Source organism: Alosa pseudoharengus, unplaced genomic scaffold (assembly GCF_046254945.1).
Source record: "Alosa pseudoharengus isolate Yale_2024_CS ecotype anadromous, Long Island Sound unplaced genomic scaffold, YU_APseudo_1.1 YU_APseudo_1.1_scf_21, whole genome shotgun sequence".
Taxonomy (NCBI): domain Eukaryota; kingdom Metazoa; phylum Chordata; class Actinopteri; order Clupeiformes; family Clupeidae; genus Alosa; species Alosa pseudoharengus.
Window position 1 is genome coordinate 21,435,591 of NW_027468674.1, and position 70,447 is coordinate 21,506,037.

The following is a 70,447-nucleotide window of genomic DNA, read 5'->3' on the forward strand; positions in this document are numbered from 1 at the left end:
CTGTTTTCCTGAAATCAGTTCTGTGAGTGACAACAGCGCCATCGCACCCGCGGTGAAACAGAGAATTACAGTGAATCAGACTGCTTCACCAACTTTTCGTTTTGCTTCACTACCATAGATATCTTTCCCCATTGACTTCAATGTAAATCGAGTGAAACCCCAGGCGGCTCGTGGATTTTTTCAGTTTCAATTGATCCTTATGGCAGATAAGTCCCACCCGTGAAGCAGTGACCGATTGGGCAGAATTTCACACTTCCTGCCGTTGAATATGATTGACGCAACACTCTGGCCAATCACTGTCTCCATTAGCTTGCCATCACTTTTCAGTTGCCTTCAGTGACCTTACTAGAGTTTCATTATGAATTGTGTAATTCATTCGCATAGTTTGTTTTACATTAATTTTGTAAGGTACATCGGATTTTTTTCTGTGTAGGAGAGAACGTTTTATTTAGGATTATTGTGTGTAGCTCTGTGTTTTCTAACATCAGCTAGGGGTCTCCCCCACCAGTCAGCTAACGTTAGTGACTCGCTAGAAGCTAGAAGCTAGCAGCTAAGTCCTAGCAAGATGGTTTCGACGGAAGTTTCAGACGATGAACATCGTTGACCTGCAACGTATAGGATTCTTTACAGTTTTTTGAAATGAGGACCTATGAGTGAATGCAGAGGGGAGACCAAGAGACTTCCTGTGAAATTAACACAGTTCGTGGGTGCTACTTTGGCTACGGTAAGGATAAACTTGATAAACTGTAGGCTACAGTAGGCTATGCATTAGAAAGTGCAGCTTCTCAACGTAGCCATCCTGTAAGTCCATTGATGTGTTATGATAACATTAGCCTATGTTATGGATGTGTTATAGGCCTAACGTCTTGGCTTCCCATTTTAAAACCTCAACTTTGTCAAAGACAATTCAGAACAATCTGCTTGAAGCTAAATTTCAACTACCATTTAAAAACGAAATAGACACTGATTTGATTTAGAAAAAAATCTAGGATTCTTCAATGTATCAGAGGCAAATGCCAAGTGGATCTTTACTTTTGTAGAGAAGGAAGGCAGTGACAGAAACAAACTGGTTGGTCAAACATATGCCAGAGCAACAGTCATGGTATAATTTCTTAATATATCCCAGAGGCAAGAATGTGTCTCTTAATAGGCTACTGAATTTGACATTGCTTATGGGGCATAATTAGTAGCTTAGAATATTGGAAGGTTGTTGTTTCAAGATGTTGTGGACATCAACAACTTGGCATTAATACACTGCAAAAACGTACCTAGTCACTAATAAGTGCTAAAGTGGAGATGCTCTTTTTTGGGGGCATGACCATAGATAGCCTAGTCTCTGCAAGCAATATGTCTAACAAAAATATGCAAACTTATAATAATAATACATAAACCTTGTTTACTGTCTTGTCCAGTCTTAGGCCCACTACACCCCATTTGTGGCCTGTACTTCGAGATGGTGGTAAACAGGTCTTGATTTCTCAACAAATAACTCTGAGCTCTCTGACTGATCAAACATAGCTTTTGTTTATGCCATTGCAGACAGTTCAATGTCATCATGTGTCTCATACATTCAACCTCACCAACTTTGCCAGGTGTGTTAGGCACAATGTTCGTTTCCTTGAGGGGGGGGGGGGGTCATAATTTCATAACTGCTTCACTAGAAAAAAATACCACCAGCCGCCACTGATAACCACATACCAAATCTGCAAAGCCTAATTCTCAGCCTTCAATTTTAAAAAACTTTAGCAAAGGTGTCTCTTTCTCTTCTTTGTCTCTGTCTTTGCCTTCCATTTCTGTTGCTTAGTGTTTAGGACTGATTGTTGAGTTTACATCAAAGCACCTTAGTGTCTTCACACTCAATAGTTGTGTTTAAACAATTGGTTCATGGGTGTGTATTTTGGAAGGTAGTGCTTTGAGAGAAAATACGAGACATTATCTGAGTTTTCTGTTTCTAAAGAGAAACGTGTTTAGAGTTTTGTAAATCAATGTGTGTAATATGCTAATGTGTTTGGCAATGTTAAATTAGACCAATTGGTTGCATCTAACCAGCTGAAAAATGTGTAATAGGCTAATGTGTTTGGCAAAAAGTGTGATGATGATAATGTACGTATAGTTGTACAAATCTGTGCTGATGTTTTGCTCCTTGAGTGTAAGATTTCACTAACTGTGGGATACTTTTTATCTTAGTCAAGTCAAGTCAAGTCATTTTTATTTATATAGCGCTTTTATATGTACAGAGTGCAACCCAAAGCGCTCATAAAACACACATGACATCAATGATAACAATATTGAACAATATGATGGTGACGTTATGAAACATAGACACATAATAAACATATTGTAAGACCTGAGACTGTGCAGGCTGCACATTCTGAACAGACACGCCCACTTCAGCCCTGCACAGCTTCCCCGGAGTTTTAGCTACACCTGGGACTAATCACCAATTAACCTCACCCTTTATATTCACTTGAAGCACCTCACACCAACGTGAGGTATTGTTGTTTGTGACTCTACTAAGCCTGTATAGCCTAAGATTTGATTCTGAACTCTCGTTTTTTGACCTGTTTGCCTGAACTTGGATTACTCTTTCGATTCTCCCTTGGATTGTTTATTGGATTTGTGACCAGCTACGTGAACTTTATTAAATTAATTTGCTTGCTGTATTTGAGTCTGAGGTTCATTCGTTACACATATAAACAATTAAATTAAAACAAATAAAAACAACATACTGGGACAAAGAGTGCACCAAAAGCACTCCCCTAGCCTACTCAATCCAGACTCCAGACAGTATATATTAAATCAACTGACCATATATTAATGGCATATTCATTACCTATTCTGATGAAAGATCGTACATTTTTGTAGTAGTCTACGTGCATGATCTACATAGACATTAATATGGATATGAATATAAATAGGCTTTATTCTGCACATTTACAGCCATGTTTTTTGTTTTCGTTTTAAGTGTAGGTTTCCTGGTCAAGGTCATAATGTATTCAGAGACCTTATTGTAGTTGGGAAAAATGTATTGGAAGCCGGATATTTTACACGGCAAGGACCAGTAGTGCCCCCTGGAGGGCATGAGCTGGAAGAGACAGTGATTATGGCACACGGAACCAGAGATGAATCTTGAATAATTTATTGACTATGCAGCCAGTTTTCTCTGTGTTTGACAGTCTGCACTGGAGAGAAGCCAGTGCTTTCAATGATGGCTGAGAAAGAGGCTTTGTTTGAATTTTTAATTTGTATAAGCTGTCTTTGGTAATACATTGGAGGTTGATTTTTTAATAATGTGATCCATGTTGATCAATTTAAGTATGTTACTGATAGGATATTAATAAATATGAAACAGTTAGTAAGTTGTTGTATTAGCAAAATTGTATTTACTTCAGGATACATTTTACAGGAGAATGATATTTAGTAATAAACATATCATAAATCATTACTACATGCATCATAGAAATCAAAGAAATAAACAAATGCCATATTTACCCAATACATTACTTATTAAGAATGTTAAAGTCCTGTGTTTCTGTGATAAACAAGGATTTCCAATCAGTGGAGAGGGAGGAGTAGAAAAGACAGAAGGATGTAGAGGCAGAATGAGCATGTGACTTTGGTCCCACTGGAGGGAACAGGAAGCAGTGGGGTAGGGGTGATGACTTGCACGAAGCCTGGTGGGTCACTGCTGATGTGGGATTTGATCCAGTCCTCATAACGGGAGACCCTGGCGTAGACCCCAGGTAGGTCAGGTCGAGCACAGCCTATCCCAAAGCTAACCACCCCAGACTGGACCCACACAGAGTCGTCGTTCATCACCATTGGACCACCTGAGTCACCCTGTTGAAAAAACAAAAGTATAAGTGGTGTGAAGTTTAATATCTTTAAACAGATTTATAATCTTGAAAGAAATCCAATTACCTGACAGGAGTCTTTTCCTCCTTCATGAAGGCCAGCGCATATCATGTTTTCTGTGATTTTTGTAAATGTCAAAAGCTCATCACACACTTTGTTGTCAACTACAGGAACTTCCACTTCCTGAAGAACACCTGGGTTTGGAAGAGGCTCTGAAAGAGCAGGGAGTGGAGGAGGGAGGAGGACATTAGTCAAAGGGTTAATATTAAGGGGCAAGTTTAAATAATTAACCTATAATACTGATGATGTTAGAGAGTGCTAAGCTTATAACGATTGGAAAATAGTGCTCAGTTTTGTGAGACCGATAATAGCAAATGTATTGTTCCCTTATTATAAAAGTGTGAAGTGTAAATAATTGCTGATACTGATGGTAGACTTGTCCAATCATGGTTAGAAAACGAGGCATGTTATTATTCAGTCTGGGACCAATTTCCATTGTAACATTTTGTCTAAGAGAACTTATTACTATTCAGAGTTCTATTAACGTAATCGTTTTTTTAAAAATGTACAAACCCATAGTTGGCTATTACAGATGTTGTTAGTTAGCAGAAAGGATAACCAACAGTATACTGATTTCAAGTACTTGATCAAGAACTGTCACCTCCTTCTTTGATGTTTCCCCAGCCAGTGACCCAGCTGTCTGTTCCCTGGTGGAAAATGCTGCCGCTGGCCGCCAGACAAATAGGTCTGATGTAGCCGCTGAAGGAGACAGCACTGCTCAACCGGAGCAGAGCCATGTCATTCTCATTTGTGGAGGCATCATAATTAGGATGTAGAATGATCTCAGCCACGGTTCTAGACACTTCATTTGGGTTAGAATTAAACAAAGACTGTCGACCCAGACTGATAATCCACCCACTTGTGCTGTTACTGAAGGGGGAATAGATGAACAGGGAGAACCATTAACTAGATGACAGCAGAAGAACAAAAAAGTGCAAATCATATTGGAAACTCTTCTCGGTAACCAAATGCATACTAAGCCTATATGTTTGTTACCAGAAATGATAAGCTGGACAAGTTAATGGACCAGTGTCCAGAAACAGTGGCAGAGATAACTATCTGTTGGTGAATGAACACGATCACTATAGACATCAGCAAAGGTCAACTAGAAGAAAGATGCTGTGGCCCCTCACCTGCTGAAGCAGTGTGCAGCAGACAGCACCCACTCCTTGTTGATGAGGGAGCCTCCACACACGTGACCGTAGGGTCTCTGAAGGCTGACCTGCCAGGGCCAGCTCCCCACAGAGGCATCCTGTCCTCCAACTATCCTGTTACTGATAGGAGCTGTGCCACAAACTACACAGGAGAGGAGAAACTTAACTTTAATGAAGACTAAAGACTTCTGTGATTCACCTCACTCCCACTCCTCTAGACTTGGATTTGTCTGCCTACCGCACCATCTTCCCCCAGATGCTGGTCAACAAACTGTCATGACTTGTCAAACTGTCAAGAGCCTCTAACACCAGTTAATCTTCTTGATGTTATCATTGTGATTTATGTGTGGACATTGTCATTCATATGAGCTAGTGTACAGAGGTCGTAATTCGTCTGCCACTCACGGCCCTCGAACCTGCCACCTTGACACCCACCAACATGGGAGTCGAACGGCATGGGAGTCTAACCACTGAGCTAAAAGCCCAGGCTTCCAACTCAGTGGTTAGAACGGGCAACTAGCATGCTAGCTCAGTTCGCCTCCGTTACACTAGAGTAATACTTTTTTGCAATTATCGTTATAGTTATCGTTGGTGTGAATGGCCCTGTAAACGGACTGTGACTCTGCAACTGGATTATGGACAAGAACAGGCCCATTCTGTCAGAATCCACAGCATCACCTCCTCCACCATCATTCCCCCAGGGATGCGTCCTCGGTCCCCTACTGTGTACTTTGCTGACAGATGACTGCACATCTTACTATCCAAACAACGTAACAGAATTGGCAGACGACATGGTAATGGTAGGACTTATTACTCATAATGATGAGTTAGTATACAGGGTAGAAGTAGCTGTTTAATCGCTGGGACCAGAGTACTGAATTTCACTCCTGCATATGAATGACAATAAAAAACATCCTTAAAAATTATGAATTATGAAGATCTTTTCATCATGTTTCTTCTCATCATTATCCAACTCCTGATCCATCTGGCATGATCTGTTATAATTTAAGACACAAAGTGATAGTTTCTTGATTTAAAAAAATTATCTTATAGTGGGTTTAGGTTCCAGGTTGAATAACTGTAGTGAGGAAAAGTATTTTTGGCAGTTAAAAGTGTAACTGAGATGAATTGTGATAGTCAAGCAATCCTGGAGAGGTTGTGGCACAGAAGTTGTTTGGCACAAGTAGATGAAACGTCTATTTGAACATTTCCACTTACTGTCTTTACTCTGCTGCGTGCAATTGAAATCATTGTCTGAGTCTGTGCCATTGGAGGTGAATTTCACAAAGCCAAGACCTGGTCCATCTTCCACATTCTCCATGATCCAAGATTGGTACGCAGACACACGGGCAAACACATCTGGGGCTCTACCAGTACCACACGGGACTACAAAGTTCGTAATTCCAGCTTGCACCCACACAGAGCCTTGTTTGCACACTAGAGGGCCTCCTGAGTCTCCCTAGTGGTGTCAAGGGGTCAGAGGAAAGATGTTCAGATGTCTGTTCGACAAACTGGTTAAGTTCCCTGGTCAGAGGCTTTAATTCCCACAGACTCGCAACGACGGATTCAGGAATTGAACACAGCCCGGTTGATTGTCAGACATTACTTTTGCTTTACCAAACCCAGCCAAACACACTGATATGCCTCTTTTTACATACAACAATTGCCTCACCTGGCAGACAGCTTTGCCTTCCTTCCCTCCAGCACAGAGCATAGTGGGCCGAATGAGGTAACCCAGAATTGGGTTGCAGGCACACTCTCTGTTGCCCACCACCTGCAACTTTACTTCCTGCAGTGTCTGAGGAGATGGAAGCTCCTCTGGCAGAGCACAACATGCAGTAGATCATGTTAAATTAGGCAACTATTACATTTATCTTATTCTTCTCTAATAACTATATACAGTGTACATTCATTTAATACAACAAATGTACAGTCATTTCTTTTGCATAATATTGTTAGCTATTTCTTTTTATAAACCAAGTAGGAGTTGCATATGTATTGGAGATGGGGCAGTGGGAGTAGAGAATAGATCAGACAGTAAAAGCTTATTCAAGGCCATGCACAACATATAATATACCTCCAGGTCCCACATTGCCCCAACCAGTAGCCCAGCAGGTGGTGGCATTGTGGAAAGAGCTTGTGCTAGACGACAGGCAGATGGGCCTGATGTACTCGGTAAAGCTGACCGGCTTAGTCAGCTTCATCAGAGCAATGTCATAATTAAATGTCTTCTCGTTGTAGTTAGGATGAGTGATGATTAATTTGACAGAACTGATGTCTTCATTGGGGTTGTCGAAAATATTTTGTGTCTGTCTGCCCAGGTAAACAGTCCACATAGAGGCAATCGGACTGAAACATGGAAAGGCATGCATGGGCTGAGTACATCTCATCCTTAACGCATATGAACGGCAGTGTGTGTAAATCAGGTTAAAAATGCCATGCTATAGTCATTAATTGGAGTTTTTTTGCTTACGTTACAATGCAGTGGGCTGCAGTTAGAACCCATTGGTTGTTGATGAGAGTTCCGCCACAGATGTGTTCTCCTACAAGTTTATAATGGAGGCTAACCTGCCAAGGCCAGTGGCCAGGAGGGGCGGCCTCTCCACCCACAATCCGGCTGTTTATGGGGGCTTGCCCACAGTCTGATGGAGAAGAGGAATGTGTTAATGTTCGACTGCAAAATAAAAGTCATGAAGGTCCTTCTCACTATACTTACTGTACTCACTGTACTTACCTCCTATGAAAATTGTAATGTGTCAGAAATCATTTCATAGAGCAACATGACGATCGGTTACAGTTATAGGTTACAGATAGTTATAACATAATTAAGTTAATTAGTTCTGCATTCTTCATTTGTTTTGAGCTTTAAGAATTATAACAAGTACATTGCTGTAAAAGCTGCTGCTCTGAATGATCAGGGGAAACTTACTGTCTGCAGTAGTTATTGTTCCTGTCGTGCCAGAGGTGGTGGCTGTTGTCGTGGATTTCACCTCAGGAACGGTACTTCTTTTCCCAGGACTCGTGGTTTCTGGTGTGATATCTGAAGAAGTGTAGACTGTAGAGTGACATATAAAGCATGAGTAAATAAGATGGACAAAAATAATACAATTGTGCTCAAACAGTGTAACAGTCCTGGCTGAATCATAGCCATGAGGATATCATTTAACAACCACACTCTCTGTGTCTTTTCATTCATTTCAACATGTTTTCAAAAGATGTTCAAAAGTAGAACAAAAGATGTCACTCGTCTACAGTATAGTACTACATACATTTACACAATATACTGTATTTACATACATACACACAAACACACACACATATACTTTACCTACCAGGAAAAGGAGTAGTGATGTTTTCATGTGGAGCAATGGTGACATTTTCAGTGCAAGAAAAGCCTATAGATAAAATGCAATAATGACATATCTGTGTTGTGTGTAGACATGTGTATTTAACATATAATAAATACAGCACTTAATGACTTTGCAAACTTGCTTTCAGAATCCTAACAGGCTGGGACCAGATGTGTAGATCACTATTGGTGGATTTACTATTTACCCATATTTACCTAGCCATATAATATACTTTGATCCAATATTCAATAATGGTCAACAATGTTCAAAATGCCCCCCCCCCAATAGTTTTTTTTTTATGATGAAATGGCAAAAAATTCTACTTCCAAGAGAAATATAAGGATTTTCATAGCAATCATTTACTGAGCAAGTGAAGGTTCTGTCCAATGTCCAATGTGTTTCTGAAATTTCTTTAGAAATCTGAAATACTAGGCCTACTGTAATTTCCTCTAAATTAACTTCTGATTATTTACATTGAATTAACATCTTCATCTATCTCCATACAGATTTTTGCCTGATTGTATCACGATTCTATTGTATAAACATACAAGTACAATGTGGTGCATCACAAACATTAGAATGTCACATAAAGATTATTTTCCCCTGTAATTTATTTCACATAATCTAGATTCATTACACCAAAAGTGACATTTTTAAAGCCTTTTTTTGTTTTAATCTGAATTATTATGATCTTGATGATTACAGTTTACAGCTCATGGATCTAGTATATCAAAATATTAGAATGAAGACCTACAGAAATATTGACTTGAGAAGAGCTCTAATCAGCTGATTATGTCAAAATATCAATAGTTTCCTGAGCCTTTAATCTCTCAGTCTGGGCAGGGCAATGGACTTTTTCACGATATAAAATATTTTTTAGATGCACCTGTATTGTCATTGTCTTTGCTAGAGTGACACCAAGAGCTAGAACCAAATTCCTTAAATGTGCACAAACTCTGCCATTAATATGACATTAACAGATTCTGATACTAGTGTGACATCTGACAGATGACATATTACCTGCAAGGTATCACAGAGAGTTGTAAAAACCTGCCAGATGTGATACAAACTACTACAAGTCAACCCCAAAGTGTAGTTTTCATGTTTTTTTATGCATTTTTTCAGTAAGTATAGTGAGGCTATTCGTATGACATTTTCATCAGACATTAGTATTAACTTAGGTAATCCAACATATTAAAAAATCAAAACATTAATGTCCATAACTCGAGTTATGAGTAAAAAAGTGGAATGGCACAGGAAAAAAGTATTGAACACGCTAAGAAAAAGCAGTACACAAAGGCAAGGAATGGCAAGGAACAAACTGGAATCTATATTGTTAGAGTAATAATCCCTCCTATCTGTGTAAATTAATATAAGCTGGGTTAGTACTGATGGTTATAAAAAGGTTTTTCGTTACCAAGGTGTCACACAAGAAACATTTCATGATGGGTTAAAGCAAAGAGCTCTCCCAAGACCTTTGCAGCCTTATTTTTGAATTGTTGTTGATCAATGGAACTGGTGACATGCATTTCAAAACTTCAGAATTATCCAGGAGCCATTATCTTGAAAGTGATAGGAACATCACTGCATCATCAACCGGCCATGCACAGGATCTCCTAGCAAGATTTCTAACCAGGAAGTCAGAAGGATAGTCAGAACGAGTAGCCCAAGAGCTAAGGACCACTTTGAGAAAACTCCAGAAAGACTTGGATGCAGCAGGTACAATTATTACAGAGAAAATCATAGGAAATGCACTCCACCGCCATGGCCTCTATGCACGCTCACCCTGCATGACTCTATTACTGAAAAAAAACATGCAGAAAGTTTGCTAAACAACATTTGGACAAGCCTATGAAATACTGAGAAAATGTATTCTGGTCAGGCGAGAGCAAAATTGAACTTTTTGGATGTCATACTACACACCATTGGAGGAGAAATGGCACTGTTACCATACCAACAGTGAGGTTTGGAGGTGGTGGCATCATGGTGTGGGGCCGTTTTTCATCTAATGGTACTGGCAGACTTCATACAGTTGAAGGAATGACAAAGTAATTTTGTTTTGGGAGAATCTTGCCATCCATGATGAGGATGAGACATGGTTAGACCTTCCAGCAAGACAGTGATCCAAAGCATTCAGCAAAGGAAACTCTCAATTGGTTTCAGAGAAAGGAAATCAAGGCTCTGACTTCAATCCAATTGAACAGTTTTGGAAGTGAACTGAAGATCAGGATTCACAAGAGGGACCCCTGGAATCTTCAATATTAAAAGACTATCTGTTTCCAAACAAATTGGGCCAAAATCATACTGGAATACTGCAACTGATTAGTTTTGTCATACAGGAAATGCTTTGAAGCTGTCATTACGAATAAAGGCTTTTCCCCAAAGTATTTAACAAATTTCAGCAGGCGTGTTCAATACTTTTTTCCTGTGCCATTCCACTTTATTACACACAACTCTACTTATGGACTTTAATGTTTGGATTTTTTAAATGGGTGAATTTCATTCACACTCATTAGAACTATACTTACTGAAAAAATTGTTGACGTGTTCAATACTTATTTTCCCCGCTGTATTCCCAAAATCAAAAGTTTAAGACATGAAAATGAGATATGAGGCAACTCACAGTTGAAATTCACAGTAACAAACACAGCAAGGATCCATGTTCTTGATGCTTCCATGGCAGACCAATGAGAGAGTTGAAGTAATCTGCTCTCATTTTGAATCTATATAGCTCCTGGCACTCCTTTCAGCCCACACCTTTTCTTGTCAACATGATTGTGGTCTCACCTTAGGCCTCTTTTTCAATGTGACTGGTAGTTTTTTAAGTAATCATCAATCCCTTAATGCAGCCTTTGAACACAGTGTACACATGTATTAATAACCTGGGAAAGATTAACCAAGGCTGTTTTCTATCTTTATTTGTTTTGGTGTGGAATCATTTTTTAGCAGTAGTAATTTCCAATGGCAGTGATATTACAGGCTAATAAAATATGGCATCTTGAGAAATATTACCATATTTCCAAATCCACACCCACACAAACAGGATGTTAATGTTGTTGAACTTTTTCCACATTATCAAATTGCTTTCCTTGAAGAGAAGCAAATTTATTTTGAGAAAAAGGAAAATCTCATAAAGAAATAAATATTTTTTAACACAAATATGTTGGCCACAATTATTCTTTAAGTTAATCAGAGTGTCTGTGAACTTTTAGAAGTTGTTCATGACTTTCTTTTTCACTAAGGTATGAAAATAAAGTGACACAGAGGCTAAATCCCGAATAATTTTTCGACATCCGAAAGACGAGAATACACTACATTTAAATAAAAAGAAAGTGTTGACATTTGTAAGTCAGAAACTGGTTATTTGTTGAAAATGCCTATACAGTTACAACAATAATTAAAAGGTTCTAATCAATTGGAAATGCGACAAACATGCTTGGACAAAGATCCTGGGTTATCTTGCCCCCACGCACAGTATGGAGGATGGTAAGATAGTTAAAAAATTCCATAAGAGCCACTGTTGGACGGTTACAGAAAAAGGTATCATCTTGTCACCAAGTCCCCCCAAAAATCTTCAAAAGTGACCTCACTGCTAATAGATAATTTAGAGGGCATGCCTTTCCAGTCATTTAATTACAAATGTAAACAGCAGGAATTACTGAATGGTACAGTGACTTTTCTGGAAGTGTGGACTATTGTCAGATTTAATGAAAATTGCTCTCTTTGGCAAGAAACACTTTTGGTGGGTTTTGCATACATAGAAAAAATGACTACTGAAAAGAATCCCATGCCTAATGAGAATTATGGTGGAGGGCCTGTAATATTGTGGGGCTGTTTTTATTCCCAAAGGCCTTGGGATCAAAACAAAAATGGTTTATATATATATAGTATATATACTCTTTTGATCCCATGAGGGAAATTTGGCCTCTGCATTTATCCCAATCCGTGAATTAGTGAAACACAAACAGCACACAGTGTACAGACAGTGAGGTGAAGCACATACTAATCCCGGCGCAGTGAGCTGCCTTGACATCAACAGCGGCGCTCGGGGAGCAGTGAGGGGTTAGGTGCCTTGCTCAAGGGCACTTCAGCCCTGCCTACTGGTCGGGGTTCGAACCGGCAACCCTCCGGCAGGTCCGAAGTGCTAACCAGTAGGCCACGGCTGCCCACACTTTACTGAACACAAAATCAAGCTTTGACCATTACCATCTCAGTCCACTGATCTAAACTCCACAGAAAAACATGTGGGGTGAGTCAAAGAGGAGAATGCACAAATGTGGACCTGGAATCTGGACGATCTGGAGAGATTTTGTAACGAATGGTCTTAAATCCCTTGCTTTGTATTCTCCAACTTTATGGGGTGTCATAGGAGAATATTACAAGCTGTTTTATTGGCAAAGGGCGGCTTAAGAAGGTTTTACAAGCAGGGGTGCCAATAATTATGTGCGACGTGTTTTTGCTACAAATATTTATTTATTTATGAGATTTTCCTTTTTCCATCAAGATTGGATTTTTTCCTCATTGTTTTCATTGTAAGATTACAATAAATTAGCAACAGATTATTGTTTATACCTGTTCTTAGTCAACTTTAGCAGACATTGTTTGATCCGTAAATAGAGTAGGCCTACACAGTATTTGTACAACATTTGATTTGTAAAACATTTTGTTTCAAATGTGTAACTAACTTTAGGAGGTAAATATAACTAATTGTTGATGGGAACGTAGTGGAACATCCCTTCCCAGAATCTCCATTAATCAAGTACACAGAAACAGAAAAATAAGGGAAACTAAGAACCATTTTGTTCTTTGCTGTCGTTTTAAGTGCAGATTCCCTTGTCAAGGTCGGAGTGTGTTCAGAGACCTTATTGTAGTTAGGAAAAAATGTATCGGAAACCAGATATTTTACACGGGAAGAACCAGTAGTGCCCCCTGGGGGGCATCAGCTGGAAGTGATTAGGGTGCAAGGAACCAGAGATGAATTTCTATCCTGTGATAAAGTATTTCAACTTGTGCAAAGACAGTCAAAACTGTTATGGATGAGCTGAGAAGCCAGTGCTTTCAATGATGGCTGAGAAAGAGGCTTTGTTTTTAATTTGTAAGCTATCTTTGGGAAAACATTGGTGGTCTTTGCTGTGTTTTTTTAATAATGTGATCCATGTTGATGTTCAATTTAAGTATGTTGCTGACAGGATAATAACAAATACGAATCCGTCAGTAAGTTGTTGTATTACCAAATTGTATTTACTTCAGGAGAAATTTTACAGGAGAATGAGTCTATTGCAGTGTAGTTACTGTGTCGTATGTTTTGTAATAAACATAATGGTAACACTTTATAACTACACAATTAAGCATGCTGGCATTTGTAAACTATTACTAAATGCTTTGTTCCTCATTTGTGAAGCATTGTTCTTACATCAACTTTCATCAGTAAAGCATTTGTAAACACAGTTCTAAATGGTTTGTTCATATATATCTAAAATATGTTTATAGATTATTTTTAATATAATAAATGATGCAATAATAATATCTTGTCGATGAAGTATATTACCATTATATAACAGTTGTTACATAGGTGAATTCGGGTAATCTGGGACATTGGGTTTAATTCCTGTTCTAACAAAATAGTCATCAAGACTTTCTATAAGTTGACCATATATGTCACGTGACTGAAATTGCATGACTTCATGGTGGTGAGGTCACAGAAACGTGCAGGGCAAATGTCTTTCAGGGGCCCCCCCCCCCCCCCCCGGAATGGTATGACAAGGTCAGTGATTTATGATTTTGACTAGATTAATTAAGTGTTATTAATGTAAATTTGTCAGAAATAAAAGAAGGTTCCTTATTGTTATTGATATATGTTAGTGATATGTTCAAGAGACAATATATGCACCAATGTGTTAAAAATCAGTTTTAATTTATTTTTTAATAAAAAAATTTCGTCTGTCCCACTAAATCAAATGTGTTTGATAATGTGGCCATGTTTTGGGTAATCTGGGACAGTCATTTAAAGTGTTTAAACTAGGGAAATATGCATTAAGGACTTCATGAAATTGTAGTAGTATAAACTAAAACATGTAATTCATTTTCTTTTATTTACAGCCTGTTACTGTCTGTTTACGCTAAAAGTCTGGTTAGTGTTAGCTAGGTATAGCTTTTCCCATTAACATCAAAATTTAGCATCATGAAGTAAATATATTCCATTCGATTTGAATGTCTCTGAATGTCCCAGATTAGCAAGCGACCTGTCCCAAATTATCAAATTCTTGCCATTTTTGTTTTTTGGTGCAAGGAACAGTAAAAGGTGTGTAATGTCTCCTCTGGGTATGATATCTATTTTATTTAATCTTATTTGTGTAGAAAACATATTGGGGATTACAGAAAGGTATAGGATGTTGATCTCTTTCTTTATATATCGTAGGCGCAGAAGTCTAAATTGCAAAAATTGTCCCAGATTACCCGAATTCACCCACATGTAATGATTAGTTAGGGTGTGGATAAATGTTTTCTAAACACTTCTAATACTATAATTCATGATTAACTCAGGAGTTGCAAGTGGTTAGTTTAGGATATTTTGTGGGCTCATCCAAAGAGAAGACTTTCTATGCCTTTCAACACATTTACAAATGATTTGTAAAGGTTACATTTTCATTCATTCATTCATTCATTCATTTAGCAGACAATTTTATCCGGGACTTACACATCAATTCAATGGCACAACAACCCACAACTTTTCAGGCTGCTGCATACTAGCCCAGCTCCTTATCCACTTTACAATTAATTATAGTATAATTATATATTATTACTATGAATTATAGTATTAGTGGTTTATAAAACATGTATAAACACCCTAACTAATAATTAGTGCATGTGTTTAATCATTATTTTTATAAAGGCATGGTACCTGTAAATAGTTTTTTTTTTTTTTTTTAAATATGAACACCCATTCATTCTTATAAACCATAGACAATTCCTTAACAACTGTTAAATAATGGAAATATTACTTCATTAACACATTATTATTGCATCATTTATTATGTAGTAAAACATTTTAACTGCTGTACTGTGTGTACAAATGCTTTACTGATGATAATTAATGTAGGAACAGTAGTTTTACAAATGAGGAACAAAGCATTCAGTAATAGTTTACAAATGCTTAAGAAATGCTTAATAGTTATTCTAAACATAATAATCTAGATAGATGGATAATAAATGCATCATAGAAATGAAAGAATTATACAAATGCAACATTTAGCCAATACATTACTCATAATTCAGAATGTTAAAGTCCTGTGTTCCTGTGATAAACAAGGATTTCCAATCAGTGGAGAGGGAGGAGGAGAAAAGACAGAAGGATGTAGAGGCAGAATGAGCATGTGACTTTGATCCCACTGGATGTGGTGGAAACAGGAAGCAGTGGGGTAGGGGTGATGACCTGCACGAAGCCTGGTGGGTCACTGCTGATGTGGGATTTGATCCAGTCCTCATAACGGGAGACCCTGGCGTAGACTCCAGGTAGGTCAGGTCGAGCACAACCTCTCCCAAAGCTAATCACCCCAGACTGTACCCACACAGAGTGGTGTGAAGTTCAATATCTTTAAACAGATGTATAATCTCGAAAGAAATCCAAATACCTGACAGGAGTCTTTCCCTCCTTCACGAAGGCCAGCACATATCATGTTTTCTGTGATTTTTGTAAATGTCAAAAGCTCATCACACACTTTGTTGTCAACTACAGGAACTTCCACTTCCTGAAGAACCCCTGGGTTTGGAAGAGCCTCTGAAAGAGCAGGGAGAGCAGGGAGGAGGACATCAGTCAAAGGGTTAATATTAAGGGGCAAGTTTAAATAATTAACCTATAATGATGTTAGACAGTGCTTAACTTATAACGATTGGAAAATATAGTGCTCAGTTTTGTGAGACCGATAATAGCAAATGCATTGTTCCCCTATTATAAAAGTGCAAAGTGTAAATAATTGCTGATGATACTGATGGTAGACTTGTCCAATCATGGTAAGAAAACTAGATGTGTTATTCTTCAGTCTGTTTGACCAATATATTTCCATTGTAACATTTTATCTAACAACATTTATTTCTATTCAGAGTTATTTTAACTTAATTTACAAACCCATTACTTGGCTATTACAGTTGTTAGTTAGCAGAAAGGATAACAGTATACTGATTTCAAGTACTTGATCAAGAACTGTCACCTCCTTCTTCGATAGCTCCCCAGCCAGTGACCCAGCTGTCTGTTCCCTGGTGGAAAATGCTGCCGCTGGCCGCCAGACAAACAGGTCTGATGTAGCCGCTGAAGGAGACAGTACTGCTCAACCGGAGCAGAGCCATGTCATTCTCATATGTGGAGGCATCATAATTAGGATGTAGAATGATCTCAGCCACGGTTCTAGACACTTCTTTTGGGTTAGAACCGTACAAAGACTCTCGACCCAGACCCAGATAGTCCACCCACTTGTACTGGCACTGAAGGGGGAATAGATGAACAGGGAGAACCATTAACTGCATGTAAGTGTCATCGTGTCATGTGGTCCAGGTACAGTCATCACGAGCCTTGCCCTCCTTTCACAAAGTCATGAAAACATTGACTGTCTGTTGGTGAATATGATCAATAAGGAGCAACAAATGTGTACTACTGTAGAAGAAAGATGCTGTGGCCCCTCACCTGCTGAAGCAGTGTGCAGCAGACAGCACCCACTCCTTGTTGATGAGGGAGCCTCCACACACGTGACCGTAGGGTCTCTCAAGGCTGACCTGCCAGGGCCAGCTCCCCACGGAGGCATTTTGTCCTCCAACTATCCTGCTGCTGAGAGGAGCTGTGCCACAAACTACACAGGAGAGGAGAATGTTGATTGTTGACAGCTCAAAGATCTGTTCATCATCCTCATATCTTCATGTCATTGATGAAACATGATTCAAAATGTACTGAATGCTGACACCTAATATATGTTTAAAACTTTTTTTTTTTCAAATGTTTATCATTTATGCTTTAATGATCATTTATGCTGGTCTCTCTCGCTGGTTTCACTGCAAACTGCGCGCAGCCAATGAGCGTATGAAACGTCATCACGTAGCATTACGCCACAGTGGTCATGGGAAATGTAGGAAGTACTGCCAGGGGGATATATGACCGAGACCAGAGCCTCATGTATCATGCATCACCGGCCAAACTGGCTTGTAAGTTTTTATTAACACCCGCCAAAATGAATTTTTACCCGCATTTGGCGGGTTGGCGGGTGTTAATTTAGAACCCTGGAGATGACACCTTTGTCAAATGGGTGTGTTTCAAAGTATTGTGTTTTTTGGGGAATTTGTCTGGGTTCCAGTGGGTTCCACTCAACTATATACAACAATTGATGTTTGAACAGTAAAAGTGTGGATTCATAAATGAATATGGAACATGGGTGATTTGTGATCAACACTATACGGATAATGAAAATATTTTGTTTTCAATTTTGTTACAAGGCCCTCTACATTTATGCACACTAAAGATAAGTAAAAAGAGTCAAGGAGACAACTTGCAAAATCAGGCTGGACCCCTTAAAAAAATAAGCTATTGAGGTTTTTACATTTTTGACATCCTTAGGACATCTAGTCAACATTTCTGGATGATAACATTACATTTAGGCATTTTTTTATTGGCATATTTCTGAAAAATAGCATATCTCAGGACCTAATGGGTCCATTAAGATTGGATTTCTCCCTGTTCAGATCAGGAACCTGAGATAACCGAGGCACAAAGACAAGAGCGTTTTTTTCCTGGCGTGCCATTTAAATAATCTGTTACCCTGGAGGTCACCTCTGATGTTTTTTTTTTACTTGGTGACCCCAAGATGTTACTTTTATCTGAACCACTCCAACAGCGATCCTTAGGGATTTCCCCCATTTCTACCATCCTCCTCACCATCCTCCTCACTGTTCGCAGTGTTACAGTTTTCATTTGATGAGCACTTGGGAATATTTCAAGTTTATTGTGAATTCAAAAGCTTTGTGTTGAAGTTGCTGCTTGGAATAATCAGTGGAAATGAATAGGACTATAACTTACTGTCTGCAGCAGTTACACCATGTAGTGCCAGAGGTGGCAGCTGTTGTCGTGGGTCTTACATCAGGAGTGGTACTTCTCAGAGTAGTTGTGGTTTCATGAGTGTTATCTTGAGATGGGTAAAGAGACAAATAATGCAGAATTAAATGCATGATTGAATGATAGAGAGGAAACAGATTAATCTGTGTTCAAAGGAGCTATGAATTCGGTAGCGCATCCACACAACCCTCTTTACTCTACAACGGCACCTACATCATGATATTACAAAAGAGCTGGGCTGATGCTAGTTGGGTTTTATGCTAACTTACAACTTACAACAAATTTAGACAAAAACATATGCCACTCAGCAGCACTCACAAAGAAAGAAACACACAAACACGCTGTGGCACTACTCACACTCATTCAAACACACACACATACACTTTACCAGGACTAGTGATGTTTTCATTTGGGGCAATGGTGGCGTTTTCAATGCTGGAGAAGCCCACAGATAAAATGCAATTAAAGCATGCAATGACACAGGCTACAGTAAGTTTGTATGTGTAAAGCAATTAACACATCTCTGGAGCATTCTTTCTTAGAGTTTCTAACTTGAACTCTGAGTGGTCATACTGACATCATACAATGACATCTTACACACAGGCATTATATAAACAGATGAGATGAGAGACAAACGGAGCTTTGGACTATTGAGATCAGTTGTTTGGATCACTATTGTGCTTTACCCTCCTTTCAAAGATATTAACCAAACCTTACAGTCATTGTGATGAGCTATGGATGCAAACAAACTGTGACCCTTGGTAATGAGTGATTTTTTGTCTCTGTCATACTGACACATACAACATGTTAATGTCGTCTATCATTAGAGTCTGAAGAGACGTGCTTTAATGTGTAGAAAATCAGGTCACTATTCAACATGCAGAGCATAAAATTTAAAAAGTCTCACCATGGTTCACTAAAGGACAGGCAAAACAAATTACCTAAAATAAATACATAGGCTCTCTATGCCCACACCACTATTTCCTAAACCCATTACCTGTCATGTCATTATTACTTTTATTACTATTATTGTTTTTTATTTAACCATGATGTGCATGTTAAATCTCAGAGAAGCTAGCCAAGGAATCATGAAAAAACATAGTCGTGTGTGTACAGAATTATTATTTTTTTAAGCGTGATCAGACATGTGGGAGCATTAGTTTTGGTACAGCCAAATGGCAAAAAAAAAAAACTAAACAGTGAAATAATTTCCTGGGAAAATTACCCTTTTGTAATTAATTTGGACAGCTGACATGTTCTCCTTTTTATACATCTCTGAACATATATTTGCATTATTGTACTGCTTGTAGGACAATTTTATGGGTCTAATGACTTGGAATTATGTTAGACTGTCAGCCCTGATTTATAACCATAGACATTTCCATTAACCATTTACCATTACGCTCCATGGTATGTCTCTCTCTTTCTGTTGATCTGCGTGAATATCACTAGTTAACACCTGCAATAACACCTATTATATTTTTAAATTATTAAAGTTTAAGAAATGATAGTCACAGTTGAAAGTCACGATAACAAACACGAGGATCCATGTTCTTGATGCTTCCATGGTAGACCAACGATGGGAATTGGAGTGATCATTCTTCTTTTCGATCTTTATATTATGGCACCTCTCCCCCGTTTGACATCTCTCTTTATCTATATGACAAATAGCTTTTATTTAACCATTGATCCAGTGCAAAGATAGCCTATAACCTGTTTAATTAAAGGTTAACTACATACAAAAGCTGTTCTGCGCCCCTCTATTTGTTTTGGTGTGAAAGAGCCATTTACTGCAAGAGTTCAGTTTCAGTTCAGCATGTATGTTTAGTCAACCCATCCTATAATATATTCATTACATAATATTCCGATGACGTTCACACACATTTCTTCATCTACTTCTGCATATATTAAGCAACTTTTTTTTCTTTTTTATCTTCAATGAAAGACATACATCAACTTGCTATACATGACATATTTTTTCTGTAAAACATTTTCTTTTGAAGGCAAAGAAGTATTGTTGCCCTCAGATGACAGTTTTTTAGTCCAGGTGCGTTAGAACCAATACATGTGAGGCTATGAGTGGTTCGCACTCTGAAAAAGATGACTATACAGAGTCTGCAAGAGCAGACGTTTCAGCCATCTGGCTATTCTCAATGCTTGATTTAAACATAAAGCTAAACAAATCGTAAAATGTGTTTGCTGTTTGTTTAGCATGTTGTAAAATATGTAGTAAAAATTATATTATATTTCAAATATTTCAAATTTACTGTTTTTTAGGCCTATTTGTTCATTTGTTTGTTCATGTCTGTCTGTGCTTGGTTTGGTGCACTGGCAAGTCACGCCGCTCTGTCTAGCACATTGTTTTTGTTTGATTCTCTTTGTTTGTAAAGTTATAGGGCATTTCTGTAAAAGAGCTTAATGCTCAGTCAATTTCCCCCTGAATAAACAATGGTTGATGATATAGAAGATTTTCTACATATATACACACACTAATATTTATATTGTGAATAACTTCCCATAAGTGCACCTGAAACTCACATTTCCAAAAAATAAGGATATAATTTTAAGATCGAATCTGAGATTTTATGAGGGAGCCGATAATTGAACATATTTTGGCCATCTCCACAGAAGTATAACAGACTACATTCTGAATTAGGCTACTGTGCTAGGATCAGGATTTAAGACAACAAGGATCAGTTGTCAGTTAAGGTCATTCAATTGAATCATTATTAATCAATCGTGAATGTACAAAGACAGAGAAAAGGTTACAGTATACAAAATGTAAATAAGAAACATGTTTATTAAAGCAGACTCTATTACTGTATGATAAAACACACGTATGTACACTCTTGTATGGTATGGGCACAGCCAATAAAGACTATCCACTGACCACAGGTGATCCTGCATCCACCCAATGGTGCGTTAAAAAACAACCACAAAGTCCACAGACTGTGTGAATGGATCATGCTTGTGGCAGTGGGTAAGCAAAAAAAATTGGTAAAAAAAATAAAACAATCAAACAACACATTTCCATCAGTAGGCAATGAGCCAGAACCAACAAGCCATCTATTATTTCCTTCAAAACTAGAGCTGAAGGCGGAAGAAAACTGAAAAATACGGAACCACTGTACTTCTTCCTGACCACTAACTGTGTGGCTGTGAAAACAGATCAGTGTGGGCCACGGACAGTTTCTCATGTTTATGTTTATGTCATTTGGCAGACATAAACATAAACAGGAACATAAACAGGAATATGAAAACAGATCAGTGTGGGCCGTGGTCCCTTTTGAATGTTCCCCCACATAAGATGACTACATCAAATGTGGTCAACCAGATAACATCATCTGGGTCATGTTTGCAAACTGGGCAGCATGTGGGTGAAGACTGCAGGCTGCCCAATCATAGAAGGTCAGTGATGAGGCCTGTGTCACCACGAAGATGCTGGCGTTCCTGTAAAGCGTTAGCAGTCACCGGTGCTTTGGGTTTGTCTAAAATACACAAGGGGAGAGGGAGAGTGGGAGAGGACACAAGATGGTGCATGAGTTTAAAAGATCACGGAATGGTTTATAGCTTATCTGGTAACTTATGCAACACAAATATTATGGGATGTTTGAGTGACGTGTGTGTGTGTGTGTGTGTGTGTTTACTGTTACCTGTGCTCCCATCATAGGAAATGTTGTGTTGTGACAACAGAGAGCGTAGTCTTTCGATTTCAGCATTCTTCTTCTCAATGTCCTGTCAACAAAACAGACACAGACACACACACCATACACACACGCTTGAAGCTTACAAACATTAACGAAATCCCATATGCATCAGAGTTTCTTCAGTTAACTCACATACTCTTGTACACACACCTGTCTGCATTGCTCCAGTGTCTGCTGGGTCTTCTGGGGGCGTTTTGGCTCATCTGGTTTTGGCTGTGTGCGCTTCAAGAATCCTGCCTCCTCAAAAAGGTCCCTTAGGAGCTTACTGTAACCCTACTCAGGCAGACAGAGATAGAAACAGAGTCCTAGATGAAGTAATTGAATTCAGTTCAATTGAATGATGGGCAAAGTGCAACGTTTTAAGTCTAACTAAGGCTATTTTAACAAGGCAAAATTTAACACCAACAACAGGTGTTAAATTTAACACCATGGGTAAGACCTTACATGAGTCTACTCAATGCCCCCACATGCAAAATGATAGCTATAGGCCATGCATGAGAACTTTACTCGTTGACAGACTCTTGCTCTCTCTATAAAACATCCAAAAATAAATAGCAAAAGAATGTGGGGAAACAACCGCTTTGACATAATGTCAAAAACGCCTGTATTGACCAATTACTGTATCCACTGAAGTTGGCATGCAAACAAGCTAGTGCCAGGCCAGCTCTCTTGTAACACACCACACTGTGCCATGTGTGATGCTGTATTATATACAATGCAAGTCAGTGGAAGAATGCCACGTGGCTGCGTTCAAGACAACTTCAAGCCTACAGAATTCCACATAATTCCTTTAAACTAAACAATAAAGCTCTCATGTAGCAGTTGCTGTGTGATGGTGTCACTGTATTTAGTTTTATATGCACTAACGTCAGAGACTTTCTAACGAGGAGACACAGCACTCACAAAATCCTCAATGGGGTTAGTTTGTAATATGGCAGTTGTCTACACATATCCTGCCCCTTCCGCAGCAAAATAGTCGACATTTGAATATATTGTGCCAATCATGTGGTGTGTTGTGAATACATTGTGCCAATCATGTGTTGTGATATCGCCGCTGGAGCAAGGTTGGTGTCGTGAAGCCATTTCTGCTCGAATAGATGCCCGATAAGTGCCCAAAAAGCGGTGCAATATGGCCGTCGAGTGGAGGGACTTGCCTAAAAGAACTTTGCTAATGTTACCTGGTCCGTGATGAGACCGTCGTATCGAGCCTGTTCAGCCTCGTCCCATTCCTTCTGCAGTTGCTCGCTGAGAGTAGGGTAAACTAGGTTGGGGAAAGGAATTAATGTTATATGTTATGTTTACATGGTTATCGTTATGTTAATGTGGTTATTGTATATTTGCAGCAGAACACATACACGCACAGACTAATCTGTGAACATGATAGCGCTTTGGGACAATAGTATCTATCTATCCAGCTATTTATCAGGACATATTTGTACAGTGATATATGGATATAATACATACAACACACATACACACACACACACAGGATATTTTCTGTTTTGACCTTACTTTGATCAATCGTTCTGATTTCTGAACTTACCCAACAGGGAATGCTGGTGGCAAACTAATGGTGTCTCAAACGTAAGAGAATAGACACAGGTTTGCGGCTCCGACACCCGTGCCAGTTTACTGCTGTTTCCACAAGCCATGAGCACCTGGGAACACACACACACACACACACACACACACACACACACACACACACACACACACACACAGAAACGCCAAACACCCACAATAAAAAAAACCCTATGTATGAAATGCACTATATAAATAAAGTTGACTTGACTATGTAAAATGAGAGGCATGACATGCACAAAAACACACTTCACCTTGGTTTGTCTGTTCTTGTTCCCACACGAGTCTCCCTCCCTCATCCACATGCCAGTGAAGGAGTTATTCTGAATCTCCCACTCCTGCCAGATCCTACACACACGGAAGGCATACGCCATGAAATAAATAAGACATCCGATTATTGGCTTAAATCATACAAAATCATATAAAAACCCACACAGCTGCATATTCAGCATTAATTTAAAACATTTCTTAGGGCTGTCACTCCTGGTTACTTCCAATGAGGATCTAGCTGATGTGACAGACAGGTATCGTGGCATACAATGACATGTAGCTCTCTAAAGCCTTACCCCCCCAACAAAGAACAACACTGTTCTGGTTCATGCTTCAGATGCTGAACTATTCTAGGCTGGGTTTTCCCATGCTGCCTTACGCGCGCGATTTTATTCACGCTGATAAGCAGCCTGGATTCTATGGACTTCGTTTTCACCTCAACGAAGGAACCAATCACAAAACGGAGGGAGGGCAGCAAGACGATGACGACACACCGAAGCCGTTATGAGCTACGTACAGACGCATTTCGTAGACATTCGTAGTAGGGATCGACCGATATGTTTTTTTCAGGGCCGATACCGATATCAATTATTACCAAAACAGGAGGCCGATAACCGATATGTAAAACCGATATTTCAGTTGTCAAAAAGGGGGGTAGAGCCTAGGCTATGGCGATATGCTGAAAATTTTCATTCAAAAGCATTTAATTATGCTAACTTTTCTTTCTTCTTTTGATACACAATTGTCTATCAACTTGCATCACAAGTGTAAATCCTGTGTATCATGTTAATCCAAGAGCTGAGTGATAGCAATTATTTTCATAGACATACACAATGGGCTATGTGCTTGTAAGGGACCTGTCACAAAGAAGATGCTTTGCCATCGTGTGTGTGAGTGCACGAGAGGGATAGGGAGAGGAAGAGGTGCATGCGTGATGGCAAGTGTTACGGTTGAATAGTTTAACAAAACAGTTTTAAAATAGTTCTTAGGCTATTTAAGCATGCAATTTGTGTCCATACTGTATGTAGGCTATAAGGTACACTTCTGTGAGCCTAAAAGGCACGTAATAGCCAGCTCAGGACGCAATTTAGTTCAGGTCGGATTAAATTACGGCTGACCCTGGGTGCCTGTAGTCTTTTCTGACAGTCCGTCAAAAAGCAGCAACTAGACTTTTTGACGTTCGCTATCGCATAATTTAGGATTTGTCTACTATGTAGGCCTAAGGGATAACGTCCGCCGAGGTGTCCCGTTATTCACAATTAATGGACGAGGCGGATGCAAAGAACTCCCGACACGCAGCACCCGAGTTTGTAGGCTAACTAGTAAACGGTAGGCTATATCACTAACGTGCATCAATCAGGAATTCGCTAAATGAAGGAGGCGGGTGCTTTAGGCTACTTATTGATCCGGATCAAAGAGACAATAGCTTACAAAGTGGTGTTTTTGTAACTTCAGTGTAGATGATTGTGATTCACATTGCAACTTCAGCAATGTAAGGTACCTTCCTTACCTTCGAAAAATAGCTCCATACAGCTGAAGCCCAGTCTACAGTATGCCTCAGTGAGAATTCTAAACTTTCTCTGTGTTCAGTCATCGATCCTGATTGGCTGCATTCGTGCTAACTAACAAATCAGACAGTGTAGTGGGCGGGACAGTGCTCTCGACCACAGAGTAGCAAATGCAGGGAGTGAGAGACGCTTTACAGACAAAGTAGCGCGTTTCATTCTTTATCCATTTCAGTATCGGCTTATCGGTGGAAAAAATGACCGATACCGATTATTATAAAAATGCTAAATATCGGCCCTAATAATCGGCCCGGCCGATAATTGGTCGATCCCTAATTCGTAGCACCCAATAAACGGCTCTGGGCATTCGTAAAAATGAATGTCTAGTTCCCAGACCCCATCTCAATGAGATGAGGTCTGACGTTAGCCAGGCTAGAACTATTCAGAGCATTCAGGCTAAAAATGAACCTTTGCTTATAATACATGCTTTCTCTTTGGTGATAGTGATTCCCCTGCCTGGGTAATCTACTGCACAACCCCTCTCTCCATGCCACAGCCGAACTGTGACCACACTTATACCTTTCTTAATATAGTTATTTATACATAGATATATAGACTTTATTCTTGCACTGTTGCACTGTTTGACTTACTCATTTGCACCATCACCATGACACTCATTCACAAAGAGCACCTTACCTTATGCACAGAGGACCACAGTCCCTGCTTCAGTCATTGCAAGCGCACCTGATTAATTAATCACCCACTATGTGGATTAGGCCTGTCACGATAACAAATTTTACTGGACGATAAATTGTCTCAGAAATTATTGCGATAAGCGATAATATTGTCGTTCTGAGAATTTTCCTCGGGAAGAGGAAGACGGCCCACTTGTTGTGTTTTTTTTTCCCCAACTGGGAAAACTGCAGCGGATGATTGTGTTTTAGATGCATATGCATATTTGTTGTGTTGCCGCTTTTAATTGCGACTGTTTTCCAACAAATGCGACACACTGACTCGCACACGTTCAGTGGTTCACCACGGGCATTCGGTTTAAATCCGAAATGCTCCCACACTGCAGCTGTCGCGTTAGGCTTAGAAACCAATTCCATCTTTTTTGTCTCGAACTCGCAACTAGCTTTCTCTCTGCCTAGTGCCTACCGGATACTTCTCACGCGGCTCTTTAGCTGCACTCTGTGGTAGGCTACGCCAGTTCCGCCTCCCCACACACCATGCGACTGATAAGTGACTGACATGAGGGTTCACTCATCGTTACTCTAAGGACCCGAGAGAGAGAGAAGGAGAGAGAGAGACGAGGAAAACAAACAAGCATGCAAATGGCATTTATCGCGGCCAGAAAAAATATCGAGCTAATTTTAATTATCATGCGATTAATTGATTTATTGAATATCGCGACAGGCCTAATGTGGATACTGTTTTTTAGAATTGATTTAGATTAAGTTTTATTTAGTATAATTTGTATTTTAGTATATTTAGTATATTCTTTATCTTCTACAGTCCTTATTGCTTAGTTGTGTTTTTTTATATTATATACTTTTAATTACTTTTTCTGCTGTTAGTGAATGTGTGTGTGTATGTCTGTATGCTACTGTGACCTTGAATTTCCCCTAGGGATCAATAAAGTATCTATCTATCTATCTATCTATCTATCTGAGTATTGTTGTTTGCTCTTATGGGCTCAAGAGTTTATCCAGCACCTTCTTCTGTGTACATTTCAGAAATATCAACTTCTGCCCTGTCACTCATGTTAATGTTGTTAACATTAACCCCATCAGATTTCAAAACAGTCTGTTAATATTTTGCATTAATCCTGTCAGTTGTTTAGTTGTTGAATCTATAGGCAACGATTTGTGTGGTGGTGAATGATTTGTGTAGTGGATAGGTCAGGTTTAATGCTAAGTATGTTTTAGAGGTGTTTGGCTCACAGTTTGAACAATGTGTTCCTGTTGTGTGATGTTTGCATATCATTTCAATGCTCCATTGCTGTATGTTTACTCACCCTAGGATTCCACTGTAGGCGTTCCACCGGAATGTCTGTTCATGTTGGGTTATGTTATGGAATGGACAAAATTCATATTTGTACCTGTGAGCAAACAACATATGTTAACACTGCCACACCCATAAAGGTCAGGTCACACATACACAGGTACATGAACCAGTCATGGTCACTAGCACTCACGTGGATTCGATGTAACTAAAGCACTTTCCTGCCAGATGATGTAGGTGTGGGGGTCCTGATACAGGAGAAGGGTTGGTCCTAGCCTGTAGCCTTGTACCTTGAGCAAGGAAGTGATTGTTTAGCCTGAAAGAAAAATATATGACAATTATCTACAGTGTATATGACCTGTTATTAACTACATTCCTACCATAGCCTACATTCTTTGTGGAACAGCCCATGTCGTTTAATTAAAAGTTTGTATGAAATGTTGTGGCTCACCCAAAAGTATTGGGCTCCTCCACTATCTTCATCTTCCCAGAAAATGCGACATCCACTAAAAGTCAAACAGGGATCGAGAAACTATTAGCCTACTTTACACTTTATGGAGGCCTACAAGCTGAGAACGTTGCCAGTATGACGCATGACAATAATAAGGTGGTAAATTAAATTATTTCTTAAGCTACTTTGAGACCTAGTCCCCCAACCTTGCCTAGCCGTTAGTTACACGAAATAAACAAATGGACACTCACCCAATGCAATCAACCATAGTCGGTGGAAATATCGCCAATATATATTACACATAATCAAACTGTATTCTTACACAACTGAGCTGCTGTATCCGTATCAGAATGTTGTTGAAGCCATGTTTGTGCTACCTGAGCACGTGACTCACACAACCAGTCAGCTGACTACCCGAACATTTTGTTTAATTTAATTTTGATAGAATCGGGGTAGATTTCACGAAGTAACAGTGAATGCATCTTGGGTATATGGCCCACTGGTCATTTGATTTTTTGTCAAGAGAATAAAGGACTCCTTTCGGTTACAAACATTACAAAGAATTGACATCGTTGCGCATGCTCAGTGACAGCTGGCAGTGACAGATCCTCAACGTGACTCTCCACAAGTTAGCAAGAAACGAGGTTATGTGGAGATGTCGTCGCCTGTCTTCGCTACTGTACAACAGAAACACATGATGAAACAAGATCAGTGTCGATAGTGAATCGTATGTTTGCTGAACATGGAATTGGCTCTTAATAGTTCCCTTGTGTTTCAAAATGGCAACCTCCAGCTGTGCTTAGGTAGCTAACTTGTTTAGCTACTTGTTCGAACTTCTTCAAGCTCTGCATACTGCATACATACCATTGGCCAGTGTAAGAGGACGGGTTTTGATTTGCCAACGTAGAGGACTTATTTTGGCTGGCAAGCTCGGGGGCTACACTTTCGGTTGCCAGTGGTCAAGATAGCTTTAACGTTGTTGAGTGAGTGGTGATATTGAAAGAGCTTAAGAATGGGAAAGAAGAAAGCAGGGAAGATGGAACGGTCTGGGAATCGGGGGAAAGATACGCGACACAAGATGAAGGGGAAAACATTGGAGACCTTCACTGAGGAGATGCATCACGCCTTGCAAGGTCTGTCTCGGTCTTCTCTCCATTGTCCTCACACCAATATTCACGTTCCATCTCTGTATTCAAATTGCACCAGTCAATAGCAACTCAAGTTCACATTGACGGGTGCCATTTGTGTCTGCCTTGTGGTCTGGATCTGACCATAGATTGGTATTGCTTACTGAACTGTGTGTGTGTGTGTGTGTGTGTGCTGCAGCCAGTGAGGAGGCACACGCGGAGGGGGCAGAGGTGGTGAAGCTGCCATGCCCGTTGGCAATGTGGGACCTGGGCCACTGTGATCCAAAGCGCTGTACAGGCAGAAAGCTGGTGCGCAAAGGCCTGGTGCGTGGGTTGCGTCTCAACCAGCGCTTCAATGGCCTAATCCTCAGTCCCATGGGCACCAGATACGTCACCCCTGCTGACAGGTGAGCCTAGTTAGTGTCACTGGTTAACACACATGATGTAGCCATATATACACATAGATGGTTAGATTTGAATCATGAATTTACTTATGAATTAAATGTAGACCAATATAATCAATGGTGGTCCAGTCAACTCCAAACAGTGTAATGCTTGAGTTTGAATATACAATTTATGTTGGTTCATTTGTTTAGAAACACTTTGTTTTGTAGTCTACTACTTATTGCTTTGTTTGCTCAAATGTGTTCACACTGTACCTTGTGTTATCTTCTGTGTACATTTTAGAAATGTCAACCCTGTCAGTTCATATTAATGTTGTTACAAATTGTCAAGTGCATTTGTGTAAAACTTGATATATCCCATCTGTTCACCAGGGAGATTGTTGCTCAGAGAGGCCTTGCGGTCATCGACTGTTCGTGGGCTCGATTGGAGGATACTCCCTTTAATAAGATGATTGGTGCTCACCCACGACTGTTGCCCTATCTTGTCGCTGCCAATCCAGTCAACTATGGTAAACCCTGCAAGCTGTCCTGTGTAGAGGCTTTCGCTGCCACTTTTTGTATCGTAGGTAAGCATCTTTCATCTTTCATCCTATTAATGAAGACGCCACACTCTCCTCACCACACTCTTTTTTTTTTGTTCAGTGGGTGTGTTTTCCAAAAGTTTAATCAGTCCAGAATAGCAGGGGCGCAGGAGATATTTTGAAAGTGAGGGGGACCAAATTGTGAACACAAACCCATAGTGAGATCAGATTTCCAGATATCGGATCGCCACCACTTTCGACCATCATATTTTAAACTTGCCAGAATATTAAGATAATACCATTGATTGTTTTCAAAATATTTTTTGATGAAAATGGTGAAAACTGTGAGATGAGCACAATGCCAGATCTGCCCTCAGACCAGCTTCTTGCTATGTGCAATTCTACTTTTTTTTTTTTTTTTTTTAGATTTATTTCACACTACTTGGGCCAATGGTAGAATACTGGTCACTACTTGGGCCAATGGTAGAAAAAGCAACATGGGATGTTGATATTTTATGAAGCCATGAATGAATCATCATGCCTATGATCCAGATTTGCAGTTAATATTTATGCAACGTTAGAACTTAACAAGTGTTTGCTTAACAAGTTACCAGTCCAGAACACACAGAAAATTGCAACAGAAAGTTGCCTTTATAATCAACTATTTGTTCCAACAACATTTAAACAAAGCATTTATAATATTGAAAAAAAAAAAACATAATAAGTAAAATAAAATACTGTTACTGTAGCCTAGTACATTATCCCAAGCTTCAAAGAGCTCCCCACGTCTGTGACAGGCAGATGTGACACCGCTAAATTCTCAGCTTGTTTATACCCCACACTGAACGGATAAGAACGCTAAGCCATCACTCTGGGGTGTGGTAGCCTACTCTCTGGGATTTATGCACCAAGGTAACTGAAGTATCCAATTTGTGTCTTGAAATTATGTTTGAAATAAATGTCTTAGAACAAAAACGTTGATAGACTTGTATTTTATAGTTAGGCTAGTGAAAACGAGTTGATAAATAGGCTAGTTTAGTTTGTTATCAATAAACATAACAGCTAATGTCATGCTGAGCAGGAGGAGTTGAGCACTACCATAAATCCTCAAATTATGCCCGGGATTGATTCTATTTATAGCAGGACAAATAAAGGCAGGTTCCCATACAAGACGGGGTAACAATTGCCTATACCAACAATTGCCATCAGTCCACTAGAAGACATTGTTTCGAGTCAAGTCAATGAAATAACACCTCTTCTTAACATTTTATTATATGTTGTATTGTATTGTATTATGTTGGTTGGATTAATAGCCTACGGTTGGCAAAGAAAAGTTGTTTTTCTACCATGGGTCTCCAACACACGTTCTCAAGCTCATTCTCTTGCCGTCCCTTTCGAGCTAATTGCCAGAGGCTGAAGCCTACTACATTTAAACACAATTGTTGCGACTCAAGGCATTCCAGCCTACAAATTTGATTTAAAAAAAGTACTAAATCATGCATAATTAAACAATAACTCAATTTAGGCTACTTGGCTACGCAAAAAGGTTTCCATTACAGCACAACCCCTATTCAATGAAGGGCTGCCTTGTCTCGCAATAAACAGCAGTGGAAATCCCGACACTTTTTCAACTGCATGAAACTTAACAGTGAACCATCAAATATCTCCCAGATTTCAGTGCCCATCAGTCCCAACATTTAGCAATATAATCAAACAGTCCAAAAGTAAATTAAATCCCAAACCAAACCGAAAATGCTTTTGATACCGGTATGCCGCTCCAAACGAAACGCATGTCTAAATGCAGGTTAGAAATATTTTAAAAAGCCTGCCTTGAATACCAGCCTGACTCAAATAAAGATGATGATGATGAATGATTTATGCTAAGCAAGTAGCCCGGATTATTTTATGATTGTTAGTAGACAAACTGGCTTCAGATATCCAACAGAGTGAATATGAGATTGTGCCGTCTTACAGTAGCTGTAGATGGCTGTGGTTAGTGATGTGATGCTGTTAATGGGGAGTTTTACATAGTTAGCGCAAATCCTATATGTTATTATTTATTTAGCGTACCTATAAGACTTTTTTTCCTTATCAAAAGTGAGGGGGACGACGGCTGTCTCTTCAGCACTGCGGGGGACATATCCTCCACGTCCCCCGTGCCTCCTGCGCCCCTGCAGAATAGTATAGATGGTCGCACTACAAATTCACTCTTCAATCTGTGTCTGCTAGGCTGTGTTAGACCCCAGTTCTGCCATGCTGGCTGTCCCTTTTACATTAATGTCATTACGTCTCTGAGACTGACTATAACCCTGACTCTTCATAAATAATAAAAGTGCCCCACATCAAAGTACTGCATATTTGGTTGGACATTCAGTGATCTTTGTTACATTACAAACATTTTTATTTATTGCTAAGCTTTATGTGTTTGTTTGATTGTTTATGTGTGTATGTGTATGTGTATGTCTGTGTGTGTGTGAGTATAGGTTTTCGGGACCTAGCAGTGTTAATTCTCAAGAAGTTTAAATGGGGAAATGTATTCCTGGACCTTAACCAAACCATACTGGAACGCTATGCAGCTTGCCAGTCAGAAGAGGAGCTGCTGGCTGTGGAAAAAGAATACCAAACCTCAGCCCCCCAGGAGGAAGATGAACTAGGTAAAGCTGATATGTAACATGATGGACATCTTTGCTTTACTGCTCAAACAGTATCTGTGCTGTCACAACCTTGCAACCCAGTGCCACTGCTCCCGCCACATGCAACACACGTTATGCGTAGGGCACAAAGTGTCAGGAGATTGGGCACCAAAATTCCCAGTAAAAAGAGTAGCTTTAATGCAAAATGCTTCTCACTCTTACTTGGGAACGTTTACAATTTCAAAATGCACCTACACCTTGTTACATTGATCATGTGTTGCTGCTTTTATACTAAATTATTTGTATTCACACGCGCAGTGCACCAAACCTTAAGCGGAGTCTATTTTTGCTACCTCAACATACTAAAGACACATACTAAAGATGCAATGTCAACAGCGCAATACTCAAAAACTCAATTACAAAACAGTCCATGACTGAGTGAAAATTGGTGAAAGACTGCATTAGGGTGTTCAAATATTTGTGAGTGATTAATGTAACAAATACCTTCTGTTGACAGCCTAGTATACACATTACAGTAGTCTCTCCTGCTTCAGATGTAACCTTAGCATCATCTGATCTGACCTGTCATTTCTGAAAGTATAGTGTGAATAATAGGACTCCTAAACTTAAGAAACAAGTACATGTCGTTTACTACAATATTCAAAGGACATTCTTTTGTAGTAGCCTGATACTAGATTCACAACACTTTCACTATGTCCACTCCCAAATGTATTATCTTGGTAAAAACACAAAGCACAACAAAGCAGTTCCACTTAGGGTACTCAAATGGCTAGATTGCAACCACAATGATGACTATCTGTTTTTGATTTTGAATATTTCCTGACTGTGGTTTTTTGTCTTGTGTGTGTGTGGACAGATCCCTTTGATGTAGAATCAGGCAGAGAATGTATGAATCTGAATCGGCCCATGAGGTGAGTAACTCCTTGGCATAGACACCAAATCAGTTCAAACCTACTGTAATTGTCCCCATAGGACATCTTTACTTTCAGCCAAATCTTGCCACATTTGACATTGGATTTGTACTTGGGGGTGGGGGTCCTCTTTGAAGAACGACTAATCAAATGAACTTGCAAACAAGATGTATCAATAAGTTTGCTGCCACCAATATAACATAAATATGTTCAGAGAGGTGGAATGGGTACTCTAACTAGAGTGCACTGCAGCCATATAGTCCTATACTCCTATTCTTATTCATTTGGCTAATGCTTTTATCCACACCGACTTACATAAGTCTATTATTACAAGAGCCAGTCTCCCCAGAGCAACTCAGGTTTAAGTGCCTTGCTCAGGGGCACAATGGTGAGAGCCTGGACTTGAACCCACAACTTGTCTGACTACTTAGTCCTTAGTTCCTTACACTAACACCACCCGAGTCACTATAGGGACACCTCTATCCCAAACCCATCACCAAGTGTATCTGACTGTCTAGAAAAGCGCTATATAAGTTAAATGTATTATTTTTTAATAAGTATTATTTACAATTTTCTGTCAACTGTACCACAGTAGTTCTTCTTTCACGTCAGACCAGATTGGGTGGCCTTAACATTTAGGAGATTTTTCAAACCTTCAACAATGTCAGCTAGCCATATTAGCCCTCTCTGTTCTTTACATTTGCCCATGTAATATACATATAAAGACAAACAATATTTATACTATGCAGATGGCAGAAAATATTTCATACAAGAATGAAATATCAAGTATGAGCATTTACATTTTTATTGTGGGATATCAGGGGATGAATTACATTTTTATAACACACACTTTGCCATAAGGATGACTCCTTACATCACTAATTATTGACCTACAGATGTATGGATTGAGCTTTTAATTTGAGCGTTAAGTCTGCATGTGTTTACACTTTAATAGGAGAGATAATGATGAGGATGAGTGTGATGAAGCCGAGACATCTGAAGAAGAAGAAGACCAAGAGGAGGAGGAGGGTGATGCAAAGACTGCTGGGAGTGCAGAGGACAGTGATGAAGAGGCTTCCTGATCTTTACGCTGTCAATGTCTTTCTTAAATAACATGGAGGTCGTCACAGAAGGTTGAGTTCAGCGTCTGTCCTTCTGAAAGGAGTAAAGGACCTGTGGGCTGATCGTGAGAATTGAGAATAAAGCTTATAGTGTCAGTTTATTATGCCAAGTGCTCTCTGTGATGTCAAATCAACCTGGGCTATATAGTAAAGAATGCACAAAAATTTTGTCATTTTGAGTGATGCACAGACAGTAGGTCCCATGTAGGTGAGTGGTGAAAAGTAACAGAAGCAATCTTGTGCCTCAGATCTTTCATATTAGTTTAAGTGTGTGTTGTTGAAAGAAATGAGAATTGTGACTTGTGAATTTAAAATGTTTTTATGATTTGTGTATAAGCTCTGTTTTCATTGAATTGAGCTTCACTTTGAATGACCCTTCTGGTCTGCTAGTTGTATGACAAGCAAAATTGTGTTCTTTTCAGCTACGCAATTATGAATGAAAATACAGCAATTTTCTAATAAAAAATCTATGCTATGCAGTGTTAAGACTGTTTAACACCATTAGATTTGTTGCTGTACCAATCGGTGGTCTATGTGGAGAAGCTCAGTTGACATTAACATGCTGCATATAAGGGGAAGAAAAGCAGACCTGGGTTGGTAAGGTAAAAAAGGGCATCTCTGTATGACAGAGAAATTTTATATGCTGTTTGAGAAGCAAATACTGTGTCCTTGTTTTTCTAAAATGCTGTTTGTTTTAAACCCACCCTGAAATAAATAAAACAAATGATGTATTTATTCTTTTATCTAATTATTTCCATATTTGAATTCTAGATTACAATTAGCTTTTCTAGTACTCTGTTCTTCAGATGAAGTTTAGTCTTGCATGACCAAAACTCGTCCGCTCCAGACTTAATCACAAGAGGGCGCACACAAGCAGTGGTGCTAGAGCCTCTCGACTGCGGTAACATTGTTGTGGAATGACGTCACAGCTGGAAAATGAAGGCGCAGAGGCAGCCATGACTACAAGCTCTGTAATTATTTAATCCAAATAAATACTCGCGGAAAACTTCCATGGCAAGAGCCACAAGTCAAATTGTAAGTATTGTGACTTTTAGATAAATGCTGATTCGAAGCCGTTGGCCATGATAAATAGTATGGCAGCTGTAAAATATAATTTTCTGTAGGCCCTTCTTCGAGACTCGATGGTTAGCATTAGCTAGCTAGCTAGCTAACCTTACATAGCAAGCCAAAACCTAGGACCTTCGGCGAAATTGTTGTGCTAGTTGCTAATGTTTAAGATCTTACTTTGCTTTAGCATATGACAAGTTCCTAAAGCAGTTCTTGAAATGTTCCTGTTATCTGTCTGTTTAATACGTTATATTATAGTCTTGGCTGATCTTGTAACCTTAAGCACGGGGTCTGCCAGTGTTGTGTTTACAGTAGGTCGTGTGTGTGGCCTTACCTCTTTTATCCTGTAAGCAAACACTATTTAAGCTAACTCTAGCTAGCTAGCATGATCCAATGCACTTGTGCGAACTTACGAGTCAACTTTAGCATACACCAAGGGGCTAACGTTATGTGAAGTTCATAAACAGTCAAGCTATGCAAATAAATCAGCAATTGATGGGTTTCGAAACACAAATTGGTGTAGTTTGTGATATCTTAGGATCAGAATATATCTGTACGTATACAACATTATCTGCTGACATAGATTGCAACTTCAAATATCCAGGATCGCTTTTCTAACTAGCTAATTTAATCGTCAAGGTAGTGTTCATGTCAGATGTGCGAGCGAATGATACTGTGCTTGCTAGTGTAGCTAACTTTAGCCATCATTGAGTAAAAAAAGAAAAAAAAACATACTCTCAGCATTCATTACCTTTCTTCGGAAATGAAAGTTCCGGTATGGTTACCTTTCCACTGCTTACTTATATTTGATGGATATGTGGTTGACGTGATTTTAATGGTCAGTTAAAAACTTAGCTTGTGTGTACTTCAAGTGAATTGCTATTTTCACGAAATCGGTGGCTAGCGGTTGTTATCTGGTATGTTAGCGATAGCTAACGTTACCCTGGGCAGCTAGCGTTTGCTAGTGTAGAAGCAGTAGCGCAGAACTTATAACGGCAGCAATCCGTCCTGTGTGCTAAGGTTAGCTCACCTCTGGCCCATTAGGCATTCTCTCTAATAAGGAAGTGTTGCACATAAGTTATGCCGATTTTCAGTGTGATGTTCTATGTTTGATTCATTTTTAGAAAAGTTAGCGAGGACTTTGAACATGACCTACCAGCTGGCTAATATGGCCAGCTAGCCAAGTTGTTTTTACCAATAACAGTGCTGTATCGTGGACGGCCTCATGTTAAACTCGTCACTTTGCTAGCTAGCCACCTACGACATTGTAATTCGCAATGGAGGGCTGCCAACGGCAACATGGATGAGATCAGGTAGCCCAGGCAAGCTAAGTTGTACAATCACATAGCTAACGTGACGTGTCTCTTGTCCATAAGAAGCTAGTTGTAGGTAGGCTAAAATGTATGCTTAACCAGCTAGATATCCTTGAATGGCATTGGCACGGCTCCCGCCTGCATTTGTGCTCATCTTGTTAATTGTTACCGTCAAATGCCGCTGCTGACTGTTGGGCCAAAGTTCTTAACGGTTGAAACCTGTAGCTGGCATGATGGCATAGGATGGCTAATGCACTAATGGGCAGATAAGGTTTTGCATGTCCATGTGAAATGGTGATGCACCTGTTTGCCTGTGGGTGTATGAAACTTAGTCTGTGTCCTGGAAGTGTGTTATGTAACTAAGCATGTTTGTGTGCGCTACATGGCATGTCAATTTCTGTCTCACGCGTTCTTCCTCTCTCCCTTCTTTTTTAGTATGATGTTGCACCCCTCCACTCCTCTGTTGTTCACTGCCCCTGTCCATTCATGGTAAGAGGTCAGCAGGACACGCCACGTCTCCCAGGCAACAGCATGGAGGGTCCAGTTGCACCTCCCCAGCCCGCCCAACCGAAGAAGAAGAAGTCCGAGGATTTTAAATTTGGCAAAATCTTGGGAGAGGGCTCCTTCTCTACTGTACGTACGCCCATATACCCAAACACACGTGTGTACACACACACACACACCAGTCTGTGAAACCACAGTGTTGTTATCTTGTATACACCATGTAGTTCCCTTCTCTGAAACTTTGATCACTCCCTTTTGTATTTTGTCAAAGTCATGGGTTGTTCAAGGGTTGAAATGTTCAGCCTTTTACTCTTTTTTTTTTTTACACATGGTGTGTATTTTCATGATACAATTGCAATTTTTGTCCTTTTTCCTGTTAGGTTGTCCTTGCGAAGGAACATACAACAGCGAAGGAATATGCCAGTAAGAAACATGGCAATTTATGTTTTGACCATTTTTAAATATGAGTTGCTGTTTCTGTGTGGTGAATGTCTATGATGTCAGTGTCAGTTTGCGACTGTAAACCTCTGATGTTCTGTTGTAGTTAAAATCCTGGAAAAGCGTCACATCATGAAAGAGAAGAAGGCCCAGTATGTGAAGAGGGAGAGAGACGTAATGTCAAGCCTCGATCATCCCTTCTTCGTCAAACTCTATTTCACTTTTCAGGACGAAGAGAAACTCTGTATCCTTCACACACACACACCAAAAGACACACACACCTGCTGAAGCTCTTGGTCACCCTCACACCCATTTACTGATGCTATTTTTAAGCTTTAAGCAATGCCCAAGTTCCAGTTCTTTTGTTGTTGTTTTTTATCATTGTAAGGACATACAGCCTTGGTATTGATATAATCCTTTGATGAGATTATCTATTGATCATTTGATAATGTTGTATCGTTAAGAAAACGTGTTCATTGGAACTTTGTCCCTTTCTTTCCTAATGTAATTTTTCATTTCATCATATTTTACATGTTGGCAACACACAAATGACCGATTTGCTTGAAAACTATGTTGTATTGTACCACAGCACTGTGCCAGTTCTGAAGTCTATATTCCTTAACTACTATTCAGACTTTGGCCTGAGTTATGCTAAAAATGGGGAGTTACTGAAATACATCCGTAAGATCGGCTCATTTGATGAGACGTGCACAAGATTCTATTCAGCTGAGATTGTGTCTGCGCTGGAGTACCTACATGAGAAAGGAATAATACACAGGTGTGTGTGACATGGAAATATATTTGTATATATGTGTTTGTTTTGTGAATAGTGTTGTGATGTGTTATGTCTTTGCGTGGCAGAGACCTCAAGCCTGAGAATATTCTGCTCAGTGAGGAGATGCACATTCAGATCACCGACTTTGGCACAGCAAAGCAGCTCTCCTCAGACTGCAAGCAGGGTGAGTGCACGCAGGCAGGCATACCTACACACACACACACACACACACACACACACACACACACACCTCTGTTGTGGTCTGTCAGTTCCTGGGTCTGCTCTGTTGTCTGTCGTGGAATTGACTTTTGATTTTGGTTGTGTGCCTTTCTCGCTCCTGTGATGCACTGACTGTGTGTTCTTGCACTGCAGCAAGGGCAAACTCTTTTGTTGGAACAGCTCAATATGTGTCCCCAGAGCTTCTGACTGAGAAATCTGCCTGTAAAAGGTAAGACTTGTACACAGATACAGTCAGGAATATATATTGTACTAATTGACGCCTTGCAAGGCAGCCTATGTCATCAGTGTATGAATGAGTTAGTGAATGGGTGAATGTGAGGCATTATACTGTTAAGCAATTTGAGTACTCTGAGGAGTAGAAAAACGCTATATGTATTATAATTATGTTACAACATTATAAATAAATGCAGTCCATTTGCTATTGTCATTTTTTTAGAATTAAGTCTCTTGCGGGGGAAAAATCTGGGTGCAAGGATGAGAGAACCGTTCATTTGATTATAACCTCAGTGTTACAGGGTTTGCCAAATCTGCCTCTCAGCATTCAGTCTTTCTTATGCATGTTTGAGTGTGAGAAAATCATTAATCGAAATCACTTCCTGTTTTTTTTCATCTTCAATATTTGCAACAAGGTTGAGTTTTACAGAGATTAACTGGCTTCCATTTTATTTCAGCATGATGAATGAACAACTACATCTGATTTATTTAATATTTTGTGTCCATAACAAAGAAGTAATAGTTTAAGTGATAGATGTTTTGATAGGAAAACTTATTAATGAAGAATTTCATGAATAACTGCATCATGGTTTTCTGTAAGCAGTCCTAGTGGCACTGGCTACTGCCTGAGCGTAATTACGATGGCCCTTGTTGTTTTACAGTGTAACCTGATTTTCTATTTCACTTCTAGGTGCAGCTTATTAACACATCTCATGCCAAGTTATTTAGATATATTGTCTAATCAATAGGTCTAATTTGTTTGTATCACATATACTCTAGTTCTGTTGTTTTCTTGGAGAACATGGTTGATGTTTTGATAGTGACTCATATCTACTTGGTTGTTTTTCTCTTCCACAGCTCTGATCTTTGGGCACTGGGCTGCATCATTTACCAGCTCGTTGCTGGGTTACCACCATTCAGAGCTGGGTAAGTCCACTTGATTTTCTCATCCAGTACTACGAGAGTGGGGTGGATTCTACTGCTGAAACTATTGATATGGGGCTTTTTCTATTCTCATCTTTTCACAGAAATGAGTACCTAATATTCCAGAAGATTATTAAATTGGAGTATGAATTCCCTGAGAAATTCTTCCCCAAAGCCAAGGATTTGGTAGAACGACTCCTGGTGAGCATAGTAACACCAGTGTTAAGTGCCACACTCCAGTGGATGCATATGTGTTGCTTTTTCACACTGTTTTTTAATCTTTTTCACTAATAGTCCTTGGATCCTGCAAAGAGAATTGGTTGTGAGGAGATGGGTGGGTACGAACCTATTAGGTCTCACCCCTTCTTCGAGTCAGTTTCTTGGCGAGACTTACACCTTCAGACCCCACCCAAACTCAACGCTTACTTGCCTGCTATGTCCGAAGATGACGAGGACTGCTACGGCAACGTGAGTACACTTAGACAAATATACCAATTCATGTCCGTGCACAAGATTCACTTTACTTTGATTAAAAAGCGCACATAGACTCTTGATTAGTATGCTTGCTAAAGCAGGCACACTGTCGTTCTTAAGTTCCCCATCTTATTATTATTCCCGTCAGCCCGTTTTTTGGCCAGCTCCTGCTCCTAGAGCTTTTGAAATATTGTCACCGGTCCAACTCTGGAACGTCAAGCCGGAACCGGTGTAGTGTGGAAATTGAAGACGACGTTACTGGCCCTTGTCGTTTTCCCACATTGGATTTTATCGAAAGCGAAACTGAATTTGCACAGGTAGCAAATTGTCAGATCTTCACGAAACTTGGCGTACATGATCCTCAGACCAAGCCTCACAAACTTTTTGATTTTCGAAAGCATTTCCCCAAAACAGCCAAACAAAATGTATGGCGTAGCCACCAAACAGGAAGTAGGTCATATCTCAGGAACACTTTCACTTTTAGTACATGGACTCCAGTGTGAGGATGCACAGAAAATTTGGTGCCCTTTGATCCCAAGGGGGCGCTGCAATTATCCAAGGCATTTTGGACGTTGCGTTAATGTTAACTTTTGACCCGTATGCCCGATTTTCAAAAATGAGGTACTGCTGGAATCCTTATCCATATTCCACTGTCTGCACCCGTTGGTGAAACGTACCAGAGCAAGCACACTTTGTAGTTCCTCGGAAATACTTTCTAGTTTTAGTTGCAACTTAACAAATGTTGCTATTCCTTCTATTTGATGCTCAAGCTACCTTTGATAGCTAAGGGCCTATATATCTTTTTCATCATCAACTACAATCATTGTTTATTTGGGGAAAATTTACTGTGCAAGAATCAAGTAACTAATAACAACAAAACAATATGTGATACTTTATTTATTTTATGTGATTTGTGTATCATTATTATTTATACATTGCCCTTCTTTTCTTTCTACTTATTATTATTATTATTATTATTATTATTATTTTTATTTGTTTTTATTATTATTATTATTATTTGCCTTTTGTATCTTTTATTGTTCTTGTTTTGTTATTTTGATTATTGTTGTTGTATGTTTTGTAACTCAGGGCATTGCTGTAAAAGAGCTTGATGCTCAGTCAATTTCTCCCTGAATAAAAAATGGTTGATGATGATGAAAGTCTAAATTTCAGTCAAAGCAAGAACACTGCACAACAGCTTTACTTTGTATTATACCCTCAACTTGGTCTACTGACATAAATCAATTTAATTTTAATACCCCTTATGTAATATGTACGGGGTGCAAACATTTGACAGCTGATTTACCAAAATCAGATTTGATCTGAGGCGTTTCAAGGGATATAAATCCCTGTGAGTATGTACAGTGTTTCCGCTAGATAAGTAATAAAATAATTACAGTAATAAAATGTATAGAACTGTGATAAACTACATCTACTGAGATAAGTGTGGAAGGGGCTACATGCATATAGGCTACACAATATCACCATAGTGAGGGACTGATAGTCTAGTTGATTGGATAATGGTCATTCTGTTTTCTAGAGAGGAGCAAGACCTGATCCTGTAAAGTTTAAAGGACTACGGACATCGGCGCCGACTTGACTGCGGCGTAATTAGATTATTTTCAAAAAACGTTCAGCCGTAATCTGCATAGAGATGAACTTTGCAAGGTTCTACTTAAGCACAGATGTCATTAATGTACAATGTGAACTGTAATGGGCCCAAAATCAAGCCTTGCGGAACACCATTTTTAGTTTTAACGCCTCAGGTTAATTCTGTCACATCTACACACTGTGCTGTCAGAGAGGTAATCTTGAAACAATTGAAAGGAAACTTAAAAATCCAAAGAGGCTAATTTTGCAAAAGTGGTCTAAGATTAATCTAAGATTTGACAAATCAATAAACAAAGCTGCACAATGTGTCTTTCTATCAACTGCAGTAGCATTATCACTTACCAAAACAGTTGCTGCTGTAATGATGCTATTGCCAGCACTGAACCCAGATTGATAAGTACTTTTAAAATAGCATTTGAAGACCAAAAGGAACAAAGCAGGTTATTTACAAAGGATTCTAACATTGTTGCTTAACATGGGAGCTTGGATATGGGTCTGTTATTCAAATCACTTGAGCTTTATGTACACGAGTCACTAGTTTTTCTTGTATTGAATCTTTAAGATGTCAAAAATAACCCAATCTGGGGCCATCATCCCTGTACCAGTCCAAAGTGCATGTGCATGCCCACCTGTCTATAATAAGCCCATCTAGAAACACAGGATACTATTATTATACACTAATTATGCTCTTAATTAAATGACCTCTTTTTCTGCCTTTCCCTCTCGTCTCCATTCAACCTCTGCAGTACGATGACCTCCTCAGCCAATTCAGCAATATGCAGGTGACTCCGGCAGTAGAGGGCTCTTCCCCTGCCCCCCCTGCTCCCGGCCCTAGTCCCGCTCCCATCTACAACCCGACCCTATCTGTGGATCAGTTCATTCACGACCTGGACAGCAACAGCATGGAGCTGGACCTGCAGTTTTCTGACGAGGAAAAGCGCTTGCTGCTTGACAAACAGTGTGCCGCCAACCCATGGTATTCAGATAACCAGCTGATCTCTCACTTTTTTTTAAATATACTCGCATGTACTTATATACTCACAACTCTTTAAATCCCCCTTTTTAATGTGTTTCAGGCACCAGTTTGTAGAGAACAATCTTATTTTGAAGATGGGCCCCGTAGACAAACGCAAGGTAAGCAAGAAATTCACGCTCACTAAATGAGTTATTTGTTGCCAAACTAGCTCCTGGTCATCCAATGCCATAAGCTTAAAGTACCGAATAGCTGTCAACTAGCTAACCAAACGATTAGTCTTTCCACCCTGAGGAGATGGGGGGGTAGTTTACTCCCCTACCTCACCCCTTTCACACATCAAGGTGACTACAGCTTCAAAAAATTGAATTTAAAATACCTCAAATCTCTGATTGCAGCTTCTTAAACTTAACTGTGCTTTACCTACTCCTTTGTGATGACAAACTAAATATCTTTGATGTATGGAGAAAACAAGGCATTTGAGGACAACCTAGAGCTTAAGGAAATGTTGAACAGCAATTCCTCACCATTTTCAGACATTTAACTATCAAGCAACCTGTCCCCGTAACCTATGTGTTTATCCAAATGTCATTCTGTTTTTAGGGCCTTTTTGCACGGCGAAGGCAACTACTCCTGACTGAGGGTCCTCATCTGTACTATGTGGATCCGGTCAACAAGGTTCTAAAGGGGGAGATTCCCTGGTCTCCAGAGCTTCGGCCAGAAGCCAAGAACTTCAAAACGTTCTTTGTTCATACGGTAAATAGATAATAAAATGTTCACACTCTCTCCCACTCACTTCCTGTCGTTCTCCACTATCCTGTCAATTAAAGATATAAAAGCCCAAAAAAATGTACTTTAAAAAATAAGTTGAGAAGCAACCCACATGTAGCGGCGACAGCTATGCGCTAACATTTAGAAATGGGTGTCAATGGGATCCTTTCCAGAGCGAATTTGCTAACGGGTTCGGTAAGGTTATTCATTCATTTAATTTTGCATTAATTTAATAATGCTTCTGTTTTTTTCGCAGCCTAACCGGACATACTATCTGATGGACCCCAGCGGAAACGCTGACAGATGGTGCAAGAAGATCCAGGAAGTCTGGAGGAAGATCTACCATAAGCACCAGAACCCTGGCCTATAGGAGTGCAGATCCTCCTTGGCCACACCTCCCTGCATCCCTCTCGGCCAATTACAGAACAGAGACGGTCCCAAAACTGCACCTTCAACTAGTGCAGTTTCTAGAGTAGACTCCATCTCCTCATTTTCATTGTTGCTCTCTTCCTTCTATCCTCTACCCCTTAGTCCCCTCTCACAGTGCATCAGAATACTCTGGAATACTTTTTTTCCTTTTTTCTTTCTTTGTGATCCCATTCTTGCTTTCCTGTATGCCGAGTAATTTTTTTAGTGCACAGGTCCGATCTAAGGTAGTGTGGCATTTGGAAGTTAGGGTAGTGTGGCATTGAGTCGGTAGTCTTGATGTTTCTCCATTTTCCTAGAGTTTCACACTTACCGACCCAGCCAGATGAGATGACTTATAAAGTAGAAGTAATTATGAAATATGAACTGTCATCCTTATGTCATCACATTTTCTGGATTGTTCCTCTGCCCTCTCATTTTCCCATACCTGTGTGTAACTTCTGTCATTAACTTCAGCCTCCTCCAAGAACACAAAAGCCCCACCCTCAGCTCTGATCTGATTGGTCACCATTAGAATAAGGCGGGTCCTTTCCCTTCATTGACCACCATTGATGGTCTTACTGATATGATTGGATGAGTGTTTAGAATGTTTTCTGGTCTTCATTTTGTCCCTTCCTCCAAACAGCCTCATCCTGAACAAAACCCACCCCAGGAGCAAAACCTAACTGTAACACCCATGCGTCCCAATCATCCAATCACCCCCCCCCCCCCCCCCTATAACAATCACTGCAGAACTCTGGGAAATGTAGTTCTATAGGGGTGTATCCACAAGAGTTACACATCAGCCCTGAGCCAATGGCACGACTGATTTCATTGTTTGTTTGTTTTTTTTTTTTTTTTTTTTTCCTCTAGTCTAAGGCTCTACGATGGGGAGGGGGTGTGTAATGGTTGTGAGTGTGAGCGTGTGAGTTGATTGGTGTGCCTGTGAGCAGCGAGTGCACTGTGTATAAGGTTGGTGGTATGCGCTTGACTGAGTGTGAGTCCTGTCTCCCTGGGGCGTTTTAAAGGAAAGGCGGCAGATGGTTGCGTTTGTGTATCTCCCCCTCTCCTCTCTTGGCTAGAGGAGCAGGGGGAACTGTGATGTACAGATGATGTAATATTGAAATCTGACGTGAGAAATGCAACGATGCTAGGATCCAGGTTTTGTATTTTTATTCTTGTATAAGGTTATTGGATGGCTAATTCTAGCCTCTAGTCATTCTGTGTTATTTAAATTCTAATATATGAAAAATCATATTTGGATTGAAGTCATATTCGGGGGCCATGCTGTGTGTATGTTTTGAGATGTAAAGCCTTTGAATGTGAAGAATTATTGTAAACTATGATATTTTACAGCTTTTTTTTCTTACTATATCATATACATTTTCTATTTGCTCAGTGATTTAATCATATTTCTGATCATTTGAAGCCTGTCTCGTTGCCACGGTGAAGTCTGCTGTTCTGCAGCGCCACCTAGAGCTGAAATAAAGCATGTAGGGGTTTAGGCCGACAGACCATGCGTCTGTGTGTGTTTTTTACGCTGTCTTTGATATCGAAGATAGGGAGGTTGATTTCACGTTTAGGTATATAGGCTGGTTATGAAACAACAGTTGTTTGCATTTAAGTGGTGTGTGTGTGCGTGCGTGCGTGCGTGCGTGCGTGCGTGTATGTATATATATATATATTTTTTTTTTGTAGGAGTATATATTCCTTTAACTTCATAATTATGTGCCATGGTACACTGATGGGGACAAATGGATTTAACAGGTGCTCAGGAGTTTACATATTTATAGTGTTCCTGTTTAAATTCCTTAACTCAAGGGACATATTACTGAATAGCTTCATTGATTTCACAAACGAGGCAGTTAATTACTTGCTTTGTTAAACAAATGGTAGTTTGGAAAAATAGGTAACTTTTAATGTTGACTTGGACAGAAAAGGTGTATATGGCTATTCAGAACATTCGTCTTTGCTCTAAAAGAAACCAATCTCAACCGGTCTTTTCATTAGGTATTCACCCCTGCAGGTTTCATTGACTGATAGAAGGAACACTTTGAAACCTGTATTTCTCCCTTTTTTCAATTCCCTGAATGTCTCATTTTCTAAAGATTAGCCTTCGTAACCTGAAATCGTTAGGATCTGTCATGATGACAGCACAGATGGACTGTGTTCTGTTCTTAGGTTGCTGTAAGCATTTCCCTTTCAGTGTTTGCTGCCACATTTAGGAAGCAAAACACACAAAAGCCCTGTCTAGGTAAAAACTGTCTAGGTATGTTTTCAACCACTGGTTTTTAGTTTGCCTGTACTTGAGCCTTCAGAAAACAACTGCCAGGCTTCAGCAGCGGTGGCCTTACCTCCACCCTATCTTTAAGAATGTCCTGAAGACTCCTCTTCCGAGAACACCTCTCCTAACATGTCCGACTAAGTAGCAGCACTGTGCACACTTCTCAACCTGTTCCTTTTCACAGTTAGCGTTCTGCTGTATTGCAGCTTGAGCGTTTTTCCTCACTTGAAAGTTGCTTACAAGCAATTGCTTAATGTAAATTACTGGAGGTCAATTAGTAGGATATTATTTAGTTATCACTGTTATACATTTATGCATCTTTCAGTACATTGCTTCGTTTCTACAAACCTGAGAACAACATAACTAGACTTGAAATTATGTTTTCATGCTGCTACTTAAGTATAATCTCAAAATTCTAGCCTCATGATGCTAAAGCCATCCTTACACCTGAAGACTTTGACAATATTTGGGGAATATTCTTCAAAGATTGTAGTCTTTTGAGTAAAACTTGAATTGGGGCATTAGAACAGTGTTTCTCAAACTTTTTCAGACCAAGGACCACTTAACCAATAAAAAAAACCTCACGGACCACTAGCTAAAAGAAAGAGTAAACCTACTTCAATAGTATATTACACAATAGGCCTCCTCACCTTCCTTTTTGTGTCAGAGGATTCATATGATTTAAACTGGCGTAGCTTACATAGGCATGTTGCAGAACTGTTTGGATTTACATAAAAGTTGGTTCAACCTTGCAAGATATTATATTTTATCATGTCTGCTCGCGGACCACTTGGGATAGCTTGCGGACCACCAGTGGTCCCCGGACCACACTTTGAGAAACACTGCATTAGAAGACTCAAATGTTCTAGTCTTCTTTATGGGTAGTCTAGCAGCAACAGAAAAGGCAGCCTGTGTGGGCGGGGTTTCCTCAGAATGCAGCCCTCTGGCGGTCAGTTCAGGAATCTCCAAGTAGCCCAACCCCCTGCGGGAAAGATAATGACCGTATGCACGGGAGCTGTCATGAGGAATTTGCTGTGTTTACCCCTAGACCACAGCTACCCCGTATCATACCGGACAGTTGGAAGTTGTTCGAGGATTCCAAAGTGAAGAAGATCCGATGCTTCCTTCAGAGTACGTTCGTATACAGAAATACATTACAGCTAAATACCGAATGTGAAGTTTTGAGTGGGCTCCATGGTGTCTGGTTTTTCTCATGTAAAATAAATACAAAAGACACTCCCCGTCCTTTCACATCGCTGCTTGTCTGCCGAGCGGAACGCTCGCATTGGCCGTTTCCTGCCGGCGCCCCACTCATCGAAGAGAAGGCAAGGAAGCGGAATGGCCGAGAATAGCTGCGATATCAGCGGACAAGACTGCAGAAGGTGTCCGGTTCTATCTTCACCAGGAGGTAAACCCCCAACGTCTTTCAACGGAACGTCGAAATGGGTCCGTCTGAATGTCGGTGGCACGCATTTCCTAACGACACGACAGACCCTCTGTCGGGATCCGAAGTCGTTTCTATACCGACTCTGCCAGGCGGATCCCGATCTGGACTCCGATAAGGTAAGCAAAGTCTTCAGTCTCAAATCGACAAAGTAGGGACGGTAAAGATCTTTCAAACAAAGTATCCGAACTGTTAGAACATCTGCAACACTGAACAAAAGTCCCTCTCACCTTTGAAGTGAATTACCGCATATTCCACGCCTCAGACTCCTATAAATAAGTTAAAGGAAATTGAGTTCCTTGTGAACTGTAAGCACATCACCCAGCTACGAGAGAATAGACAAACTCCGTGTGTAATCTGAATTGACGCCATGAACGTAACCTACTTTTATCTGCACGTCGTGCTGCTATTAACTCGGTGAAAGTTTTAAGAAATCAATTTGATCTGGTATAGGTAGTTTGGACTGTGAAGGGCCAGTATTCCACGAGCAATTGGCCTGTATAACTCGAGGGAAACCGCTTTAAATTATTTAGCCCACATTTCATCCGAGGTAGAAATGGTGGCTGCACTTGTGTGAAAATGTAGCAGAGCACATGTGGGATCCAGTTTTCTGAGTGCTCTAAGTGCCCTCTTTCTCTTTGTGTATAGCCTACGACATTGTGTGAGCATGTACAACGTCAATTAGACTGTTAATCGCAGTGCACATTAACTATCTGAACATTCAAAACAAGCCTATTGCCCTGTCCTATTTTCTTCAGATATTTTGGGCATATGATAACATTTTTGGTCAAAATATGACGTTCGACCTTTGAGTCCTGATAATCCGCTTTCACTCAGTTTGGGGTTGACACAGGGCTTGTGTTTACGCGCGTGCGTAGTGCACGCCGTAGCACACAGACCCTCTGTTGTTGTCTGGGGTGCTGAAGTAACCCAAGCTTTGCACACACACACAAGCTGCCAGGAGTATGGTGGAGCTGGATGCGGTGTACACTTAAGTGGTCCTCGCATTGATATTACCATGCATTAACGAATGCATGATTCATGAGATAATTTCTTCATTAACGTGCACATTTTACCAACAGTGGTGAGTGGAAGTCTTGATCGATCATTTCAGTAGGTGCTTTTCATGGACATACCTGTGATGTCACTACGCCAACCATAATGTGTGTTGGGACATTCTCTTTTGCTCATTCACAACTGGTCAGACATGCTGTGCGTTCTCTCCTTTCTTTTACTGTCTATGGTTCTCTCTTCACTGGCTGAATAGCCTGTGTGGGGATGGGGGTCTTGATGAGGTCATCATGATGCTTCTGCTGAGCCATCTGTCTCTCTTTTACTCTCTAATCGTCATGTTCTCCTGCATCTAAAGGAAACACTCAACTGCATGCACTCAGTTTTCTACACCAAAATAGAAGTGCATTTGTTGTACATAAAAAGAACTAGACCAGTGTGAAGTAAATGGGCAATAAATGAGCAATAACGGCTGGGGTGGCAGTTTGGAGTCTGTGTGGCTGACTGTGTGTGTGTGTGTGTTGGGGGGGGGGGGGGGCACATAGGTATTCCCCAGCATTTTAGTAGGCATCCTGCATACTCTTGCTCCCCTGGTCTCTCATCTATTCTCATAATTTAATCTGACAGTAATCTCAAAATAATCTCCTAATCCTAAATAATCACATGGTTTAACCCAAAGAGAGCGGCGGTGGGATTAGCTGGTAAAGAGCTGCCTCTCTCGGTCTTAGATTTCCATAATCCCCCCTAAATATAATGTATGTATTGCTGTTCTATTGTTTTAAGAACAGTGGGGCGTTCTCTGTGAATGTCTTTCTACATTGTATCCATTGGCCTACCTCTGATAAAATATGTATCAAAAAGTTTTCGACTTCAAATTTGCCAAGATATATTGGTATAATTGTGCTAATGAGTTGCGTAATATTGAAAAAGCAGAATTTTGAATGAACATGTGGCATAGTTTCTCTCATTACTGGCACAATATTAATAACTTCTACCACCACTGCTGTTAAAACTACTATATTGTTATTCAGTGTAGGAATTTGTGTGGCACAGATGGAGGACAACAATATTTTTTTTTTTTTTTTAAATCTTGTTTCATTCATGACTGTCCACTGGAATGAACCCCTCACTTTCTATTTTACTACATCTAATCATCTAATTCGTGCAAACTTGGGGTGGGAATTACAGATTAACTGACAAATTGATACTATCACGATATTTTGCCCATGAAAACGATAATATCATGATTAATGGATTTTGCAATACTCACTACATTGCAAAAGATTGATCTATGATACATCACAATATCTGTAAATGAAGAAGAAAAAGCTAAAAAGATGGAATCAATATTTAGTGGCAGCGCATGAATAATGTATGGCAAAAATAAGTCAGACGATGTATTGGCATATTGATATTTTGTCCCATCCCTATTGCTAACCTAATAGGTAGCTTAGTCAGGAGGATGGTTTCTTCATAAACACTTATTCAGGCTCATTGGGGCTCAGAATCACAAGGTCTTACAAATCTCCAACCAGTAGCTCCCCACCTGGATTTTAGTAGCTCTCCAAAAGGGTCAAAGAAAATGTAAATAAATCTAATTCTTTCACTTGGTAAACCTGTTAATGGAATGTTCAAAACTAATTCAGACATCCTGCTAGCCTGGCGAGCCAGACCCACATTAAAATGTAGGGTCTGGGCACTCACCGTTCGCAGTGCTCAGTCCGAGGGGCGGGATAATCAGTTGTCTTTCAAATTCCCTCTGCACGCAATAGGACGCAATAGGATATTTGTTTTCAAGTAGCAGGGAATTCAAGCCAAACCGTTGCAACTCTGCCATCAATCATTATGTTAAGCCCACCAAACGACTCTATACACGATTTCAATGTCCTGATAAGTTTCGATTTCTGGAGCTCACACGCCAACGGAGAGTTGCTAGACTAGCCCTGGCAGCAAATGTAATTTGCTGCCGCTAGGGGCGTGTCTAGATTTCTAGGCTAACATCCTGCCCCTTTCTGATACAACATGATTAATTAATTAAATTAATTAAACAAATTACACTGCTCCCCAGTGGTTTGGTTTGATAGTAATGTAGACTTGAGGTAGTAGCCTAAACCTACAGACTACCAAGCACGCTCTAGACTTGGCTATGAGGAGTATGGGAAATAACCAGGTCAATAAAAGTAAAAATATATACTATATTTGTAAGGAATGGGAAACATAGGGTCCCCCCCCACAAATCTAAATAACAAGTTTGTGTGTCTCATCTGTGGTACGAGCACATCTGTTCTATTCTAAGTCCACAGCAACTTTTCGAGGGGACTTTTCAGGTAGCAGCTAACAAGCAGAGAACGGAATGGAGTTGAAAGGAGCCATGAAATGAAGTGTATTGAACTTCATAATCCGTACTGCTACTGATATGAAACATGATGAGCTTTCAGCCACATTCATTCTGTCAAAGTAGCTCTCAGAGAACAAAAGGTTGGAGACCACTGACGTAAGCCATGATATGACTCTGTTTTGAGTTCAAAGCATCCGTGGTATGTTGAACATTGTGAGGGGACGTATTGAAGTTAGGGATGCACTGATTCTGAAATTCTTAGCCGATATCGATACTGATAATACAATTATATAACATAGCAATATAAAATAACAATTTGGCCGATAACTGATACCGATACCAATATTTGTGTTTGTTTGTTTACCCTTTAGTAGAGTGGAAACAAAAATATTCAAAGAAAAATAACCATTTTCAAGTCTTTCAGGCTTTCATGGCACAATATTTACCTAGTGCAGAATTTAAGCAATATAACAGATAGATATCAGCCACTGCCATCAGTAAATGTCATATAAATTTGCTGATATTGGCTAATACCGATGCTGGCCGATATATTGGTGCATCCCTAATTGTAGTATAATGTCAGTAAGATCAAAAATGTATTCTTTTATCAGGATTCTAAAAACACTGTTAGCATGTCCTGAACTATATCCTTAAAAAATGTCCTATTATTGTACTATAAAATATTGTTAATGAAGCAATAATATAAAAACTATTAATAATCTTCAGGAATGATGTAAAAAAAGTTGAGGAGCTATATCTAGCAAAGTATAATGGTGCTAAACAGCATTCAATGTTTTTCCCTAACAGGCTACAGCAGGCACTTAACTTAAGGCTTCCGTTTGCAGAGCGTATGCAGCAACAATTATCTTCCACTATAGGATAGGATATAGGATAATGGAATTACCTACACCAGACATGACAGTACCGCGTACATTCGAAAAAATTAGACCAGTTTTCTAAAACAATTTTAGCGCAAACAGAAAGCTTCAATTGCGCACCCCGTGTAGCCCAGCTGTAAGAGTTCAACTTTACTAATTGGATGTTTGCTTCTCTGCTCTCTTGTGTGCTTTCTTATTTTTGAAATGGCAAATGGGACCGCTGTTCCTACTCTGTCTTTCCTAAGCATACACAAGCAAGAAAGAGAATTGAATGGGAAAGCAGTACTCTTATTCAGGGTCAGAAGATTCAAGACGAGTGTGTTACTTGACCAGAGCTGAGAAATACTTGATATCTTGAAATACACCCTTACCACCATGTCTTTTAAATGTAATTGGTCGTAATGGACCTTTGGTAAACATAAAAAGCATGGCAGGACAGTAGGGATGTTTCTTCCTGTCACGTCGACCACATCGCACAGGCCTACAGTATGTTTCCACTGACTTTTTTTCTTAGCGGTAATATTTGTTTGAAGGTCAGTTTTACTGATGTAACCTTTAAAAAGATTACATACAAGGAATACTGAGGCTGAAAGTGTGTTTGAGCCCAGTGTGTGTGTGTGTGTTCAAGCATTTGCTCGAATGTGCCTCCATAATTCATGAGAAGAGCCTGACTGCACATTAAGAAGGAGTTACTGTTGGGCTATGCACGCGTGCACACACAGACACAGACAGACAGACACTTACACACACAGACACTTACACACACACACAGACCTGCTCTGTGCATCAATATTTAAACCCATTTAAGCTAGAGAATGCCTCCTGCCATTTCCCCTTGCAGCTCTAGCTATAGACCACAGAATTATAGAGTGTGCGTGCGTGTGTGTGTGTGTGTGTGTGTGTGTGTGTGTGTGTGGTGCGTGTGTGTGTGTGTCAGAGGGGGCACTGAGGGGTGCCTGTTAGTGTGCATGTGCCATGTGCACCAGCATGTGAGTGTGTGTATATTTTTAGAGTGATCTCTTGGGGTTCTCATGTGAATCCAGCTCACTTCTGCTTTTTCTTTCTGTGCTACTGCTTAAAGTTTAATAGCTTTAATGTCCCCCTCCCTCTCTCTCTCTCTCTCTCTCTCTCTCCAGGATGACTCTGGGGCATATCTGATTGACAGAGATCCTGTGTATTTTGGGCCAGTACTCAACTACCTGAGACATGGAAAGTTGGTGCTGAACAGAGACCTTACAGAGGAGGGTAGGAATGCCTGCTCCTACACACTTTACACACACACACACACACACACACACACACACACACACACACACACACACAGTCACTTTAAACATACATACTGATGGTAATGTTGATACCAGAGATGAATGAAGACCCAGTCAGACCAATTGTAGGAAAAATTCAGGAACAGAGTTTTATTTACAATGATGCGCATTGCGCATCAAGGGAGAGACAGCATGACTTTATCTAAAGATCCATCAACTGCTCTAACTAGACAAGGAAATAATTAGGGTTTAATTATCCTTCCAGGCTGATGGGAGATCTCATGTGAACTACACTGAATCAAACTGATTAGTGGCAACCTGGCAATGAGTGAAACAGTGAATTCCCGCTTATCTCTGTCTAAATACATAGTCACACACAGATACACACGAACAGTACAGGAACAGAATGAAATAGCAACAGTCATGTCATGTGGAAGAACACATAACAGAAACATCAGGGCATAAGCTGCTTATGAATATAAATGCTCTCAATACATACATGCAAACACTCTCTTTACACACATATTCACGTTTACTCAAAAATGCCAGATGCATTTGATTTTTTTATTTAATATATTTGATTTAAAATGATGTGCTTGTGTGTTCTGAAGGGGTCCTGGAAGAAGCTGAATTTTATAACATCACATCGTTAATAAAACTTATCAAAGACAAGATCAGAGAACGAGACACCAAAACCACACAGGTGAGAGAGTCCATACCCCACACAGATGTCTATATACTGGAGATTTTAATGCAACGGGGCCACCTCTGCTGGTGATTTTCCTTTTCTGTTTCTTTGACTTGCATCCAGGTTCATTCTGCAGTGGTAGTTTGCTAGGCTTAGTTGAATGTAGTTTGCTGTACTCCATGTTGAGAAAGATGGTTTCTTATTGATCTGCCTTAAAGCACTATCCGCACTTTGAGAGAGAGAGAGAGACGGAGAGAGAGACGGAGAGAGAGACAGAGACAGAGAGAGACTCTTTAGCTGAATAGGCACGTGTGGGCCCAGCCTCCTCTCGCTGAGTGCACCACTCAACTCACGCATCAGGTTGACTCTAATGGGATCAGTCCCAGTTGTGATAGATGTCAAATTAACTCGACCAAAATATGAGCAAGAAAGGCCGCAACATTCAGACCCAGGTCAGTTTGAAATTAGGGCTGCAACAATTAATACATTTTTCAATTAGTTGTAGACTGTTAGATTAATTGCCAACTATTTTGGTAATCGGTTCATTGGGAAATACTTAACAATTCTGTGATTGAAGCTTCTTGAACTTTAATGTTTTTAGCTTTACTTACTGCTCTATAACACACAAATATTTCTATGTGTAAACAAAACAAGGCATTTGAGGACATAATATTGGACTTTGGGAAACACTGATCAATGTTTCTCTGACATTTATTGATCTAAGATCTTATCGGTTAAATGAGTAATTGACTATGGAATGGAATGGAAACGTGGCTTTGCATTTTAAAACCTATGTGTTTATGCAGACATTGATACTTAATACTGGTATTGAAAAATTGCAAACTGAATGGATGCAAAAGAGGAAACCTCAAACATTGTGGTAATGTCTGACTTGCAGACACACACTATAGACAAATACGATCTATTTTGAAACCTTGATCTTTTCTGATACAATCATCATAATTAGTGCACAATTTGGGTGGAAGGACTGCGTCTGGTATGAAATTTGACTGTTGTTTTGCATTCATGTCATCGGTTTCTTTCTCTTTCTCTCCCTTCCCTCCACTGCGGTGGTTGTAGTTGCCTGTGAAGCATGTCTACAGGGTGCTACAATGTCAGGAGGAGGAGCTGACACAGATGGTCTCCACAATGTCCGACGGCTGGAAGTTTGAACAGGTAACTTTTTGGCAAAGTCTGCTTTTGCCGCCACTGCCCCTCCATCTCTCTCAGGGAATCACGTGCTTTTGATGATGTGGGCCTTGCTTTTTTTTTTGTGCTCTGATTGGTTGTTGCAGCTTGTCAGTATAGGTTATGGGCGGGCCCAGAAGTCAGAGTTTCTGCTGATTGTGTCTCGGGAGGTGAAATGGGAGGAGTCTGTTCACCCCGCCCAAAGTGGAGAGGTGTGTCCCACAATCCTCTCTGGCCTCCCGCCAATCACTGCATGCCCCCGCCCCCTCCAAATGGCGGACATTAATTGTTATTTTTCTTTTTTTTTTTTTTTTCGCCAAGATTTCTGTTTTTTTAGTTATGTTGGCTGAAGTAAACATGTGTTAGTGTTGTGTAGAACTCATCATGTAGGTGTGTGTGTGTGTGTGTGTGTGTGTGTGTGTGTGTGTGTGAGAGAGAGTGTTTCTGGTTCACTGCTATCAACCAGCTGGAGCCACCACCTGGCAACAGGTTCACTGTTGCTAAGGCCAGGCATGCCTGAGCATGTCACTGCACCACAGAAGAAAATGTGTAATGTGTATGTCTGTGTGTATGACTTGTATGGTTGTGCTGGAAATAACTTAGGGAGTTTACAACTGTCCCTGACAGTTCTTTTGTCGCATTGCATGTCTTTTTGTTTTTTAAATCACATTGGTCACACTTTGTCTTTCTTTTCTAATCTCTTTGCAACAAGAAGAAAGGAGCACCATGCAACAGATTGAGGTGTATCAATTATATTTTCATTTATTTTAAAATCTGCTCCTCTTTCTCTCCATGTGTGTGTGTTCTCTTCTTGTATTGTGCGTGTGTGCGTGTGCGTGTGTGTGTGTGCGTGTGCGTGTGTGTGGCACAGCTGGTCAGCATTGGTTCCTCCTACAACTATGGCACAGAGGACCAGGCTGAGTTCTTATGTGTCGTCTCAAAGGAGCTACACAATCAACCATATGGTCCCAACAGCCAACCCAGTGAGAAAGCTAAGGTGAGTGGTGTGCGAGCATGCTGTAATATCTACGCTGTGCACATAACGGCTGTAAAGGATATATGATTTGTTTGACTAAGGGCTGTGTGTTTGTGAATCGTTCTTTAATTGTTTACATATTCATAGCTACAGCGTGATGCATAAGCCTGTCTTCTTGACCCGTTATTTTTTTTCTTCTTCCTTGCACAGATCTTACAGGAACGTGGCTCCAGAATATGAGCACAGAAGCTTGTCACAACTGAAAAATGCAAAAACACATATCAGCTTCCCCGTAAACATATCGGCACACGACGTAGCACACAACGCACACGAAAAAAAAAAAAAAAAAAAAAACACACCACGGACACGAGCCGGAACATGCCAAGGACACGCCCCAGAAACCCGGTTGTGACTAGATGGGATACAGCTAACAACGGAAGTCACGTAACAGATAGTGAAATCTCCAGTGAAATCTCCATAGAAATAAACAGTATCAGGACAGGAAGTAACCTAACCCTAATCCTAACCCTAACCCTTAGCTGTATCCCTTCTAGACACCACCCAGAAACCCAGGGACGCACAAAACATATCAACAAGCTGACAGCATGTCATCACCACGACACGGAGGACAAAGTGGGAGGAATCCATGCTGCTGCTCACATGACTGTAAACATTTACCTGTAAATACCAGGGAAACGGCGTAAGGGTGGGGTGAAGAGATTTCCTCTCTGTGCCTGTTCAACTGGATTTCTTTCTTATCTTTTTTTTAAGGGGGTGGGGGGGGGGTCTTGCTGGGTAGATCAGGGCCTGTGTTCATCAAGCATTTCAGCATGGAAAGTATTGATCTGGATTATCTGAACCTTAACGTAACCTCATCCAATATCCCCTTATCTTAGCCGTGCTAATTGTCAGTGCTTTGGTCCCTTGAGATGCTTTATGAATACCATTCCAGGGATCACAAGCTGGGAATACACATGTTTTCCAGCTTTTCTTAGAATCATTCCGTTCTCTCTCATGGATAGCATACAACTCTGAGGAATATCATAATGGTGTGCACAGGAGCTAGCTGGCTAAGTGTGCTCGGCCTGCTGTAGTGGAAATAAGTTTGGACATTTACTACTCTGTTTAAGGTTGCTCACGTGCGTTTAGCTCACATGAGGAGGAGGAAAAGTTAGCCAGACAACCAAAGAGATTTGTAATGCTTACTGCCTCACCAATGAGACAAGTTCATAGCACCAGAGCTCGGATCACTGTTCAGCAACAGAGGCTTCAGTGGTCTGTATTGTGACTAAATTTGCTGCAGGGCTTCTGTCAATCAAGCTATTGGGGCAATGGCAGACTGATTTACAGAATGTCTATTGTTTGTAATTGTTACATTTGAGAACATCTTTGGTCTTCTTGCGCCCCTCAATCTTAGCATTGTGGCTATTTCAAGTGCCCCCAGCAGACTGCCGTGCCCTATAAATAGTATTTTGTACATACATTTAACATATTTTAAGGTCACTTTGCTGCACAGATTACCAACAAATGATATCACATGAACTTCAACTTACAATTAATCTACTTATTTACTTGTTACTTATTTAATAAGAAACACATAACCATTCATGTGGTCTGCCTTTAAGCGTAATATATTGTAGTTTCTTTACTCTTGTTTTGTTTACAGATGTAAATACTGATAACAAAAGGGACCATGATCGGCCAATTATTATCTCCTAGTGACTTGTATTGTAAGGAGAAAAAAAAAGGAAAAATTAAGTCGACGCATCGGTGACGGACAAAATGCCTGAAAAAAAGTGGTTGATGGAAACAGACGGATGGGTGTAAAGTTCTGTAAAATCATGGATGGCATTCCAATACTAGAGGGCTGTACTATGAAGTGAGATAACCGGTAAACTCTGGTAACTTTGGGAGTAACCGCTGATCTTTATAAGAACACAGCACTGAGCAGCTATTGTTTCTAAAGTAACGTGTTGTTTGGAGATAAGCGGTCACTCCTGAAGTTACCTGGGTAAGCAAGTAACCTTGCTTTGTACATACCCCTCAGGACTAGACAGAATTCTGTGCTCTCAGATTTTGTAATGGTAAAGGGTTGTTATATGTCATACTATGTGAGACTGTGTAAAGAGAGTAAGCTGTGTTAATTCTGCATTTCTTATTGGTTTCTGGCAAAAAAATTTTTTTAATTGTTTAGTAACATTTTTTCACTTCCATATAGACGTTCAGTCTCTTGTTAGTGTCTCACTGACAGGATGCAGTAAATGCACTACACACACTTTGCACGTCACAGAAATATTCCACGTACAACTTTGAAGACAACATAGCCCATTTCCTTAGACAGCGTACCTTGCTGGGATGACTGTTTGTACATAACTTTTCTATGTATTGAAACTTACCAAACTATCCTCCAATGATTTAAGCTGAATGTCTGTTTTATATATTCAGGCAAACTTGTAGCTGAACACAAACTGGACTGTTATATGCTATAAAAAAATTTCCACGTTGGTTAAATGTTTGTCTTTTTTATTCCATGATACCAGTTATAGTAACAATAGTGGTGTAACAAGAGTATTTCACAGATAGTGCTGAAATCAAGAAATGTTTACGTTTGGATGACCTGCAGCACCACCAAGCTTTTTTTCAGTACCCTCATGCCATATTAATACATTAACATAAGTATCTTTAAGTAATGGCATAGGTTAATTATCAGAGAATGATGCAAAACAAAGTTTCAAACAAATTTCAGATTTGACAGAAATTGTATCTAATACTCTCAGAGTAAAGAGAAGATTACTCCCAAATTGCAAGTAAAATATTAACAGTATTTCATTTCCAGACATTTCTTATGGAATGTTATCTGTGTGACAGTCCTGCTCTTTACTTTCCTTGGACAATGTAGGTATCTGTTGTCACAGAAGATGAATTTCCATGTGAGCGGACAAAAAAATGATATTCTATCTACCAAAACAACTGACTAAACGCTTCAAGCAAGTATGCAGATACCAATGGCAAAAACCTCAAACATCTGTAGGCTCTAACATAATTTAGAACATACCTAGACTTTTTAAAGTACCAATTAAAGGAGGTATCATAATAATATTAATATATTATTATGACACCTTCCTAGTATTGTACAACACTATTGTTGGTTAGAAAACATGATTTCTGATTTACCTTGAAAGCATGGCAGTAAAACCTGAAACGTGCTGCACAGTCACACCTGAGATCATAGCCTATAAGCTACGCTATGGCTACCTAAAACCTATAGGGCCTAGATCCTTTGAAGACCATTGACCAGTGGTATGACTATAGACAGTAAATGACATGAATTGAATAATATAGCTAGATCTAATATAAAAATATATAGTTTATAGGCTATGTGATATGTTCCTAATTTGTAGGATTGTTAGTAAATTATGTGCATGAAATTGTTACCTAATTTGTTGATCATGGATAGTCTAGGACTCATCCATTTGTAATCAAACCATTAAACCCAGCACATACTTAGACCTACGTCAATTTGCATAATCGTATGATGCATGCACATGGTGCTTGTGGTTCTCTGTAAACTATCCCCATAAAGTGGAACCTCGTTCAAGACTTGCGTGATCCGCACTGCGCGTGATGCGGAACCGTTGAGCAAAGGAGAACGACCAAACGACTTCACAACCAAACCCTCCCGAGAACGTAGTCAGACAATACTGACACCTAGTGGCGTTTTAAAGTACACACACATACGAAAAAGTACTGCCAGCGAACCAAATGCATTGGGTGTATGTATTTACTTATCATTGTAGGATAACGGTAAACATGGTATATCCTTTTCCAAAGATTTACAAACATCTGCCATTTCGTTAAATATATCGTTTTCCAATTATGTGCACATGCCTTTAAGTTCGATCACATCAGAGACCTTCATGGACTTTGGTTACACAAGGCTGTCTGTCCAGATTGAAATATCTGCAAGCAACAAATCGACACACAGTGAATTGCTCAGCATGTATGTTCACTTATAGCCACATGCTATTTAGGCGTCTATGGCCTGTCTTTTCACGCAAAAATGGTCGTAGTTTATTTAACTGAGTAGGGTATCCTTCAGATTTACGTTAGATACCATGTTGTAAAGATACGGAATCTAAATTAACCAACCAGCATCGATACTTAAATGAAATCAGAGCAAGCTACAAGCAACTTCAGCTACGTTGATTGTGGCCCTTTAAATGTTCGGTCGCTCTGGGCTATGCCTGAATGAAAATGTACAGACCATGCATTTTGTAAGACGTCTGCGTTCCCTTATTTGACATTGTAACTAAAACATGAAGCATGAAATGTGAGGATGGATTTGGAATGAAGCCATTAGAAACGCTCAGAAGGGTTCTTTTTAACCTTTTTCAGGCAATCGAACTGTGGTGCTATATGGTCCTACATAGATAGACTGGTTCAGAACGGGTGTTCTCTTCGGGAGGGAAACTTCATAGGATTTTGTCCCGAGACAAACACGGGTTCCGTCACAAACGCCATAGCAGCCACGGAACAGTCTGGCATCGAAACGGTAACAATATTTCAATACGTGAGCATTATATGTAAACCTTCATGTACCCGTAAGAGTCAAGTTGACTTGGTGGGTTCGGTTTTTTGTTGTTTAGTCCGGTTGCTGTGTGAACGCGCGTTCGTAACAAGGGAAGTGTGGTCTTTGTGCGGCACCGTCATGGATGCCTTTCCTACGAGACGGCTGCACTTAAAGTCACAGTTAGGGAAAAACAACAACACTAGTGACCGGAACGATATACACGTGAATAGCAGAATATCCTCACTATCGTTCACATTTAAATGGCCAGACCAAACACATAACTCCATGTTATCTAGCCATCTTGCATAGTTTGGGCTGTAGCCGCGGAATAATTGCTAGCTAGCTACATTAGCAAGCTAATGTTACCAAGAAAGCTGAAATTTGCTAGCATTTAGCAGTAACATTTTGTTAGTCCTGTTGCTCTCCTTAACCCTTATTGCCAGTGATCTGTTATTGCTAGTTTTGTGTTAAAGTTATCTGTATATGACATGTGCAATTATGTATAGCAATGTGTATTTTTTTGTAGTTATAAAATTTATAATGTTAGCCTAACATTAGCTATCTCTCTCGTTTTACGTTCCCGTTAGCGGAGTTACCGGTGCACTTGATGTTTATAATGCTAGCTAGCTACTGTCAGCTAACGATGGCCAAAAGTTTCCTTTTTTCGAACTACTGTCTTACTTTGCCATACAGACGTACCACTCTGCAGTGACGCTGTCAACTTTACATGATATAACGTTACCTGATGTTGACCATGCAGTGAGTTGCTTCTCGTTAACAAAGTATATTACTTACGTTTATTTTCTCTCTCAGCTACAATGTCTGGCATTGCTCTGAGTCGACTTGCACAGGAACGTAAAGCATGGCGGAAAGACCATCCTTTTGTGAGTACAAACTTGTTTCTATTACATTACAAAATGTGATGCTAACTCGCATCTATACTGCAGTTGATAAGCACGTCTCCCCCTTTGCCACAACATTTGACAGACAGACCCGTGTAGATGTATGTATACTTATTATAGATATTTCGTATGTATACTTATTATTATTCGTATGTATAGTTATTATTATATATTTCGTGCTGAAAACCTCTTGTGCACGTCTGTAACGGACATGCACCCCTGGTTTAAAATGCCCATCACATTAGGAATTGGCAAGCAAATAACGCAGTATGTGTGTAATGTTAGGCCAAAGCTGAAATGTTGCCTGTCCTGTTTGATTGACTTGGGAGGCCCAGCAATCACGTACTCTACTCACCACGTAGCAGTCTTGGACATAAACAAATGACCAATCATACACACATTGCATCAGTGAGTCTATAAAAAAAGTCCTGGTATTTTCAGGGTTTTGTTGCTGTGCCAACGAAAAATCCAGATGGGACGATGAATTTGATGAATTGGGAATGCGCCATTCCAGGGAAGAAGGGGGTAAGTGTTTAAGACGAAATGCACACAAGTCTGTGTGCTTTTATTTGTTAAAAATACTTACTTGGCAGAGGGCTATTGTGTGATTTACTGCGATGGGACACCTTCTCCTTATAGACTCCATGGGAGGGAGGTCTTTTCAAGTTGCGGATGCTGTTCAAGGATGACTACCCCTCATCACCACCAAAGTGTAAGGAACTAGATGCACCAAAATACAGAGAATCACATCATGCTCATATCACTGTTGTGCTCTGAGAACTTGGACAAATAATTTAAATAACGATTTTGCTTGTAGGTAAGTTTGAGCCGCCTCTGTTTCATCCGAATGTATATCCCTCTGGAACGGTATGTCTCTCCATCCTGGAGGAGGATAAAGACTGGAGGCCGGCGATCACCATCAAACAGGTAGATGGAAAACGAATATGCACACTGACTGGAGCAGTGCTGTTGTCAAACACGCCTCTCAAATTTCATACTGACTACTTGTTGCTTTCAATCTGACAGATTCTGTTGGGAATTCAGGAGCTTCTAAACGAGCCCAACATCCAAGACCCAGCTCAGGCTGAGGCCTACACCATATACTGGTGAGACCGTATTTACAGTATTACTTTTAGACTCTTGTAGTACTTGTATACTCTTTTCAGACCATGGTTTAATATTTGCATTACTTTTGGTAACACTACTTGGATAGTCCATCCACAGAAACTTAACAGATTAAGATTCACGTATGTAAAAGTGTTCTTGAACAAATACTGAACATTATCTTAACCAAATCCAACCCCTAACCATAGCCATATAGTTAGTTAAGGTAGTTAACTGTCAACATTCTATTGATAATCTGAGCATCTGTATATAGTGACATATCACCATATCTGTGTATTGGTCCATTCTCACAGTAAAATCTTAATGCTGCGGACCATCATTAATGTAAAACTTCTTTGCAAGATGCAAGACTTTATATTTTGCTTTAGTTGAGGTCTCCTAGAGTTTCTTTTTCTCTTTTTTTCTCTTTTTATTATAACCAGATGTCCAACTGAATATTTGGTACATGAGGTTATATGGACGAAGCACACATATCAAGTGTGAAGGCAATTAACAGAAGGGAGGATATAGGCCTAACTGTTCTCTAAAGCCTGAGGTGACAATTGACCTTTAGGATGGTGAATTATTAAGAAATGTTTTTCCTCCAATATATATTAGACTTTTACAATCTTCCATGTTCTTGGAAATTATGAGCTGTCTTGTCTCATTAAAATGGTAGGGATCTTGCCCCTCAGTTGGGCATTTGCACAGCCTTGCTCTTTCTTAAACTCTGCTTATGGTTGCCATTAAGTGTTTACTCAACACTAGTCTTGCAAGCCAAGACTTTTGATTACCTGCATGAAATCTTGTCTGCGTTGCATGTTAGGCTGGCTCAGTGCCATCTACTTTGACAGGAAGGTGTCTATAGACCAAAATGCAGAATGACTGGCAAACAGACATTAGTTTAACAGTCAATTCTGAAATAGATCATAAACTTCATAAACTTGATGGGATGGGATCAGACCTTTTCTAATAAGACACGATCATTAGTTGAGCTAGAGCAGGGGTATTCAATTAATCTTCAGCGAGGTCCAGTTACGGAAAATGTCCTCAAGCAAAGGTCCGGAGGATCATAATGTTTAACGTGCGTGTTTAGGCTATGTACATATATATGTATGTGAATTATTAGAATGGATGGATGGAGCCTAGTTGTAGATAGATAGATAGATAGATAGATAGATAGATACTTTATTGATCCCCAAGGGAAAATTCAAGAAATAGAAGATTGTAGGCCTAGGCCTAATGTAATGTGAAATAAAATAAGTAGCCTAAAAGGCAACATTCGAAATGAGGAGAAATAAGGCAAGAGAAGAGTAGCCTAATTGGGGAGAAAAACTGAGTAGCCTTGGTTATTTTTAAGATCTTAACGTGAACTTAAAATACATTTTGAGCTGACACAAGGACGGATATTCCACAGCTGGTTCCTTGAACCCATTAATCAGCAAGTTTAATTTCATTTTTTTAGTTTTTTTTATGTTGACGCGAAATCCTGGAAACCCAGGAATATCACGTTGTTGGGCAGTGAATGCATGTAGGCTTAACTAGATTGTGGTGGATCAATCTTGCCTTCTTAAATCGTAAAATATTCTGTGGTCTCAGTTCACTGTTGAATGGGCCTAGCCTACCCTATGCTTGCTCAAAATATATGCTTTGTCTAGTAGAGGTGCTTAAAATTGGCGCTTAAAATCGCCTGTCTCAGAATATAGGCCTATAGAAGAGGTCCAGGGCAATTCCGCGCAAAACTGTCACATCCATTTAGTTGGCGTTACAGACGTGACAGTTTTGCGTGGTATTGCCCCTGTATCGTTATATAAAGCTCTGTTCTCGCTGTCTAGCTTTCTCCTCTTTGAGCAATCGATGATTTGAAAATAACTTACTTATCGTTAACTTAGATATCCATCTGATTGTTTCTCGTCCCGTCTCCTCTCCTCGCTCGTTTCAGGCTATCAGTCTCTTCTCCATAGTAGGCTAGGCTAATTTACTCACTGACTCGACTTTATCAGAATTCACAGATTTCACTGGCTGAGTAGCAGCAAGCGAAATGATGGTTCCTGAAGCTCCTGAAGTAAATGCTGTTATCCTAACCAACGAAACATTTAGAGCAGCTTTGAAATCTTACGTGAAAATCTAAATTAGGCTATTATGGTCTGGGTCCGGATAGGATCACGTCACGGTCCGGACTCGGACCGCGGTCCGCCATTTGGTGATGGCTGAGCTAGAGCATCATACATACAGCAGCTGTCATGATGGTCAGGTTGACCAGTTTGTATTTCAGCTTGTCTGGAGTATTTTGACATGTTTGACTTATGGAACACTTACAGACTTACAATATGACGGAAAGGGCACAAAGTTGGCGAACAACCCGCATGCTCTTCACGATTTTACAGTGGGACAGGCCCATGCTTAGGTCTGGGCATCGTTCAAAATTTTTCAATACGGTGCCATTTTCGATGCCGGTTCCTAAACTTTACTTTTTCCGATACCATATGTTTGTAAATCAATTTTCACAACAAAAATACATTCTCCTATAGAGTTGAAACAACGTAAGATAAAAGTACACACTTTTTATCTGTAAAATATTGAAAATAAACAATATAAGAGATTATTGCTGTATAGGCCTACTTAACATCTGCAGTATTAAAGTGAAGATATGTAGCCTAACAGATTAGTGCAACATTTTGTGCAAGTGCAAACTGCTTTGCACATAATTGGCATTTCGCTTTGTTAGCATCCATCTTGATGAAGTGGAGCCACGCTTTGATTTCTTTGCCATTTATTACACTATGTGAAAAAACAACCAGACAACACACCCCTTTGTATACAATGTGTCCATGCGTTATCTTTTGGTAAGCATGCTAGCACCACAGATGGCATACGTTTCAATTTCTGAAGTAATCTTCTGTGACCTGTGTAATGTTAAGTGATGCAACCAATCACCAGCCCCTTTAGATCTCTTCACACAAGTGTTTATTGGCTAACAGACGCTAAGATTTATTTCTTTGAGTATCGGAATTTGGCATCGAAATATAATACATTTTTCGATATACGATCGGATCAGAGCATTTCGGTCGGTGCCCAGCCCAACCTATGCCCTCACAAACTTTGCTAGAACATTTGCTAGAATGGTATTGAGCCAAAACTTGTCGACATACACTTGCCAAAGTCTGCTGACTTGAGCAGACAATCATGGTATTGGGCAATTACAAATTGGGCTAAACCAGGGGTGGGCAAACTGCGGCCCGCGGGCCGGATCCGGCCCGCCAAGCACTTTCATCCGGCCCGCCGAGCATTTCATTTGGTTATCAGGCTGCTCGCTATTTTTCTCCTGCGATAGAGACTACGTTGGTTAGCTTTACTGCAAACTGCTTTTCACTCTCCTTAGAGAACGTTTACAATGTCAATGTCAAAACATGTTAAATAGAGATAACATCATGTTAAACTAAGTTAACTCTTAGTTATCTCCTTCGCAGCAGATCTAACGTGAACATTATGCGATCCATTTAATTGGGAACGCGTCTGCACTCACGAGAGGGAGAGAGAGCCGCAGGTTCCAGCTGGCTTGTCATTGTTGTGGCCCTTGAGCCAAAAAGTTTGCCCACCCCTGGGCTAAACTATGTATTCATAGTCGAACCCCAGCTTTGCTAAGTAGATGAATGCCAGTCATCCAGAAATCCAGGAAAGAGGAACAGATTGAGGACTGTAGCATTGTCTTTTGGGCAGTCTATAGTGGGGACTCACTTCATGTCAGGTCAAGTCGTGTGGGCTCCTCATGGATAGCAGGGCAAGAAATAAATCGGTTCCCATCAACCTCGGTCACATTGTACTTCATGCAAATCTGAAGTAAATCCTTTAGTGATTCGTTTTTTTTTTCTGACTTTGAATTTAGTATTCAGATGGTCAAATTCACATCAAAGTTACATTATGCAAGATTTTCACCTTAATATAACCTTTACGAAGCCAATTTGATGTAATGGGTGAATCGTTCACCTAGCATAGCTATACAGCATAGATGTAGCGAGTCGCTACCGAGAAAACCAGCCATTCAACTTCAAGCACGGCGCCCCGACAAATCTCGCGAGAATCGTGAAACATTACCTTGTCAGTAGATATAACTCTTTGTTTTTGCCTGCTGTTAATCCTTCACCTCCACAACAAAAGCATCGTCATTGTGTACAGGGGGGATAAGTCACGAGAAGTTTGCTATTTACAACAGCAGAGTAAAATATAAATATATCACGACTAGGAGCTCTACAGTCACCAGAAAATACCTAAACCTGCCTAGTGTACCTAGGTAGTTCTGTAGTTTGATGGAAACCCAGCTTGTCACACACGATCTTAAGGACCCTAGGTTCTCCAAAATTATGATAATTATTTCGATACAGTATAATGTCTAAGTATATGGAAAGAAGCCATGGCAAAAAAATAATATAAATATAAAAAAAAAATATGAAGTAATAGTAAGTAATAGACTACAGGCACGCCTGCAGGAATGAATGCTATGGTACGCCCCCCTCCCCCCCCCTTTTTGTTTGTGCATTAGTCACTTAAAAAGTAACCTAGTACAACATTCACATGCAATATACAACAACGCCTAATAACGACCTAGTTTACTGTGTTTACGTGTGCGCTTTAACATCAAACATTATTCAGTACAATCCAGATGTAACGCTAACGTTTTGACAAGCATACCAATTTTGCCTACCTTGTTCATCTGAAATAACTCCTAACTTGCTGCCTCCATCCTTTCGTTGGTTACAAAACAACATTTTATATCCATGATAGCCTTGAAGTCTTGAGTTAGTGAATTAGCTTAACATTGTGTGCTGATAACAGGCAACCATAGATGGTAAAAGAATGCAACAAGTAGCCTAGCCCACAACTTCTGTAATTGCTGCGTGTGTTCGTTGTTATTCTCTTTCCTGCTCAAACAAAAGGTGCGTGCATTAAGTTGATTTTGATAACGTTACAAACTTAGCCTACTTTACAGAAAATTGTAATTAGTCTATTGTCGAGCATTTAATGAGATACTGCGCAGTTGTGAAGCAGTTGGGAAATTATGGTGGGCCAACTTGGTGTGAATACACACATAGGGGAAATTGTTGAGTTGCCTGATGGTACTCACAGTGCGTAAGGCCGTACACCTGCAGGCACGCCTGATAGATTAGACCAATAGGTCTGAATGAGGGAACTTTAAATTTTATTTTTTTTTTTTTTTTTTTTTACAAATACAGCTTTTATGAAAAATAAAAAATCAATGAAGAGTATCTGTACTAATAAAATGTGATATCTTATGTTGATCAGTGGAGCCAGATATAAATTGCCGTGCAACATGTATCAGGTTTTTGCCTTGGGAAATTGGGCATTTTTTGGGAACGAATAGCGCTTATGTTTGTAATTTGTAACTCAAAACCAGAATTTAAACATTTAGTTAATCAATTTATCCAAAGAAAACAAGAGTGCTCCCATCAATTTGTATATTCTGGGAGTCTGTATGTCTGGCCTGCCAAGGTGGGTGTACAACACCAGTTCATATTCCACAGATGCCAATGCATTCATAAACGCCCTACATCAATCTAATTATTATTTTTTTGTCTTGTCTACAGCCAGAACAGAGTGGAGTATGAGAAGAGAGTCCGAGCACAAGCCAAAAAATTCTCTCCATCGTAGGTGTGATGCAGGGGGACGCGTTAATACAGACGGAGGGCGCGTGCATTGGCACGCCCCTCTCTCTCTTTCTCGCTCTCTCTTGCCGTCCCCGACTCGACTCCCCACCCCACTTTTTCCCCCGCCCCTTTCTTTCTGAGCACATGTGTTCTATACACACCTGGACTTCAGACTTAAAAATTTGAACACGCTCTGTGCCATCCAACTGCATCTTAAAACCCCCACCCCCAACCCACAAAACGCCCAACCCAGCCCTGCCCAGGCCTCCCCCCCTCCATTCAACCTGTCTTGCTATCTAGCTTTCGTTCATTCTTTTATTCCTCGCCTCCCTCATCTTTGTCAGCAGTGTCATGTCAGAACTGAAACTCCCAGAAAACCCAGCGGCGACATGGCTTCACCCCCCCGGTGCTTTTCGCCTTGGCCAAACCTAGCCAGACACTTCTGTATGTTGCAGTTGACCTCATGTGACTATGTTTTGAGTTTGACTCTTAAACGTGTGAATGTGCGAGTGAAAGTGTTAAAAGTAAGTGTGTGCATGAATTTTTATTTTTTTCCCCCCTTTTTAGTTTTATTTTTTTTCCTCTGTGTACGCACATGTGTTTTTTTTTGTACGTCAGGTTTTTTTTCTCCTTTCTTTTATTATTGCTTTCCTTGGTGGGAAAGGGCACCATTGCCTTCATCCCTCCTCCCCAACTCCTTTAAAAAAAAAAAAAAGAAAAAAAAAAGAATCAGAAGTACATACATATTTGCCCCTCACAGGACCTGCCGAAGACAGATGCGTACACTCCTGTCTTTTCAGCCTGTGTTCTTGTCCCCTTGTTTTTGTGTTTGTTTGTTGTTGACTTTGTTTTAAATGATGGGAACATTAGGCCATGCACTCTATCTGTTCAAGTGCTTAGTCAAAATAAAGCTCTTTCTACAAAAGTATACCGGAGTCTGAGTGCAGTTCTTTGGACACGTGTTTTGCATTGAGCACTTGTGTCATTAAGCAATGAGTTTATTCATGTAATGTGCGACCTCTCCACCAGAAGAAATTGGATGGTAGAAGCAAAATAATGTTCAGATTTTTGTTTATGTGCTCTACAATAGTATCTGCTTCCTATGTAGTGCATTCTTATAACAAGTTGTAATAACTTCTTAACATTGCCACATTTTTTGAGTAGAGCCTATTTGATATATATCATTTTTAGTTGTGTTTTTGAAATTGTGTATCCCCCACATTCCCAGGGGAGGGGCATGTTATTTTTATACAATTTATTTTTATTTATTAACGTATACATTTATTAATGTTTTTAACATTATATTAATTAGTAATTACTATAATATACTTTATTATCCATTAATATTTTAATTTGGGTGCACTGAATTACAATTGGCGTGAATCTCAGTGTTCTGCCCAAGACACAATAATGATGTTCAAATTTGCTTTCTTTGCTGAAGGATAAAAATGCATTAGATGTCAAATGTCTGTGTGTGTATGTGCTGGTGGAGGGAGAGGCAAGAGGCAATTGGTTATTTCTTGTGAGTGATCGAGGGTCAGTTTGACTGCATGGTCCTCACTGCAGTGCAATCTGTCCATCTCTGTTGCCATGGAGTTAGAGAGCTCACAGCCAGCATTGCCTGTGAAGCTCTCGGGCTGGTCCTTGTTGCCATTG

General features: G+C 39.9%; 6 protein-coding genes and 1 pseudogene across 10 annotated transcripts; 4 read left to right on the plus strand and 3 right to left on the minus strand.

Annotated features, from left to right (window-relative positions):
- Positions 1–3,529: 3,529 nt before the first annotated feature.
- LOC143138259 (transmembrane protease serine 9-like) lies at positions 3,530–8,628 on the minus strand. Its single transcript, XM_076298758.1, has 11 exons — positions 8,625–8,628; positions 7,999–8,124; positions 7,804–7,806; positions 7,543–7,711; positions 7,147–7,418; positions 6,742–6,887; positions 6,288–6,528; positions 5,049–5,211; positions 4,511–4,785; positions 3,922–4,067; positions 3,530–3,840 (listed from the first exon to the last, which is right to left on the minus strand). Exons 1-11 carry the CDS (start codon positions 8,626–8,628, stop codon positions 3,556–3,558), a joined length of 1,830 nt encoding a protein of 609 aa, XP_076154873.1. The 3' UTR covers positions 3,530–3,555.
- A 7,083-nt stretch (positions 8,629–15,711) lies between these two features.
- On the minus strand, positions 15,712–18,317 carry LOC143138260 (testisin-like; annotated as a pseudogene).
- A 2,970-nt stretch (positions 18,318–21,287) lies between these two features.
- On the minus strand, positions 21,288–28,422 carry gnptg (N-acetylglucosamine-1-phosphate transferase subunit gamma). 2 transcript variants are annotated; one of them, XM_076298149.1, is made up of 10 exons: positions 28,282–28,422; positions 28,031–28,085; positions 27,773–27,895; positions 27,593–27,676; positions 24,055–24,148; positions 23,763–23,877; positions 23,398–23,480; positions 22,370–22,492; positions 22,166–22,247; positions 21,288–22,000 (listed from the first exon to the last, which is right to left on the minus strand). In XM_076298149.1, exons 1-10 carry the CDS (start codon positions 28,331–28,333, stop codon positions 21,912–21,914), a joined length of 900 nt encoding a protein of 299 aa, XP_076154264.1. In that variant the 5' UTR covers positions 28,334–28,422; the 3' UTR covers positions 21,288–21,911. The 2 variants fall into 2 exon arrangements, with proteins under 2 accessions (XP_076154264.1, XP_076154265.1); XM_076298150.1 differs by having other exon boundaries at positions 28,353–28,397.
- A 188-nt stretch (positions 28,423–28,610) lies between these two features.
- Positions 28,611–35,503, plus strand: tsr3 (TSR3 ribosome maturation factor). The gene is made up of 6 exons (XM_076298151.1): positions 28,611–29,163; positions 29,357–29,564; positions 29,934–30,127; positions 32,566–32,736; positions 33,593–33,647; positions 34,603–35,503. The coding sequence occupies exons 1-6, from the start codon at positions 29,043–29,045 to the stop codon at positions 34,727–34,729; spliced, it is 876 nt and encodes a 291-aa protein (XP_076154266.1). The 5' UTR covers positions 28,611–29,042; the 3' UTR covers positions 34,730–35,503.
- A 195-nt stretch (positions 35,504–35,698) lies between these two features.
- pdpk1b (3-phosphoinositide dependent protein kinase 1b) lies at positions 35,699–45,989 on the plus strand. 2 transcript variants are annotated; one of them, XM_076298152.1, is made up of 14 exons: positions 35,699–35,803; positions 37,585–37,782; positions 38,034–38,076; positions 38,198–38,335; positions 38,725–38,869; positions 38,953–39,050; positions 39,239–39,314; positions 40,178–40,246; positions 40,348–40,444; positions 40,538–40,711; positions 43,075–43,304; positions 43,405–43,462; positions 43,905–44,057; positions 44,329–45,989. In XM_076298152.1, the coding sequence occupies exons 1-14, from the start codon at positions 35,780–35,782 to the stop codon at positions 44,440–44,442; spliced, it is 1,617 nt and encodes a 538-aa protein (XP_076154267.1). In that variant the 5' UTR covers positions 35,699–35,779; the 3' UTR covers positions 44,443–45,989. The 2 variants fall into 2 exon arrangements, with proteins under 2 accessions (XP_076154267.1, XP_076154268.1); XM_076298153.1 differs by lacking the exon at positions 35,699–35,803 and adding an exon at positions 37,039–37,149.
- Positions 45,990–47,745: 1,756 nt separating this feature from the next.
- kctd5b (potassium channel tetramerization domain containing 5b) lies at positions 47,746–59,057 on the plus strand. 2 transcript variants are annotated; one of them, XM_076298154.1, is made up of 7 exons: positions 47,746–48,324; positions 53,569–53,677; positions 54,312–54,403; positions 55,469–55,564; positions 55,684–55,788; positions 56,448–56,573; positions 56,763–59,057. In XM_076298154.1, exons 1-7 carry the CDS (start codon positions 48,100–48,102, stop codon positions 56,790–56,792), a joined length of 783 nt encoding a protein of 260 aa, XP_076154269.1. In that variant the 5' UTR covers positions 47,746–48,099; the 3' UTR covers positions 56,793–59,057. The 2 variants fall into 2 exon arrangements, with proteins under 2 accessions (XP_076154269.1, XP_076154270.1); XM_076298155.1 differs by lacking the exon at positions 55,684–55,788 and having other exon boundaries at positions 47,754–48,324.
- Positions 59,058–60,979: 1,922 nt separating this feature from the next.
- Positions 60,980–69,719, plus strand: ube2ib (ubiquitin-conjugating enzyme E2Ib). Of its 2 annotated transcripts, none has more exons than XM_076298156.1 (7): positions 60,980–61,104; positions 61,936–62,006; positions 62,466–62,549; positions 62,664–62,736; positions 62,842–62,951; positions 63,051–63,130; positions 68,732–69,719. In XM_076298156.1, the coding sequence occupies exons 2-7, from the start codon at positions 61,941–61,943 to the stop codon at positions 68,793–68,795; spliced, it is 477 nt and encodes a 158-aa protein (XP_076154271.1). In that variant the 5' UTR covers positions 60,980–61,104; positions 61,936–61,940; the 3' UTR covers positions 68,796–69,719. The 2 variants fall into 2 exon arrangements, with proteins under 2 accessions (XP_076154271.1, XP_076154272.1); XM_076298157.1 differs by having other exon boundaries at positions 60,996–61,122.
- The last annotated feature ends 728 nt before the right edge of the window (positions 69,720–70,447 follow it).

Bases quoted from the DNA above. Each gene is read 5' to 3' on its own strand.
- tsr3 (XM_076298151.1), top strand. From the start codon at position 29,043: ATGGGAAAGAAGAAAGCAGGGAAGATGGAACGGTCTGGGAATCGGGGG. The intron at 30,128-32,565 runs GTAAGCATCTTT...GTGTGAGTATAG, and splicing joins TGCCACTTTTTGTATCGTAG to GTTTTCGGGACCTAGCAGTG. The intron at 32,737-33,592 runs GTAAAGCTGATA...GTGTGTGGACAG, and splicing joins CCAGGAGGAAGATGAACTAG to ATCCCTTTGATGTAGAATCA.
- ube2ib (XM_076298156.1), top strand. From the start codon at position 61,941: ATGTCTGGCATTGCTCTGAGTCGACTTGCACAGGAACGTAAAGCATGG. The intron at 62,550-62,663 runs GTAAGTGTTTAA...TTCTCCTTATAG, and splicing joins CCATTCCAGGGAAGAAGGGG to ACTCCATGGGAGGGAGGTCT. The intron at 62,737-62,841 runs GTAAGGAACTAG...TTTTGCTTGTAG, and splicing joins CCCCTCATCACCACCAAAGT to GTAAGTTTGAGCCGCCTCTG.
- kctd5b (XM_076298154.1), top strand. From the start codon at position 48,100: ATGGCCGAGAATAGCTGCGATATCAGCGGACAAGACTGCAGAAGGTGT. The intron at 48,325-53,568 runs GTAAGCAAAGTC...CTCTCTCTCCAG, and splicing joins CCGATCTGGACTCCGATAAG to GATGACTCTGGGGCATATCT. The intron at 56,574-56,762 runs GTGAGTGGTGTG...TTCCTTGCACAG, and splicing joins AACCCAGTGAGAAAGCTAAG to ATCTTACAGGAACGTGGCTC.
- LOC143138259 (XM_076298758.1), bottom strand. The intron at 7,419-7,542 runs GTAAGCAAAAAA...TCCATGTTTCAG, and splicing joins GCAGCCCACTGCATTGTAAC to TCCGATTGCCTCTATGTGGA. The intron at 3,841-3,921 runs GTAATTGGATTT...TTTTTTCAACAG, and splicing joins GAGGAAAAGACTCCTGTCAG to GGTGACTCAGGTGGTCCAAT.
- pdpk1b (XM_076298152.1), top strand. From the start codon at position 35,780: ATGGCAAGAGCCACAAGTCAAATT. The intron at 38,336-38,724 runs GTATCCTTCACA...ACTACTATTCAG, and splicing joins TCAGGACGAAGAGAAACTCT to ACTTTGGCCTGAGTTATGCT. The intron at 40,445-40,537 runs GTGAGCATAGTA...TTTCACTAATAG, and splicing joins ATTTGGTAGAACGACTCCTG to TCCTTGGATCCTGCAAAGAG.
- gnptg (XM_076298149.1), bottom strand. From the start codon at position 28,333: ATGTGTAATATATATTGGCGATATTTCCACCGACTATGGTTGATTGCA. The intron at 22,248-22,369 runs GTGTGTGTACAA...TTTTGTTGACAG, and splicing joins CACTGGAGCAATGCAGACAG to GACATTGAGAAGAAGAATGC. The intron at 22,001-22,165 runs GTAACAGTAAAC...TGTGTATTTTAG, and splicing joins TTCCTATGATGGGAGCACAG to ACAAACCCAAAGCACCGGTG.